Source organism: Coturnix japonica, chromosome 2, assembly GCF_001577835.2.
Source record: "Coturnix japonica isolate 7356 chromosome 2, Coturnix japonica 2.1, whole genome shotgun sequence".
In the NCBI taxonomy this organism is placed as follows: domain Eukaryota; kingdom Metazoa; phylum Chordata; class Aves; order Galliformes; family Phasianidae; genus Coturnix; species Coturnix japonica.
Window position 1 is genome coordinate 124,302,833 of NC_029517.1, and position 61,240 is coordinate 124,364,072.

At 42.9% G+C, this 61,240-nt stretch overlaps 3 protein-coding genes and 1 non-coding gene across 5 annotated transcripts; 2 read left to right on the forward strand and 2 right to left on the reverse strand.

The window, feature by feature from the left end:
* Window positions 1-8,328: 8,328 nt before the first annotated feature.
* DERL1 (derlin 1) lies at window positions 8,329-22,121 on the reverse strand. The gene is made up of 8 exons (XM_015856196.2): window positions 21,843-22,121; window positions 20,339-20,450; window positions 17,581-17,645; window positions 16,223-16,249; window positions 14,632-14,727; window positions 13,994-14,046; window positions 12,739-12,849; window positions 8,329-11,006 (listed from the first exon to the last, which is right to left on the reverse strand). Exons 1-8 carry the CDS (start codon window positions 21,993-21,995, stop codon window positions 10,868-10,870), a joined length of 756 nt encoding a protein of 251 aa, XP_015711682.1. The 5' UTR covers window positions 21,996-22,121; the 3' UTR covers window positions 8,329-10,867.
* A 9-nt stretch (window positions 22,122-22,130) lies between these two features.
* Window positions 22,131-45,775, forward strand: TBC1D31 (TBC1 domain family member 31). 2 transcript variants are annotated; one of them, XM_015856194.2, is made up of 22 exons: window positions 22,131-22,446; window positions 23,146-23,292; window positions 24,107-24,222; window positions 25,994-26,172; window positions 30,274-30,425; window positions 30,835-30,994; window positions 31,236-31,436; window positions 32,602-32,778; window positions 33,567-33,646; window positions 33,749-33,895; window positions 34,278-34,411; window positions 35,366-35,499; window positions 36,110-36,289; window positions 37,530-37,762; window positions 38,367-38,519; window positions 39,731-39,866; window positions 40,691-40,783; window positions 41,614-41,754; window positions 42,754-42,948; window positions 43,174-43,324; window positions 44,620-44,733; window positions 45,416-45,775. In XM_015856194.2, the coding sequence occupies exons 1-22, from the start codon at window positions 22,373-22,375 to the stop codon at window positions 45,547-45,549; spliced, it is 3,231 nt and encodes a 1,076-aa protein (XP_015711680.1). In that variant the 5' UTR covers window positions 22,131-22,372; the 3' UTR covers window positions 45,550-45,775. The 2 variants fall into 2 exon arrangements, with proteins under 2 accessions (XP_015711680.1, XP_015711681.1); XM_015856195.2 differs by lacking the exons at window positions 22,131-22,446; window positions 23,146-23,292 and having other exon boundaries at window positions 24,109-24,222; window positions 25,994-26,174; window positions 30,275-30,425; window positions 45,416-45,771.
* Window positions 45,776-46,290: 515 nt separating this feature from the next.
* On the reverse strand, window positions 46,291-46,363 carry TRNAM-CAU. The gene has a single exon. It is a non-coding gene; the product is annotated as a tRNA-Met (tRNA).
* Window positions 46,364-48,651: 2,288 nt separating this feature from the next.
* FAM83A (family with sequence similarity 83 member A) lies at window positions 48,652-57,100 on the forward strand. Its single transcript, XM_015856176.2, has 4 exons — window positions 48,652-49,341; window positions 52,077-52,244; window positions 53,440-53,564; window positions 56,484-57,100. Exons 1-4 carry the CDS (start codon window positions 48,769-48,771, stop codon window positions 57,028-57,030), a joined length of 1,413 nt encoding a protein of 470 aa, XP_015711662.1. The 5' UTR covers window positions 48,652-48,768; the 3' UTR covers window positions 57,031-57,100.
* Window positions 57,101-61,240: the final 4,140 nt, after the last annotated feature.

The window sequence follows — 61,240 nt, forward strand, 5'->3', positions numbered from 1 at the left end:
CACATTGACTCCTCAGGCCCACCTCTCCCAAATTCATCTCAAGGTAAGAAGATACTGATGAGGAAGCTGGCTCTGAAATACCAAGGATCTGTGCCACAACCTGGAATTACCACTAAATTGAATCAGCTGATACCACAACACTTGTAGAGTGGACACTTTGGTTTGATTGCAACTTGGGTTGGAAAGGACCTTACAGATTCCAACCCCCTGTCATAGGCAGAGCTGCCCCCCACCAGATCAGGCTGCCCAGGGCCTCATCCAACCTGGCCTTGAATACCTCCAGGGATGAGGCACCCACACAACCCCTCCAGGCAGCCTTAGCTGGTGCCTCACCACCCTCTAAGTAAAAAATTTTCCCTGTCATCTTAAGAAAGAGGGCTCTGATGGTTCTGGAGCCATGATGGAGAAAACCAAGCTCCAAGCCTGTTCTCTAGCCCAGCTATGAACTGAACCACAGCTGGGCAAACAGCCAGAAACACGGGCATCCAGGCTGAGGGCCTGTAGGTTTGAGATCCATGCTGGTGCCGGAGCCCAGGTGACCAGAGCAGCGCCAGGAGCACAAGCCAGTCTGGACCCAGGCATCTCACCAGCGGTGTGCTCCAAGGCTCCCTCTTAGGGATTTTAACAAAAGGAATTTTAATCTTTTTTTGTTGTTGTTTGAATGCCAGTGTTTGAATGAGGGAGATGGAAATTTTAACACGAAGCCACACACTGAAGGTCACGGAAAGGCAATGCAGACATTGTCTTCAGTAACGCTAAAAGGAAGACCAGCCCTGCTGTGTCAGAGCAGAAAAAGAAAAAAGGGCAAAAAAAAAAAATAAATACTTCTTTTGATTGGAAAGAAAGTTTCTCCATGGCCGGTTGTGGTGCAACATTGCACAACGGAGAGTTCTGTGGCTGGGAGCAAGGAGAATTAATTACTTTGCTTTCTGAAGCATGTGCAGCTCTGCTGTGCTGTGCCAGCTCCAGGAACGATAAGCACTCACCCAGAGAGCACAGGGATTTTTTTCTCTGGTGTGAGCTTTGCCTGTTGAAATGACAGCAGGCTGCTGAGCCTTTGCTTTGTTTTCTTCTTGCTTCGCCTAAGTGTGAACCTGGGGAGCACGCCCTCTTTCCAGATGCACAGAGATGAATTCTGTGCTGTCTAGGGGAAGGGGAATCGGACCGAGCACCTCCAATTGCTGGGAAGTGCCCACAGTGCTGACTGTCATCAAAATGGCAGATGACAGCATCTCATCACAGACAAGGTTGTGATGAACACAGATCCATCTCCAGCCCACTAAGTCTCTGTGGATTTTGCTTTCAAGGGCATTCATTCCAGCATCCAAACAAAGCCGAGGCACGTCTCTCCCAAAGCAAGCAGGCAGTGGGGCGGCAGCAGGATGGCTCCAATGCTTTGTCCTCAGCTGCACAACAGCAAGTCACATTGCAGAATAGGCTTACTGCTGATGTGCCTGGCCTTTCAGGGGCTTGAATTGTTTTCTCAATATTCCTGCTCCCCTGACTTGTTTAGGATGAGTGGTTTTTTTATATATACAAGTGGTCTGGGAGCTGAGTTCATACAAGTTGCTGAAGCTTTCCCCCCTCTGCTCACAAATAACTTCCAGGTGTCCCTTGGCAGGAGAGAACTGGTCTCACTCAGCAGAAGCACCACCCACCAATTCAGGATAACCGCAGATGCTGCCGCACTGACCTCCAGCAAGCAGAAATCACACCGTGTTTTAATCTTCACGGCGGTGTTGACACCCCTTTGAAGAAGAGCGATTCCCACCTCTCCCCAAGCCACTGCTCATGGCCATCTGCAGCCGCCGTGTGCCAGAACTGTAACTTCTCGCTCTCTTCCTCTCCGTTTTTTGACAAAAGCTGCCAACTTACCTAATCCATTGCAAAAGAGCTGAAGGATACAGACACGGGATGACTCTTAACATCAACAGCTCCTGCTGACACACTGAGACGTGTGGCAGTACCTCCTCCTGGTTCCATAAATGCAGTGGAGCCAAAGCTGATGTCTCCCCAGCAACCCACACGTTCAAGTTCTGAGTTCATTTCCATGTTTTAAAAGAAGTTATTAAAGCCGTTACAAGTGTAAGACTAAATATAAGAGCTTCTCAGAGCCTATCAGGCTTTCGCCATCTATTTCTCGATGCTAGAACTGCCCTACTTCCATGCCTTGCATAACTGCTGTTAATTTGCTGCTCCTGAATAACAGCCATCAGCGCCTGAACAAGCCAAGGAACAAACTCTTGGACAAAATCAGCACTTTTCCGGGGTGATGTTCTTCCTGAATCAACATATGCAAGCAGAAATTTCTTGATTGACAATTATGCTTGTTCAACACTAGATTAATGTTTCAATATGCTCCAGACTACCAGCTCCTCAAAACTATCACAGCTCAGGTTGCAAAACAGATGTTCAGGGCAAAAATGATGCCCACATCTTATCTGCTGCTGCTATTAAAAGAGAAATTAGAGCAACGTGTTTCTTCCTTCCAACTTTTTCCCATTTCACCTGTGTTCATCAGCTCTCAGTCGGGGTTGCATTCTCAGTTAGTGCTGTTTGTTAGCACGCACCTAGCAAAGCTGAAGCCTGACACACAGTGGCATAGTCAGAAATAAATGCACGTCCACAGAACTGCCCTCATTTGGGCAGCATGATTTCCCACTGCTCCATGCCTAGCGAGGAGCCTCTCACAGTAAGCAAGCTTGCGTTTTCACGTTCACTTAGGGGAAAAGAGTGCATCTTTCTAGACAAGATAGGTAGTGAAGTGGGACTGTCAGCACTCGTGATTCGACCCATGGGCAAATTTAGCTTGAGTCGAAACAATAGCAGCAATGCAATAAGGTACAGATTCAACATGAGTGATCGTGGTGGTGGCAACAGCGCTGAGTTAAAGGTCATCGCATACAAAGAATACCCTGCCCGGTGACTGCTGCTCTGTGCCTGAGGGCATTTTCACTGCAGGGTGCTCCAGCTGAGCCTGCTGCCTCCCCATTCATTCGACAGAGCTTCCCCTAATGAGTTAGAGACATTAACTCCATTTCCACTTTTTAAAGCAAAAAGACCAACAAACTCAGATGAGTGGAATTGAAATCTCTCCAGCCATGTCTAAGACACCCTGCCTGCAGCCAGGGGTGTTACCCCTGCTATTATACAGGTACAGTTCCTCTCCTACTTTGTCCTAGATTCCTCCCACTTTCCTTCCCCCTCGGCAACATTCCCACACATCCTCTTCAGGGTCGGTGGTTTGTGGGTTTGGTTTCTTTGGGAGCAGTGCAGTTAGGGGTCACCATTAATCACATTGTTTTCCATTCTCCATTTCCCTGCTCATTGTCCCGTGCCACTTGTTAAGAACCTTATCTTTATTAGCTGGTCTTATCACGACTTGATTACATATTAACCGAAGCACTCCTTACTCAGCAGGATTTCCTCAGGATTGCACTGCTTTCAGCTTCAGAAAGCAGCTCTGTGGAGCAAGCCACTCTAAAGCCAGCCTAGGAAGTTACTGATCTAATTTAAGATGCACAAGGGGACATGAAAGCTGCAGGATGACTTTGAGGAACGTGCAGGAACAGATTTAGAGGACAAAGCATTTCTATAGGGGAGCAAATGCATTAGCTTATGTTGTTTGCACTGACATTAAATTATACAGTAATTATTTGGCCTCAGTGAGCTGTGCTCTAATAGCAGCTACAAAGCTAAAATCCTGCAGCTGCAAGCCAGCTAAATCTCCTCCATCCACTTAGTTACTCAACCAGATAACAGCTATAGGGGCCTGTTGCATCTGTCTGCCCTCAAGGAATCAGGCTGACACAGTTCTTAGAGATTTACTAGACCATCAAGCACTGTATCACTACACCACATACGCCACTGATAGAGGATTCTTCTCCTTCAAATCTATCCATTTGATTAGCAGAGCTGGAAAGAAGTGCACAAAAGATAATCTGGAATAGCAGCAGCAAGCTCCAAATGCATGTGTAGAATTTCAGGACAGTTACTTAGAGTTTTACTGGTTACTTCCATCAGATCATGTGAGAGGATGAGTTACTAAAACATACAGGAAAACTAAAAATCAGATTGCAACTATCCAACAAGAGCAGCAGACGGATTAGAAAACTCTCACCAAAAACGCAGCAGGTCCATCTAGAAGCTCTAAGTTCTTAAGCATCTTTAAGTGCCTTCTATGCAAAGAGCAAGAGAGACAGTGATCCAAGCGAGGTCATTTTCTAAAACCTCTCCTTTTATTGCTTACTGCAATTAAAAGCCACTACCAAAGCACTTCTGAAAATGAAGGCGGCACAACTGTTTTGCCCTAGACAAAGTAGTATGCGCTGACAGCAACTTTTAAGGGTTGATTTGAGCTCTAAATGCAAACAAGAAATCCACCGTATGCTCTAATCTACTTGAAAAGTCACTTCAGAAACAAAAACGTGAAGTATCGCATCCTCACTGTCATCCAGCTGCAAGAACTTCCCGCACCAAACACAGATGTCTGATACTATTTAAGTGAAATCAAACCAGTGCAAGCACTTAAGGCTGATCTTCAGCTGTGAGCTTTCCCCACATACAAAACTGCTTTTTGTCCCTTTGCTTTCATCCTAAGAGGTAGTTTCCCCTCTACACCCTTCAGAAACAGCAATTTACATCCCAAGAGGCTTCCCCAAATCCTGCTGAGAAAGGCTGTATTACAGATATGACAAACAAGGAGCTCCCAAGGTGTTTCAACCACAAGTTCATCCTTGTCTGTACCACTTGGGTTGTACAACCCCAACAGTGAAGCCAACTAACAGTCAGATAAAGGAAGCTGAATGTCCTGTCATGCTTTGGACTACTAAAGCCAAAACAGACACTGAAACAGCTGGAAAGGAGCGTGTCTGTTCCTACAACCAAGTGAAGACTACACTTTAGTTTGGGTTTTTCTATGACAGATGCAGAACGGGTTAAAAAAAATAACTGTTGCACTGCATGATCCGGAGCACTTCTAATTTCAGCAACAGTTTGAAAGCTTGCAACATCTTTCTCCCATGCATGGGAATGTCCAGGATCTTCCAGGAATATCAGCTCCTGCAAGATTTAATCTGTTTTCTGGATCTACACAACAGAAGTGCTGAAAGAATATGAGTTCCAAATGCCATTAGACACATAAAGCGACTTATTCAAGCTTCTTGATGCTGTCCCAACATCTTTGCTGTACTAATTGAATTTTTATCTTAAAGGATGTATCTTGGGGAAGAAGGGCGAGACAGATCAGAAAACTTCCCAGCACCTTCTTGAACCTTGAATTCATTAAGTTTAAATTTAGGGAACAAAATCCCTTCAAGATCTTTGAACTGAAATATTTTCACTCCAAAAATCAGTATATTTCTCTACTTTATGTATCCATCATCATACAGACAAGGCTCCATTTAAAAAATAAAGCACCAACATAACTTCAGTTGTGATTTGCTGTCATGGTATGCACTGCCCACAGTCTCATGTCTACAATCACACACCACTGCTTGGGCACTGGGCAAGCTAGAACAGCTTTGATCATGTGGGTTTGAGAGCCCCTCCTATGTTCAGAAACAGCGATATGCAGCAGGGAGACTACATGGACTGCAAGGAAGGATTATTAGTCCCTCTAGCCTCATCCAAGAGAGTAAGATCACCATTTGCAGAGGTATGGATGAGCACAGGAAAACCCCTTACTCTTACCTCTCATGGTTCAAAATGAACTTTTTACCTAACCACCAGCTAGACTTCTTACGGCATCAGTACTGAGCAGTGCCAGTCAAATCCGAGTGAAAACAACTACTACAAGGAGCCTTTCCAATTGAAGTCAGTGGCTATTTTATTTTAAATCAAGCTGAGAGGTATGCTAGAGTTAACTAGAGCTAACCAGCAGAACAACTTCAAAACAGAGTGAAGCATCACTACAAAGCAGCTTCCAAAACTTAGCTAGCTCTGTAAGATGATGCAAATCTCATAGTGTTATGAGTGTTACCAGACAGCTTGACAAGCCGACGTGCTGCTGCAGACAGCATCCTTACACCCCTGGATGCAATGACAAAAAAAAAAAATCATTAATACTGGCACCTACTCATTGCTCATTAATCCACAGACAGCTGAAGACTAAATATGTACATTTCTTTAAAGAATTCTATGAAAACATTCAGATGCAAGAAGACTTGTTGTGTTTGTGCTTCTAAATACTACCTCCCGTTGCCAGGATATTCATCATGAATGACCAACAGCTGACAGCTAGAGAAACTTGGCCTTATGAGGGAATTTGAGCTCTAATAGCATTTTGCAGGGATGCTGTTATTTTGGTCACGTGGAATGCCAAAACAAAAAGCACTAGAACTAAGGATTCATCATCATTTCTTCCCTCCCCAATATCAACAAGATTCTGCATAGGCCTTGCCAGCATCCCAATTACCATTCCTTTTAAGCAACTTCTGGCTCACAGATGTTGTTACAATCATTCCTCCTAGATCCTGTTCCAATAATAAAAGGATGAGCTGCTGCTGCAAACCAAATTCCTTTCATCACCAAAAACGGAGGCTTCAAAAATGTAAACTGAAGAAGCCCTTTTACCTCTTCAAACCTAAAAAACAGCACACTGACATCTTTTAGAGAGAAATACTTCAATAAAACCAAAATGATACACTCAACTCTGAATTCCAAGTCACACTGTTACTATCACTCATGGCAAAGTATGAAGAACCTAGGGATGCACAGAACTAAAAAAAGCTATTTACTACTGCATGCACTGACAACACCAAGATCTTCATCAAATTTAGTGCCTTGCTATACTGTGGGGCACATACAAATTGATCTATCATCCTAATCTTAGTACGGGGCTGAAAAGAATGTGAATCATCTTCATGTGAAGTATGAGAAACAGAAGTAAAGGTATCAGGTGACTGGACATCATAGAAACTTGAGACTAGGGAGTGTTTTTCTTCAGCTCATTATCCCGTCAAGGCAAAGTTGTCTACCTTCCTATATGCTGTATAAAACAGAAACACTGGAAAGATCTTAAACTATATTGCAAGTGATATGCCATCCTGCAAGGTAAATCCTCTCAGTCTCTCTCCCAGGGCAAGCAGGTGACAAAATGGGTCAAAGCAACTCATCGTGTCTCATTAAATCATTGGCAACACCACATCACAGAATCATGGAATCACCCAGGTTCAAAAAGACCTACAGGATCATCCAGTCGAACCATCCACCCATCACCAACAGTTCTCACTAAAACATGTCCCTCAACACAACGTTCAAACATTCCTCCATGGTGACTCCACCACCTCCCTGGGCAGCCATTCCAGCACCCAACCACTCTTTCAGAGCAGTAGTATTTCCTAACACCCAGCCTGAATCTCCCCTGGCACAACTCGATGCCATTCCCTCTAGTCCTATCACTAGTTTCAAAAGAGAAGAGGCCAACCCCCAGCTCACTACAACCTCCCTTCAGGTAGTTTTAGAGAGCAATAAGGTCTCCCCTGAGCCTCCTCTTTTCCAGACCGAACAACCCCAGCTCCCTCAGACACTTCTTGTAAGGCCTGTGCTTTGGACCTCTCACCAGCTTTGTTGTCCTTCTCCAGACGTGCTCCAAGGCCTCGATGTCCCTTTCTTGCACAAGAAAATCATCAAGTTACCAGAGAATAGCTGCCACCAGGTCAAAGCGATAGGAGTGAAAGATGAAGGATTTCAGAAGCAGGCGTTTGATTTCACATTCCTGGCTCTCCCACTGACCATCTATGCAGCTTGAGCACAATTAAAAAGCATGCACTTGTCATGTTGTGTCGGGGTACTGAGCATGGACCAAGATGTTGCACTTTAAAGAACTCAAGAAATTCACACAGCATGTTACGCACCAAGTCAGCAACCTTCTTTGGCACCTCTATGATTACAAACAGAAAAAGCGCACTCAGATGAACGACGAGACTCAAGAGAGTGGTTTGGAGGATACCCAACCTGTCTCCAAATCAGCTGAGATAACAGACCCTCAAAAAAATCTGGCATATGGACATATCCGGCAGGACCTCTACCAACCTCACAAAACTTGAGTTAGAAGAAGGTTATTTCTTTCCCAAAGGACAATAAAGAATGAAGTGTGAAGCATGCACTCACCCCAAAAGAGCTGTAAAAGGGTAGTAACCAAGTAAGGACACAGACTGCCAAAACTCATGGTGATAAACAAAGAAATAATTATAAATAAAGAATGATCAGAGAAAACAAGACTCCCCCCCGCACTGTGTCACAATGCAGCTGTCAGACATTCTCTAGAGACACATGCATCAGAAGACTTGCCTTAGGTAGAATTATGATTTAGCAAAACAGAGACAATAACAGATTAAAACTTTAATTTAAAACTTCGCCAACAAAATGTGATTACAAAAAGGGAAATTATCTGTACAAAATAAGAAAGGAGGTACTCATTTAGCAAGAGACTGCCGTTGTCAGTGTACACTAGAGGACAAACAGTGCTTCAGGTCAAGTGACAAGCGAGAAATGAACAAAGTGAATTTACAATATGGAATTCTGAAGTGAATCTTCCATACCAGCAATGTAAATTGACTTGAAGCAGCTCAGAAGCAAACCAGGACTTATCAGAAGTCAATCTTCCTTGTAAATCCCTTTCCTCTTAATTTATAGGAGGAAGATGCACTACAGCTGTAGACAGCGCAGTGCGCAGGGCCAGGACAATGACTTTTGCCATGTTTCCTCCCACCTGTGCCCCCTTTATGGCCTTCTGTAAAAAGATGTGCAATTTGAGTGTACCAGAATTTAAGCTGAGTCACAACCTACTGCATCTTCACTTAGCAGTCAACTCCCGACTCAAAAAAGACAAAGCATCAGCTTGGAGACAGTGATGTGATTATGGTGACTAAGAACATCAGCTGCATCATGACTCCTATAGAACTGATGGTTCTGAAACTTTTGAAGTTAGCATCAAATAACAGGCATTGGTCAACAACAGATTAGTCTTTGCAACACTGCAGAACTCTTTTCCGCCCACCGCTGTACATAAAGACAGAGACAAGAGATCTTTAAAACTTACAACTGAATAGGCAAAAATGGCTGGGGACTTCCAAACTCCTGGGTTCCTGTAAAACTGAAGCACATACTGTGACTCTTAGCACTTTTCTGCACTTGCCCACATACCTGATCAACAAAAAGGAACTGCAATACAGTATTGGAGCATGCACATTTTTCAGGCAAGCCGGCTCAAATCTTCCAACCAGCTTCATATTGAGTAGTATTTACAAGTTTATCAACCTTCATTATCCAAGTTTAGTGAAGGGGGGGGGGAAAAAGCAATAAAATGTTTTGGCCCAGATTCACATCACCTACTTGCAGATACCTGAGATACGTAAGATGGAGCAGAACAGCCTTCTGTGCCCTACCTACCCAGTAAAATCGCTACATGGAAGTTCAAAGACTTCGATCTCATCCTAGAAGAGTGACAGGACTCCTTTTTCTCCACTATAGGAAAAAAAAAAAGACAACTATATTCTAACTTATGAGTCTTGGTTACATTTAGCACAATTGTATTGCTAGCTTAAGTGTTATTCACTTGACCTTAAACATGAATTTTTTTCCACTGGCAGCTATGACCCAACAACACTGCAGAGTGCCTACTTTTTAAGAATCCTATGAGAGATGCACAAGTCCTCTTCACCACTGGAAAAACTGAGAAAAGCAATGCTTGCTCAAATTCATAAGGTAAGAAAGTAGCTAGTCAGCATTACAGCTTCCTGGATCTCAGCCCTGTGCTCTGCCTAAAGGAATCCAGTACTAGGAAAACTACCATACAGAATCATTCCCTCTCTGAGTCAAAAAGATTCACCAGAAAAACTGAGATGCTAATAAACAGAGTACATAGTTCCTCATTCAACCATGAAAGAATCCTGTAGTAAAAAAACAATTAAATCTATTATATCTTTAACCTGGAAAAGTTTATTTCCAGCTTTGATTCTTTGATGTCTTAAAGCTTTTAAGAGAAAGTTGTAGATTCACTTACTATGAACATAATGCTGCAGTGAGTACCTTTTATATTCTAGTTATAAGTTACTGTTTGTAATACCCAATTTTACAATCAAAACAGAAATCAGGAAGCCAAGAACTTAAAGATCTCAGCAAAAAAAAAAAAAAAAAAAAAACCTCAGGCAGCTTCTATTAAAACAGAGCAAGCCTTGGACATGCCATGAAAAATTAGAGATTTCAATTGTGTATCTGTTATTGCCATTTTGAAATGAAAGCCCTCTTACCCTTAGCCTTGCACATCTCAAGCTGTTTCAGGTTGGACATATGCTGCATGACAAGAAAAAACTGCTCTCAAAAATACAGCTTAAATAATGGAAATAAAACATTTGCACTTTACTTTATGAATGCAGCACAAATATATCACTTAAACAATGCTTCCAAAGACCCCAGGACTTAAGCACAGTTATGGAAAAAAAAAAAATCTGCTTCCTAAACATTAGGGTTAATTTGATCCATCTGTCATCCACTGGACTCTTGACCAACAAGCTTTTAACAGGCAAGATAGAACATCAGTAGATTTTCCCATCACAGCACAGAACAAGATGGCAAAAATGGAAGCCTGCTGTGACAGACAGACAACACTGTACAAAGGCAGCTTATTTTTAATGGCAGAATCAAGTCTGACACTACTGGCTAGCCTGGAGTAAAATCTATGTTTTCCCTTCTGAACTTTTTTTGTTAATTTTCTCTTACACCAAAATAATTGTTCCAAAACTGTAAAATCCAACAGCACTACAGAGAGCTCAGTTCTTTAGCAAGCTCTGCACCAGGAAGGATCGATCCTACAAGCAAATAAAACCAAAGAGTTGCTGTTTCCAAGGGCAGGAGTAGTTTTTTTTCACTGGTCACCTAGTCGGAAACCTTGACCCCAATTGTGTCTTCCACCACCCTGCTGATCTTCTGCAGCTCTTCTCATGCTAGCAGGTGGGATACCAAACCCTGACACTCCTCCTCTTCTGTTTGGCAGCCAGCGGTACCTAGGACAAGCCAAAAGAGAGAGTTTAAGAAATAGTTGTATCTTGGAAGTAATTACCAGAATACTTTTTTATGCACTCCTTTTACCTGCAAGGCTTTGCAATAAAACTAGCTTTTGAAAGCAGTACCTCTCAGGATTCTTTTACTGTACTGAGGGCTTAAAATTGGAAATAAGTACTCTGGGGAACATGCACCTTTAGGATATGCTCATATATAATAATCCAAACAATGGGAAAAAATGCATAATACAAATTGTCTCACTGTTGAGAATAAACACTGTGATATACACTTGATTCTCTGAACTCCTTTCCCTTTTTTTTTCCCCCCTTAAGAAGTAATAGAAAAAAAAAATCCAAATTAATTCCGAGCATCTCTCTCTCCAACTGTTACAAAGTCTACAAAGTGCTCTCTAAATAAGCCTTCCTGAGGAACTGTGGACCAAAGGGACTAAGCACTTAGCTTGACTGAAGACAAAGTTTAAGTGATCTGGACGGAACAAACTGGTTGTAAGACCACATAATCCAACTACCATTTAAATGTAATGACCTAAAATACAGCTTTTCTGCAGATGCCAATCCAGGGGGCTATCAGCACAAAGTTGCTTCAGCTCTATAATAAATAGTTACACTGAGCTCCTCTAAATCTTCCTGGATTTGCCCAAGAAAATCTGAAGCCCAAACATAAAGACACATCCCTTAAAAGATGATCCTGTATAATCTTCATTCTAATGCTAAATGTATCAGTAATTCATCACAGAACCTTTTATTTTCCCAACGCATTACAGTGCAGAGGCAGCATTTATCCCTTTTTCACAGTACTTCTATTTGTGCTTCTCAAATATAGAAAACAAACACATATACAGAGAACCAACAAGATCAATAATCGTTTCAGAACTGTTACTACCTTGAAAGACATTATAAAGCAACATTTAGTCTTCTAATCTTCACAGTAAATTAGGTTGAGCAGGAGAGTTTGCACATACAAAGCTTCACTACTCTTAAAAACTTGCACAGGAGGTGCAACTGTATTTCCACTTTTTATCTTTTAACCTTTCTACAGGACAAACCTTTAACTAACCATGTTGCTAACTGAAGTTTGGTAGAGGCACTGGTATTTACAACTCAAATGGATGTGGACACGGGGAATTGAAACTGCAGTCTTTGGCTTCTGATCTTAATATTCCAGTGCCAAAACAATGAATAAGTTACAAAAAGAGCACTTTAGAATCCAAGACTTGAATTCTCAGCCAGGGTGTCCAACACCAACTGCAGAGCAGATACATATAATGGTGCCTAGCAAACCTACAATGGATTTCTGTCATTATGTATTGCTTAACTGGTAGTTACTGTAACAATACATGGAAATACAGAAAAAGGTTGTTTACAGGAAATTATTTAAAAAGAATCTGATGGATACTGTTTGATAATTGGCAACTGTTGATAATTCTTTACTAGTTTAATTCATTATTAGAGGCATAGCTTTTCCTCTTATTCTCAAGAGCAGGTATAGAACACAAGCTACCCACTGGGGAAACAAAGAACACTGACCACCTCCAATGAAAAGAAACATTTTTGATGTCACAGTCTATACACTACAGCACAGCCACTATATGCTGAAGCACACTCATTTAACGAGGTATTTTACACTTTGCAATCCCAGAAGATATACGACCTTATAAACAATCCTGAAAACTGGTCCAAATAAACAGTGAGCTACAGCATTAAGTCAACTTACAAGAACTGAGGTGTGGACAGAAAATTCCTTCCTCCCAGATCCATTGGATATTTAAACATTAGGAAGAAATACAGGTGTCCAACCAGATTTCCTATGAGCTCATTGATGACTCTGCAAAGAAAAAGAACAGTTTCGCAGGCTGTTTTCCCCAGCAATAAATGAATACTCATCTTCTGCCAGTTACCACTGTTCACCTGCCACAGGCACTGCCAGGGCTGTGAACTACAGAAATTTCCCTTCCCTCAGCATTTTGCAGCCACTTCTTTAGAAGGGCCAGCATTCAGCACCAACGCACCAACAGGCTGTTCCAACCCTCCCTTCCAAGCCTTCTCACAGACTGTACTGAAAATGCAATTAAATGCTTGTTTACCACAGAGAATTAAACCCTATAGCCATCAGTGTCTAAAAGAAAAGTTGGTAGAGCTTGAGAAGTCCTTGCTGTTTTTGCTGGACAACCTGTCTCCTGCTGTACTGTTGTGTTCCTAATTTTGCAGGAACGCTGCTGAATGGAGGCCCTTGAGTGTTTTCTGTCATGCACAGAAACAGCAGGTATCTAACAGCAAGCAGTCTTCTCAAGTAATGGATGAGTCAGTAGGAGGCACAGCCAGAAAAGGGAACTGAGGTTTATTTTGCTGTATTCCCATCTCCTCCTTTTATAAATCAACCATGCAACTTGCTGTTGTCACTGTGTTACAGCGGCACCACGTGGCCACAGCCAATACAGGGCACTAATAGGAAAGACTGCACAAGCGGGACTCTGCATCACTACGCTCAGAGAAATGCAAAGCAGGCCAACAGACACAGAAAGTGCTAATATGGTACTCCACAGACTTGCAATTGTCTTTTCTCCGTGTTTCACATGCTGATAAAAGCTACACATTGGATAAGGTTCTGATGGAAAGAAGAAACACTGCTTAAAAGATTCAAATTAAGTTTGTTTCTAAAAATCAGCAGCGATGACTGGTCTTACAGGATGAAATCTTTCTTTGCTGGGCATCATGCTTTTAGTAAGGAAATGGCCTAATGCAAAGATCTACCTGAACAATCACTTTACTATTACTTTCTCCTCACTTAGCTCTCACATCCATAGCTCCTCTTTGCATTATCTTAAACAATCACCATACAACACTGACCAAGATCAGACCGATTATACAGCTCTAAGCCTCTTATTTTAGTAACGCTGCTGATGAGAGTGATAAGAGATAGCTGTAAAAGACTTCACAACTTTAAATAGGCCTTAATTGTAAATACATACGATCCACCAATGATGTAGTTGAATCCCAGAATAACCCAGGGTAGGTAACAGGCCTGAAAAAGAACAGAGATACAGAAATTGTACGTCCAAGTGTGGAATTTGAACCTGCTTAAGATCCACTGCACTACTAAGTATGATTAGACTCTCAGTTTTTAGCAATGCGCAGATCTTGTTATATTAACTTAAGTAGATTATAACCAAAACAGCCGTTGCTTTACACTGAGAAACCACTAACGTGTGGACAAATCATACTTGTTTTAATATTTTATGTAGATACATCTTCTGCCATTTACATTTTCATCACAAGACGTGGCAGAATCAAACCAATCTGCACAGGAAAGAGCAGTTTCCAAACATTTTCTCACTATTGTTCAGCTTTTAGTCAGGTTAATTACTTTTTTCCCCCTCTTTTGTTCAGATCAATGAATTTCAGTTGTCACTCAGTGTGGTTTTACTGAAGAGATGTCCTGGCATCGTATGGAAGACATCAGAGAGAACTGTCTTCATTGCATGTGAAGGACTATATGTCTTCATGAAAGCATAGGACACCCTTAATTGAAGAAAATACTTCTTTTTCATCCCTCATTCCCTTTGTAAGCGTATTCCAGGCAGAAACCTTCCCAAATAATCTGACTTACCTTAAATCTTGTTCCAAACCAAAATGATACAATCATGTCTCTGTTCAGCTGGGCCCACACATAAAGTACTGACATGATGAGCGGAATCATCAGCAACTGCAATGTTAAAAAGACAAAAAGTTACCATCAACTTCACAGACATCTGAGAAACTTCAACAGGCAGCAGAAGCTCTAAGGTTTAAAAGCACAATACATCATCAAGTCTTGAAAGAATGCCTCAGAATCTTCACCACCACATGCCATGCATCTGCACACAAGATCAGAATGCTAAGCAAGAGAGCATACTTAGTCATTCTCTTTTGCTGTGCTGGAAAATATTCTGTTAATGAAGACAAGTCCCCCCTACTGGGTTACAGTATATGACAGCTTCAGTGAGCACGTAAGCCCAAACAGGTGGTGTAATTCCTGAAAAGGTACAAAATTACCAAGTCACATATTATAAAATAGGTTTACCCTGAGTGTCTGAGCAAACATGATTATTTCTCCTCACTCCTAACGCGCAGTCCATGCTTCAGCACAGAGCTGCAGAGACGCACCAAAGTATCTCAGGCTTTGAAGCAGGGTAGCAACATCATCACAAGACCAAGTCAAAGGGCTCCAAAGCAACTAAGTGAAACAGTAACCACTACTCCCAGATGCATGGTAACACACCTACAGCAATCAGCAACATTTGTGCCACAATCATTTCAACGCACAAACCAAAGCACCAACCTAAACACGTACTCACCTGAGACTACACTAACATGCCAGATTAAGGGTTCCTGCATCTAATTTCCAAACCCTGTGTCTCTCATGCCACCACCCATGGAAGTTGTGCTGACAACCCCTTCAAAGTACCACAGCCAGACATGGCAAAGTTACCTTGGTAGAGCAAGGAAGACCCAGCTGTCCTACTCTATAATCTCATTTTTCAGGTAAAAATGGAGGTAATCTTGCACAGAATTAGGGATATTGGTGCGAGCTTTGGGTGGTGGGAACAGAAGTAAGATGAGGACAACAGCAAAGGCGCTGAAAACAAGCAGTTACCTGACACAGCTGCATTTAAGAAATGCTTCCCTTATTCCCTTCATCTTAACAACTGGGCAGGTAAGAACACCCTCACTGAAACCTTCAGACTGCTATTTAATCATTCCTGTGAGCATTTTGCACTTCACGGTCCTGATGTGAATCTGAAGCTGCATTTTGCACAATAAAGTCTGCAGTCAGCAAATAAAAGGAATGAATTCAAGAAGACTAATTAACCTGGGAACCATGTTTAGCTAAGAGAGTCAGAATACAGAAAAACATTCATTAGAAGAAACTGTATATATATGAAATCTTGGGACTCCTTCAGTAAAATGCAGGTACTTCCTGACTGCCAGAGCTGATTCTCACTCCTTGACTCCAGAGTCAGATCCAAGGCTTGCAATGTTAGCTGAAGCTATCCCAAAGTACTCTAACTGAAAGAAACTAACAATACACACAATCTATTTTGATATAAACTAGAACAAGCTAGCTTTAACTATGTTTTATGTAGCTAACTCTGCCTGTAAGGCCAGTAATTAGCAAGAAAATTGAAGATTATTACCTAAAAAAGCTGCACTGCACTTACCTGCATGTCCATTGCTAAGCCAGTTATCTACCATTTTACCATTAAGGAAAAAGCAGCAAAGCCAGATAAAGTGGCCAGTCTGAAAGTCAAGCCACAAACAGATTCATCTCACAGTTCACAGACAACAACCAACAACTACAATAAAGCAAATGGCCTCTCAGCAACACAGGCTGTTTTCCTAGTTACAGCTGTGGTGCAACAGAACAAGCAGGAATTCCCTCCATGCAGTGGAATGTGGCTAGAGATGGTTAATCTATTGATTAAGGTGGTGTTTCTACACCTCTTCCTGGCTGCATCTTGTCTACATTGATGTCAGTGCTCCCTCTTTTCTATGTTTTGTTCCACTGCAAATTGCTGCAAGGAGGCTGGGAAAAACACCGATAGAACAGGAATGTCTCCAAGAATGGAAGTTCCAAAACCTCTGACATCTGATCAGTGTCACAGTGAAAAGGTTATTTCTTGAATCTAAATTGCATTTTCTGTTTTGTTTTGTGTCTGCTGTCTTTCTTCTCATTACTGAGGACCAGACTTCTCTGGCTTTTCCTTTACTCCCTCCCCCATCAGGTAACTATCCATATGGATGAAACACCTCTAAAGCTTCTCTTCTGAGCAGTCCTTGCTCTCTCTGCTTCTCCTCATGTGACAGATGCTCTTGTTCCTTAATCACCTTCACACCTCTTCCCTGGAGCTGCTCCAGAACATCCAAGTCTCTCTTGTACTGGGGAAGTACTGCAAGTTCTGCATCTCTCACAGCTGGGCTGCATGCAGCCCCTCAGTCATCCCACCAAACCTGAGCAGAGAGCTTTCAACCTGCTGGAAACACACTGCTCAGTGCCGCCCAGGAGGCACTCAGCCACAAGGGCACGTCCCCAGCACACAGTCAATCTGGTGACCACCAGCACCTCCAAGTCCTTTTCTGCAAAGCTGCTTTGCAGACACTGCATTCCCAGCCTGTTCCAGTGCACGAGGTTGCTCCCCATGGGCTATATTGAGTTTCATGAAGTTCCTGACCAGCCCATTCCTTCAGCCTGCAAACAGCAGCACAACCATCAACTCTCAGTTCCCAGCAGGTAAGGGCTCTTTTTGCATGGTACCCCTATGTTCCACTGAAGATCACTATCAGGTCTCCTTGGAGCTTTCTTCTTCTCCAGGCTGAACAACCCCAGCTCTCCCAGCAAATTACAAACCTGTGTCAATGCATACATTAGCATTCTCCCTGTTACCCTTCCAAGAAGACAGAAGTTTACCTGCAAAACATTTGTACTCTTTAAAACTTAGTCGCTAAGAGCTGGTCTTTGAATATATTTCAAACAGAAATCAGAGAACCGAAACACTCTAGAAGATGAGTGGAAGGATACAACAATGCAGATCCAGTTGAACAGAAGCATGAACATGTAATCTGCCGGTCTTCCATCAAAAGCCCCTGTAAACAGAAAGAACTTTTAGGGACGCTACAAAGTCATGATAAGAAATTACAACTCTACCTTTAAAAGTCTTAAGAAATCTCCAACTAATAAGCCACTGAGGGTATGTAGAATAACTCTTATGATTTTTAGTTTTAAAGTCTTAGAAGAACAATAGGAAACAGCAAGCAACAATAGGAAACAGCAAGCAACAATAGGAAGATGTACTTAAACTTTGCATTTCCTCTTTTGCTGTGTAACAATTGAGTCGTTTGAAAACTAGTTTTTACTCAAGCAAACTGTGCCTTCTTTGCATCACCTACTCAGACTTGAGAGACATCTTTACACTCCAGGAAGTTAATATACTATGACAGACATTACACGTGCATTCGGTGCCTTCTTCCAAGTAGAAACACTTGCCTAATCTCCCATTTCAAATGGGTGACGATGCTTTCCAGGACAAAGACAAACAAACAAACAAGCAGAACAGCAACACTCCCTGCAGATGATATAAAATTAAATTATCCTTAGATGCCCAGATGAGCTTATGACCTGGCAGAGAGAGGAATTAAAAACACAAAACCCCCAACCCTGGTAAGATGTTGGCAGAGACCTCAGCATCTGAGCTAGATTCATAACAACCTTCATATAACTTCATGTAGGCCAGGAAAGCATGGGAATACTGCTGACACAGACCCACAATACAGTAGCAAATAGTTCATCACAAAGAGCTGATTTACACACTGAAACATCAAAAGGGACAGAGTGCCACTGCTTAATCTTAGTACTGTGCGGCTTCCTACATCTGTTTCACATTATTCAAGTTTAGCCATGGGTGTTACATGACAGGTGGGAAAGAAGAAAGGAAAACCACTGAAGAACTATTTGGGTAAGTTTTCTATTTGGAGAACAACATAAAATTGAATCTTCCCCTTATTGCTGTTATACAACAACCCAGCAAAGTGCTGCAGACTCACAATCGCATCATTTATACTACTGTGAACTCTGCATATTCCCATTACGGTTTCTCTATTTGTTATGCTCTTCTCCAATGGAAACAAAACAAAAAACACATCAATCTCATTTCCCTCAGGAAGCTCAACATCAGCTTGTTAGAAAGACAAGTGCAATACAAAACCACATGGATTTTTCTCCCCCAGTTAAGTCTCCTCCCCTGTAACTTTGAAGTTACTATGCAACATCTGTGTGAGCTCAAAACTCACGTACAACCCTGAAAATAATCATCTTTATTCCTCAGCTTCACTGAGTAAGGAAACAGGTCTGTGCAATGTCAATCTGTAAACATATTACCACAAGTTGACACACTTCCCGCTACCAGAAGAGCAGAAGGATCCAAGGTTCTTATTGTTTTGTAGAAAAGAAGGACTGACATAATCAAGAACTTCATACCCAAAAATTTACCCTTAAAATACAGTGAAATGCATTGTTTCACGCAGAGCCATAGCTGAATTCCCAGCTCAAAATACAGGTAAGTAGTGCGGGTATGTGAATTTATTGCTGAAATATCTGACTTTCTTCCAGAAGACTTCTGCCACAGCACAACCAGCATAAACCTTTTGTAGAATACATCCAAGAAGTGATGTCTTATAATTCCTCTATATCCACCATGAACTCTCATTCCATATAGCTTTGTGCAGCTGAATGTCGTGACTGTTCTTACTCACAAGCATGTATTTGTTTATAACCTTCCACCAACAGACCAGGAACTGTTTCTAGTTACTGAACTACAACTACTTTAATTAAGAAAACAACCAAATACAATATGGCATCATGGTCACACTCCTTTATTTCCCTGTTATTCTTATGACTTAAAAGGTACCCCACAAGACTCTCCTAAAGACAGGTTGATGGGGAAAGCTCCCTACAGCAGGTCTTTCCTAATTCCCCCCCTATCTTGCAGAGCATTTCCACTTCAACCATCAGCTTTGAGACTGTATTATTACTACACTGAAATCTCTGCTCAAAAAGGCTTTTAGAAGGATTTTAGCTTTGTAAGTGCTTTGATTATTTAATTGAAACAATTATTGTCTAGCTTCAACAAACTACACAATACAAAAAGACTCATTTGAAGCCACCTTCTAACTTATTTCCCCTTTAAGCAAATTAAAATGAAGATTCTTTTCCACTGTCTGATTTCCTGCCTTCTACCCTCAAGATCCAACTCGTTCCTTAACTTTTCACATGTCTATTTGACAGAAGAGTACACTGCATTTGTAGAGGATCTCTCTCAATTCAAAACAACATAAAGAAGAATACAAATAAGAATCTTTGCCTTTAAAAAGAGAAAAAGCATGACCACTATTTTGTCAAGAAGGATACACCTGTTATTACATATGCTGTATCATACCTTCATATTAAAAGACATTAGACATAAGGAAACAGAAGTAAAACTACCTTTCAGTCTCACTTTCACTTCCTGATATCTGTCAACTAGAAGCACCAATTCCTCCTGCAGAAAGAAGGATCCCAACTGAACAGGCTCCCTGCCCCAAAGTCACAAAGTTCTCAGTGCAGTTTCTCCTTTGACTGACATCAGAGGGCACAGAGATGAGCCCTATTCCTCAGCTCTTTCTGAATCAACCACAGTTCCATTACTCCCAAACAGTCCCAGCAGGAGCTCTGTCTGTCATTGCAAGGACTCCATTAACTCGAGACAGTTTACCATTTGCATACGACTTAATGGACGACGTACCTGTTTCTAAACGTGATGAATATTGATACAGGAAATACAAATTCACCAAGTACAGAAAACCTGTTCCAGGTCCCACCGGGAAGAAGAAAGTTGCTGTTATTGGCCGCCATATCTAAAAAGAGCAAAGAAAAGGACATATTTATATGAATGAGATCATACACAAGGCTTATTAGTTTTAACAGGAAGATTAAGAAATAGATTAAAAATAGCTCAAGTATCACTTACCACTGTTTGAGCAGCCACAACAGTTGCTTCTTAATTTGACAAGCAAATCTATTTAGATTACAACAGCAATCACACAACTTTCCCAAGCACTTCCATAACACCCACACAGCACCGAGTCTTCAGTGCAGCAAAGGAATCTGCTTGCAATCCCATTTTAAAAGGGGATACAGAATTGACTCTGATCTGTTGCACAAGAAGGAGGAAGCCCACACAGCAACCTTCATTGAGCACCTTGCAGCAGCGGCCTGCTTTGGTTTCTTCACTAGAAGGACCTGGGGGTCCTGCAATTGAGAATGAAAGAGTCAACATGAGCGAATGCGCTTTGCAGCCCGGAAAGCAATGGAGAATCCTGGGCTCCATCAGGCGAGGGAAGTGTCAGCAGGCGATAGGGAGGTGATGACTGCAATCCATATAATAACATCTGCTTATTGTTGAGGCCACCCATCTGTTGCACTGTGATCCGTTGTGGAGCCCTCGTAACAAGAAGACATGGAGATTTTGGAAAGCGGTCCGAGGGGCGAGAAGATGAATAAAGAGGGCTGAGAAAGACCTCCCCTGACTGAGGAGACAGGCTGAAGGGAGTTGGGTTGTTCAGCCATAGAGAGGTATGCGAAGGTAGACCTCATATAGATATTCGTACTGGAAGGAACTTACTCCAGGAGGTACTCTTTGAAGGCTGACATAGCAGGACGGGGAATGGTTATTTAAGATTAAAGAGAGGAAGATTTAGGTTGGAGATATAAGGGGAAAGTTCTACTAGGAGAAGTGGTTGGTCCTGGACAGGAGTGAGCAGGGACGGTTGTGGATCCGCACGTCATTGGAGGTGATTCAAACGCAACCAGGCCTTGACGGGGCAACTGGGCAAACTAGATCTAAGCATAAGGTGAATTGTTATGGTGGACCTGCCAGGCAGGAGGAAACATACATGGTTGGAAGCATACATGTCGTTGAAGGATCCTTTCAAACCTGAGACTTCATTCTGCGATTCTGTGTGATTCTGTGATAGAGCTCCGATGCTGACACATAATATGAGTGCAAAGGCACCTCCTCAACTCAAACCACAAAGGTGATGTCCCGGCGTTACACCCTCACAGGTGCCATAGTGGCCGTGTCACCCTGTTGCCGCACTGCCCGTCCCGGACACAGGCCACGGCAGGGAGGCACGGCCGCCTTCTTGCAGCCCCGCACTACAACCCCCAGCATGCCCCGCGCGCCCGGCCCAGGCTCGCCTCAGCGATGGCGCCGCGAAGCACGCTGGGATTGGTAGTGCGGCCCGTACCTGGAAGCGGTTGATGAAAGCGTCGGGCCAAAGGAAGAGGTAGACGGGGCTGACGAGGCCCAACTTGCCGATGAGCGGCACCGCGATGGAGCCGGCGAACCAGTAACGGGTGATGAGAGGGATGCTCCGGAACCAGTCCCCCAAGTCCGACATGTCGCCTCCACCGAGGACTCCCAGGAACCGGGAGCTGAGGGCGCTGTGTGAGCTGAGGGAGCTGAGGGAGCTCAGGGAGCGGTGCCGGAAGGGCCGGGCCACAACCAGACGTGGCGCCGCACAGTTCGACCCATCCGCTGACTTCCGGCCCCGCCTCCAGGCTGCACTGAGAACTACAGCTCCCTGCGTGCCCCGAGATCCAGTCGGGCTGATCCATTCCATGCTGGAGGAGGGGGGGAATCTCCCGCCTTCTTCCCGCCGCTCCCCGTCGGTAAAGGGGGAGCGGGTTGTACCAAGTGTGCGGCACCCCCCGCGGCGGCGGCAGTTGAGAGAGCCCTGAGGGGAGTCGGCGAGCGCGGGAGCGGCGTTGTGTGAGGATGGCGAGCTGCGATGTGGGCTGCAGGGAGCACGGCGCATTATGGCAGCGCAAACACAGCCCGGCAACGGGCGGGTAACAGCGGGGCACGGACAGGCCGAGGGCACGGGGGGATGTGGGTGGCCATAGCTACGTGGCCGTACAGATGTGCACTTGCACTTGGTGTACACACCAGTACCTGCAGACATGTAGTGGTTATATTGCTTTCCAGGCATTCAGTGGCTCAGAGGCATCCCTATTTTACCTTAGTGTGGTCACACTATCCAATATTCTACACAGTTTTAGTTACTTACTCTGACTGACCAGGTTGGACAGGGCCCTGGGCAACCTGATCTAGTAAAGGTGTATGTTTGGTGGCCCTGCCAGGCAGGGGGGTTGGAACTACATGATCCTTGAGGTCCCTTCCAACCCGGCTCATTCTGTGATTCTGTGACTGAATTTACATCCAGATGATGTAGGAGATAACTGGTCATACAATAATACAAATGAAAATCAGGTCACGAGTAGCTGCATAACAGGACCATGAGTGGTGGGATTCCTCCTGCCTGCTTTACTCTCTAACATTATTTTTTCAACATAGCAACTGACTTCCTTTGTTTAGTATATATCTTTTATATTACAAAGACCTATTTCTCGTGGAAGGTTTCTCACAGAACACTACGAATGATTAGAACTGTAAAACAGTGATCAAGGGAGATTTTAATCTTAGGGCTTGGAAAAATACGTGGCTATAAAACAACTCAAAACGATTGTTTTTGTCTGCTTTCTTTACAGGGTTATAGTGAACATCATTCATAGTGCTACAGGGTATCACTCCAAGGCGATACGTTTTCTGAATGTGGCTTTTGACAGCTCTGGAGATTCTCTGCTTGCTGGAGACCACCAAGGAAATATATACGTTTTTGACCTGAATGGAAACAGGTAAGAATACCTATAGAATGCCATTTTAACTGTTTTGATACCTGCAATATTCAGGGTTATGGAAGTTGCCTGTCACTGTGCCACATGTTTGTAACCATTTATTTTCCATGGCTGTGCAGATAGTTGGTGGTTTTCTCAGAGCTGAAGCTGCAAGCCAGTATTTCATGTAGGTTCCCTGTGTACTATTGTATTAGTTAAGCTGCTGCTGCAAAGGATAAGAACTTCGTAACCAAACTGAACAAACATCAATTCCATTTGGTGATGGAAAACTACCAAAGGAGTTGTGCTATCAATTAATAGTACAAGCCAGGAATTACAGCCACCTGGTATTGTCATTTACAGAAATACATTCATAAAATCATAGAATTACCCAGGTTGGAAAAGACCTTGAAGATCATCAAGTCCAACCGCAGCCTAACCAGTACCTTAACTCTAACAACCCTACACTAAATCATATCCCTGAGCACCACAACCAAACGGCTCTTAAACACAACCAGGGATGGCGATTCAACCACCTCCCTTGGAAGCCTATTCCAGTACATAACCACCCTTTCTGTAAAGAAGTTCTTCCTAATATCCAACCTAAACTTGCCCTGGCGCAACTTGAGGCCATATTCATATCTTTTCAAGTGTGTGCTTTCAAGTTGGTACTGCTACTTACACGTAGTATAAGAAGATATGATTTCTTTCCTCTCTTCTTTTGAGTTCATTTTTCTCTTAGTGAAATATATATTGAAACTGATTAACTTAATACCTCACTTGACATTATGAACCAAAGCTTCCTTACACAATGAGAACATGTATTTTTAAATAGGTTCAAGCTTGTTCAGCGAACAATGCAGGCCTGCACCGCTTTGGCATTTAATCTTCGCAGAAAGACAGAATTCCTGGTGGCTTTAGCTGATTATTCTGTGAAGTGCTTTGATACAGGTAAGGAGAAATATAAAGCTTTATTATGTGGACTGTTACCATCTCATTTTAATTTTGATTTTAGTCTGACAGTTTGCAACTGAACCGGTTTAAAACTATTTTTGCAGCAATACATGTCAACTAATGGAGTGCACACGTTGAAATAACTGTCAGTTGTTTTGAAAATGCTGGTAGATCTGTGTCTACTAGTGTCTAAATATTCATTTCGCAGGCCAGCTGTGCGCCTCTGACTTGATTACATGGGAAAGGACATTAACAACTCATTCTTTGTAAAGTAACCAATCAGAAATTCCAGGTGTAGTGTCTTTGTATTATCTGAGCTTACATCTTTTTAAGAAGCCATAGAAGTCACTTTCCTGCAATTAGAAGGTCTGGGTAGGATATCATTGTTGCAGTTTTTAATGTAACAATGTTTCCCAAAATGAAGAAAGTAAGGTCTGAAATCCTCTCTGCTTTTCCTTCAACAACAGTAAGGCCAAACTTAGTTTCTGGGTGCACTTAGGGAAATCTTACTTACTTACTTAGAGAAATCTTTAGCAAGAGGTTTTTCGCACAGAGGGTGGTAACGCACTGGAACAGGTTGCCCAAGGAGGTTGTGGGTGCCCCTTTCAAGGCCAGGCTGGATGTGGCTCTGGGTAGCTTGGTCTGGCGGTTGGAGACCCTGCACAAAGCAGGGGGGTTGAAACTGGATGGTCATTGCTGTCCTTTTCAACCTAGGCCATTTTATGATTCTATGATCTCACAGTTCGGCAGTTTGAGATAGTGCTGTTTCCAGATACCAAATCACACTGAAGAATGTCTTGGAGTATAGAATGTCTTTCACATAAGTCAGTACTGGATGGACTGTCATTAACAAAGTATTAGATAATAGTGAGCGCCATCCCCTAATTTCGAAGCCATTCTCTGTAATCCCATGGCATCCTCTCATCTGGAAACAGCTTCAAACACTCAAATGTCTGCAAGCACAGCAGAAAGTTTGACTGTTAGGCTTTGTAAGCTGCTTTGTGGCCATTTCCCATCTTTGGTGCCGTAGCAGTCAATCAGCTGGAGCAACCCCATGGACCGTCAGGCAAAACAGCTGATGTAAGTAGTCTTGCCACAAATAGGGTTAGTTGCTGAGGAAAGATTAGTGGTCATGCAGTCACAAATGAGAAACAATGTAGTCAGAGGTACTATTTCCTGAGTATGTATTACACAGCATAAAAATGCTTTGGACTCTAAAACAGTTAATGAGGTGTTGCTTTCTGACTATGCTTTCCCATAGTCATAGCCCGTTGTCGTTAAACCTTTCTTCCTTGCACCTGTAAATAGCTGCCTAATCACTCATACGAACTGTTCACAAGTTAAAACAAGTGGAGAACTCTAAGCAGAACATGTAGTTTCAACTACTTGATATTTCTGCTGATGTTCACATCAAATAATCAGCCCACAAGGCATGCTTACTTTACTTGATTGCAGTGTTCATGACTTCTTAAGATTGATTCTTGGGCTAAATTAAACAAGTCTGTACAAGTTTGGTTTCTCTGTAGAACTGAGAATAAAACCTGTCACTTGGAGATGAGAAGGTTATTTCTCTGTGTTATAATAAATGAATACTTTGTTTCTTGTTTGTTGGATTGCAGTGGTAAATGGTCATATATCAGGTATTCTTGAAAGTCGCTTTTACAACATAGTGCTGTACGAAGTGTGATGTGGTATGAAAAGTAAAGTAGTAGTCGTTGCCTTCTGAATGACTTTCGTACTCTCTTCTTTTTGTCTTTTCATTCTGCAGAAACACAGGAACTCGTTAGTTGGATGAGGGGCCATGATTCTTCAGTGTCTTCCATCTCTGTTCACAGCTCAGGCAGATATGCCATCACCACGTCCACTGATACAGCACAGCTGTGGGACTTGGACACCTTTCAAAGAAAAAGAAAGCTTAATGTTCGTCAGTCCGTGGGTATACAGCAGGTGAGTAAAGAGTAATTGCTAAAGGGTAAAAAAACATACCACAGGAGGAGGAACATCACACATTAAAATCACAGTACTTGAAGACAGAGGGAAGATGTATGAGGAGCAGCTGAAGTCACTGAGTTTGTTCAGCACTGAGCAGAGCAGGGTAAGGGGAGGCCTCACGGTGGCTGCAGCTCCTCATGAGGGGAATGGAGGGACAGAGCTGAGCTCTGCTTTGTAACAGCAGGGCATGAGTGAACAGCATGGAGCTGCGTCAGGGGAGGGGCTGGTGGGGATTAGGGACAGGGTCTGCACCAGAGAGTGGTCAAGTGTGGAACAGCCTCCCCAAGGCAGTTGTCGTGGCTCCAAGGTGTCAGAGTTCAAGAAGTGATTAGACAATGTTCTCAGCCACAGGGTTTGTATTTTGGATGCTCCTGTGTGAATCCAGGAGTTGGACTCAATGATCCTTTTGGTTCCTCTTTAACTCAGGATATTATGTAATCCTATGATATTTTTAAAAATGCAGCTAAATCTACTCTGTTCTTTGGGCTAATTTTCTTAACTGTTCTCCCTTCATATCAGTCAGACCATGAGGCAGTCAGTAGTTACAAAGATCTGCTGGATACATTTAAGGAATCTTTACTTGTAGAGATACTGCATATTTGATTGGATATGACCTTGATCGACCCAGACTAACCTTGAAAGTTCACCTTTCTTAGATTTGGGAATGGTCTCAAAGGACCTCCAGAGATCGTTTTCAACCTGAATGAATTTGTGATTCTAAGAGGGTTGTTCAAAAGACAGGTTTGAGGTGATAATTCTAACTTGAACAGCCACCACTTAGTCCATTCAGCTACTTATTCCAGAGCTTCTCTTCCTATGCACACAAAGCAATGAATGCGGGTGCAAATATAGCTGATAAGTAGAACAGCAAAAAGAAAATGCAGCATTTTAGCCTAGTGGTTTCTTTGTTTTAGTTTGCTGCACAATAACACTTGCACTGGAAGAGCTTAGGGGACTAGAAAGAGTCCCTTTGTATCAGGATGTGATGTTAATAGTTCTGATGTAGCATTATGCTGCTTTAAATAGGTGTGCTTACACCACCAAATGTTAAAATTAAGCATAAATACTACAGTAAGTAGCACTGCAGTACCAAATCATTGCCTACACACGTGCTGCCCTAACACATAGTCTTACAAATACCACTTCAAACCAACTTTCTCATCAAGTTGGTCACTAAAAAACTGCTGATTTTGCAGAGGACAAGGGTATTTGTTTGAGTACTTTCACTGTGTTCTCAGTCAGGTGGAAATGTTGTTAACTTGCCATGCCACCTAGCAATTACTGTGGGAAATTATGTATACATTTTTTGTTGCGTTATTAAAACTTGTATAGTATAGAATTATAGAATGGCTCAGGTTGGAAGGGATCACAAAGTTCCAACCTCTCTGCTGCAGGCAGGGCCATCAACCTTCACATTTAATACCAGATCAGGCTGCCCAGGGCCCCACCCAACCTGGACTTGAACACCTCCAGGGACGGGGCTTCCATACCCTCTCTGGGCAGCCTGTTCCAGCACCTCACCTCTCACTTGGTAAGGAACTTCCCCCTGATACCCAACCTAAATCTTCCCTCCCTCAACTTGAAACTATTTCCCCTTGTCCTGCTATTATCTGCCCTTTCGAAGAGCTGAAAAGTGCATCACTAAAGTAATTATGATGTCTTCCATTCCAAGAAGATATTGAGGCTAAGTGTAGAGATTTCTTGCAGGTGAATGCCTCTTGGAATTTGGTAGGGCCAGGATGTTACAGTATAGAAACAAACTTTTTAAGTCCAAGCATTACTGACTATCACTGAGGGAATTAATCAAGAATTTGGAAATTAATAGCCTGCAATTTTGGTTTGGCTTTACCATTTCTAATAGGACTTAATGCAAATAATCCATTTTATCTGGATTTTGTTTTGCAGTGTTTAGAACAGAGATAATGAGGTTTACTGCCATGCCACAATTCAAAACATATAGATAAGCACTTGATTAAAGATCAGATTTATTATTAGATACAACCATGACACATACTGTCCAAAGCTGGATTCCTACTTGGTATTTGAGTCCTTGTGTTAGTTTCACGCTGATCTGCAGAGTACTTTGTGGTGCCTCTTTAATTTAAGCCTAGTTTGCACTCCAAAACACACCCTCAGTTCAGTTGGCATGAGACAAAGCTTAATATGACAGAGGCTGAGTTTTGTGGTGTTAAGAACAGCAGCTGAAAAAAAGACAAATAAGAAAGAAGAGCTAAAGAAAAGATGCCTGTAATGACAGTTTTCAAAGCATTGCTACTTATTCAACAGCTGCTTGTGGTATTTTTCTGGGACAAAGCAAAAAGTGAGGAACTGGTCCAGTTTGCCAGAACTTAAATAGAAAATTGAAGCTCTTCTTGGGCTACATTTGCTGTTGGAAGAACCCGCAGAATCTTTTTTTACAATTGGAAGTAAGAAAAGGTGGAAATCATGTTGCTTAGCTTCACCTATCTGCATGATAAGCATCAGTTTTTTTGTCTAGACTTCTTCACAGTCCCTAAAGTAGGACGTGCAGCTCAGTCTGTTTAAACATGAATGTGGTGAGGTGACTTTTGCCCTCTGGGTAACTTTTGTTCACTGTCAAGTGACTAATTTGTGCTGGACTTTCAGTCGCTCACATTCAACATGATGAATATTATCCCATGTATCCAGATTTTAAGGTTCAAAGAAACCATTCAAACCAAAACTGAACTTTTTGGTACTGACTGCAGATCTCAGCCACCGAGTCCTTTGGGTGTTCAGTCCCTCAGTGCTCAAATACCAGAAAACATTTCGAATTTAACCTTCAGAATTACACTTATAGGGCACTATCTGAAGCTAACTGTGCTGCTACCAAAGCAGAACCTCTGATCTAGACCAGCGATTTGTCATTAAGCAAAAATGTATCCAACAACACCCATGCATTTAAAAAAATTGCTTTTATTTTTCTTTATAAAAGGAATTACATAAAAATGGTAAACATGTTTGGAATAATGGGAAAAGAAAGTATAAGTTTGATTTTATTTTCTTTTATGACAGACTGCTTTTCATAGTTGCAGAATACACTGCTAAACTTTGCACAGTATTTCTTGCATTTAGTAGTTGTGTGCAAAACTGAGGAGCTTAAGCCTAAGGATAAGTGCTTCACAGAGTGCATTTGCAGGTTGTTGAAAGCAGAGGTGTTTGTAGGAGATGCAGCAGGCTATTCAAAACCCACCTGTGCTCAGTGAGCAGCTCTGGCTCCTGGTTCCCAAGCTTTCCTGCAGCTGGGTGCATTTTCCCAGCATCACTATTATGCCCTCTCTGACAATCATCAGAACCCTCCAGAAGAGGGAGGAACAGTTTGGAAAATAACCCAGATAAACTGCTGTGTTATTTCAGTGAGATAAATTGGATGTAGTGAGAGGCCCAAAATGAACACAGCATTCAAGGGGTAGCCTCAGTAGCGTTGAGTACACTGTACACTGATAGAAGCCAGGATGCTGTTGGCCTCCTTGGCCACCTGGGCACACTGCTGGTTCACCTTCAGCCATCTGTCAGCTTACACCCCTTTTCTGCCATGCAGCTCTCCAGCCACTCTGCCCCAAGCTTGTGGCATTGCATGGAGTTGTTGTGACCAAAGTGCAGGACCCAGCACTTGGTCTTGTTGAAGCTCATACAATTGGCTTCAGCTCATTGATCCAGCCTATCCAGATCCCTCTGTAGGGCCTTCCTACGCTCAAGCAGATCAACTTCCTCCCAGTTTGGTGTCATCTGCAAACTTACTGAGGGTGTTCTCAGTCCCCTCATCCAGGTGATATTAAACAGGACTGGCCCCAATACTGACTCCTGGGGAACACCATCTGTGACCAGTCACCTTCTGGATTTACCTCCATTCACCTCCACGACTCCATTCACCACCAGGATTGAAGCCTGGTATTACAGCTTTGTTACACAGTTACAACGATAGTTATACTGTCATGGTTTCTTGCTGTATTTTATTCTGCCATTCACTTTAATCCTGTTTAAAGGATACATCCTTGGTAACATCATTCCATTTTATATTCTTTCATATTCTTTCAGGTTTTTTTTCTTCCATTGAGTAACACCATCCTCAGCTGTTTCAAAGATAATTCTGTTTTTGCATGGGAATTTGATACTCTTCACTGTAAATATCAGTTGCCAACTGCAGTAGAAGGTTCTGCATTACATTATAAGGTCTTTGCAGTTACCAGGTAAGCTGCTATTTTAAGCATTCTAAAGGCAGACTGCAAAACCTGTAATTTTAAAACAGGCTTGCTTTTCTTATATACAATGTTTTATGGAAGTATTAAACTGTATGCAATGATAAGTATTTGAAATCTGCTGTGACTGATACTTGCAGCAAAGTTCCATAGCACTTTTTATTACAGTCCCATAGCAGTTGAAATAAAGTTGATTTGCTGACCAGTAAAGTAAGGTTTAAGCTATCCATTACAAAAGAAATTTTATTCTTAGAAGCTGTTTTGTACTTTCAAGAGATTATGTCAGGAATAATGTCAGATTCCAAAGTGATGTGAGGGCATAGCAAGAAATGTACAATCTCTCTCTTTGTAGCTTAAACTATAATATTCTGATGGAAACTTTGCTTCATCTGTGACCCAGAGATGGCCGGATTTTTGTAGCTGGCGGAAAATCAAATCATCTTCACTTATGGTGTTTAGAATCAAAGCAGTTGGTAAGAATAATCCAGATGCCTACAGAAGTACGAGCTGTCCGTCATCTGGAATTCCTCCCTGACAGTTTTGATGGGGGCTCCAATCAGGTCAGTTACTTACAAACTTAAGAATGGATATTTGATTACTTGATACAACAGGTGGTTTTTTTTGGGGGGGGGGGGCTTTTTGAGGACAGCAGGGAGGTGGGCCCCTGCAATGCCAAAGGAAAGATTCTGTTCTAAATATTTGTTCAGTTGCTCCTCTTGCTTAATGGAACGGCATTTCTTAATTTGTATTCCTCTTTGTTTGACATTGACAGCGTTACTGATTAATCCTTTTGACTTACAGGTCCTTGGAGTGTTAAGTCAAGATAATATTATGAGATTTATCAGTATAGAAACCTACAAACTTCTTTTTGTCATTGGGAGTCATGAAGAAGGAATTAGTACAGCAGCAATTAGCCCCAGTGGACGGTATATTGCATCAGTAATGGAAAATGGGAGCCTTAATTTATACAGTGTCCAAGCTTTGACTCAGGAGGTGAATAAGGTACATTGTTTTATATTTCCTCTAATTGCAGTAGATCCCATTAAAGGTGACACTTGTCCACATAACTTTTGTATCAGCAGTAGTTTGCTGACATGTCGCTGGCTCAGAAGTGTTGCAGTGCCATACTTAACACTATAAAAACAGAAAAAGTGGTTTGCTGAGTTCCTTCATTTCTATTCCAGCCTGTCAGGTAATGTGGTGTTTGTAAAGTGTATCACTCTGGTTTTGGTTTTCGGAGGAAGGGAAGTTGTTATTTCTTTCTGCAGCAATTAATGGGGACTGATTTTGTAATGACATTTTGGGAGAGATGGAAACAGCACAATTGTGTGCTGTTTCTGTTCCATTTCCTACCAAGAAGTATTTTGCAACTGATGTTCTCTTAAACTGCAGGCATGGATGGCTCTTGCTGTGTTACTCGATCCCAGAATGCATCTTTAGGGCACAATCATACTCCTAGTCCTTCCTAAATAGCAAGCATTCTAAATACCAGTTCTTACTTTATTAAAGTAATTTATTAATGGGAGTCAGGTTTCTAAATCCAGAATTCCACTTATCTTTAATCACTATGTCATTGAAGTAAACAGTAACCAGTTAATGAAGGAGTTGAAGCTGAAGAAGGATGTGTAAAGATGTCACATGCATTTCATTTGCACTTTTGCTGCCAGGTTGACATGAACTGGGATATCCACTTTGGTCCTTGCTTTCCCAGTCTCTAAAATTGAATTAATACCTGCCTAACACTGAAGGTTAATTAAAGTTTGTAAAAGTCTTTTGTGTTCTTTTATTAGGTGCTATGGAAATGCAAAATCTTTTAGTAACATTGAGAAACATACTAAAATAAATAACCTGAACACTACATGATAGACATTTATACTATCTCAATTGTATTTCTAAACAAGCAAATAACATGATGTCTGAGTAGATGTTTGGAAGCTGTGTATATGTTCTCACAGTCTCTCTATTAATTACAGTAGTTTAATTCACTGCTGTATATATTTAGGAGTATACAGATGATATGTATTTGTTTCTGTTATAAGTATTTCTCTGTTCTTTGTACTACGGCCTTCAAGCTCAAGGATACTGCATATTAAAATAGACATCAAATTATAGCGTTATTTATTCTGTCTTACAATATGTTAACAGAGTCATTTTCACTTAATATTAGCCTCCACCTCCGCTGCTCAAAGTAGTGGAAGACTGGCCCAAGTGCAAGTCAGAGGCAAACAAGCTGACAGTGAGAGTGACTTCAGGAAGGTCAGAGCAGCCTCGGAAGTCCAAAGGAAGCAAAATACAAACCAGACTGCTGAAAGTGCAAATGAGTACAACACTTGAAAATAAAGAGGTAAGAAGAAGTTGCAAATATTTTGTTCTTTGGTCTGCATTAAAGGTTCCTTTGGGGGGAAAGAAAAAAAAAGCCATTTAGTTTGAAGAATGAGTTCAGGCACTAATTCAATCGGATATTTGAGCAGAGTTAAAGGAGTTTTAACACCGTTTCTTCTTTCTGTTCTGTAACTCCTGTATTATGTGATGCAACCAGAGCTACCATTGCTTCAGTCAGGTTTGGGCACCTCTGAAGTTGTTCAGCTTGTGACACATTTGGATATTTGCTAAATCCAATCTGCTTCCCTGATGGCAAACTGCACTTCTAAAATATCTGCCTAGAAGCTACTTCACTTTTCTTAATTATTTAGAAGATGCATTACTGTTATGTGTATTTCCCTTACTGTGCTGCCTTCTCTTCATGTCTCTAATCTTAAGTCTCATGTGTATATGTATAATCTTACATATGCATGTATATACATATACGTGGTGTTTTCTCCTGCGCCATTCATCACAATGTAATCCATCACTTCTGTCAATAGACCTTATGTTTGACTGTATCAATCATTTCACTACATACAGTTTAGTCAGTCTGGGTCTGATCTGAAATCAGTGGCAACTGTTCTTGACTTCAGCAGATGAGTGATCTCTGTCATTTAAATACTTAGGATAATTCAGCTGTACATATTATATATATCTTTTAGGTGTGCTAGGAATTTCTGTATTCAGCTACTGCCATTGAATAGTGTGCAAGGAAAGAGCTAATGAATGAGAAATCCTCACATTTACTGCTGATTCCCTGTTTTGTAGAATGAATTGCCAGGTGGATTAAACAAGAAACGCTTACAGGTCTTATTGAAAGGATATGGCGAGTATCCAGCAAAATACAGGTATGTTTGTGTGCATGTTCATGCTTGTGCAAAATCAGCTTGCTTGTGTCTAATGGCCTGTGAAAGAGAAGTTGCTTGACTGAGTCTGTGTTTTAATTACAGGATGTTTGTTTGGCGTTCCTTATTACAGCTTCCTGAAAACCATTTAGCATTCAGTAGCCTGATAGATAAGGGTACCCACAGCGCATTTGTGAATATTCAGAATGAGTATCCCATCAAAAGCAGGAAACTGCTGAGAGTTTTACAGAGGTAAAATGTATATTTATGTTTATTTAAATATTCTACATTTATGTTTTCATAGAATCATAGAACGGCCTGGGTTGAAAAGGACCACAATGACCATCTAGTTTCAACCCCCCTGCTATGTGCAGGGTTGCCAACCACCAGACCAGGCTGCCCAGAGCCACATCCAGCCAGATATTCATATATTGATCTAAAATGTGTCCCTTAACTGGAATCAGCTAAAATGAAATAGCCGTGCCCTAATGCATTTTTGTTTTTATAACAGCTATAAGCCTGCATCTATTTTGAAGTTTACAATCTTTTTAAACGATAGTTTTAAAATGTGCCTTATACTTTTCTTCTATTTTGTACTGATGTCTTATGCACCTTTGCTTGCCTTTGTGTATAGGACCTTATCAGCTCTAGCTCACTGGTCTGCTATCTTTGGCGAGACACCTTATATTCCTTTGCTAGCTTTCCCATTTGTAAAATTATTCCAGAACAACCAGCTGATCTGCTTTGAAGTTGTTGCTACAGTAATAGGTAAGTAATGATTTTTGAAAGCCAAATACGCAGTAACATGTTTCAGCTTTCCTACACAAAAAAGCTTTTCCTGATGAAATGAAGGTATTGCCAGGAATTAATATGTAGCAAGTGCATGTTTAAAACCAGAATTTGTTTTTAAATCAAAACAAGATACTAGATTCCCTTCTGCAGTGTTTACAGCAAAAGCGAGCAGTTCTGTACTATTTGCAAAGTCTCAGTAAGAACAAGTATATGTAGCATAATGGTATCATACTGAATAGCTAAAATCTGTATCTCAGGCATGGGAAAAGTACTCAAACCCACCTCCGCTCCAGTCAAAAGGGAACAATCTCTCATAAAGTTTGACTGTGTTTAGCTGTCTTAAACACATGGTAACTCAAAATTAGACATTTGGCTGAAAGCTCACTATGGCTGTTTTCTGAAGAAACATACTAAATTAAAGTGCACTACACTTAAATTATTTGTTGCAGCTGTTGCTAAGTCTGCAGAAGATATGTGCTGCCAAGCATACATATCCACTTTGCAAACACATGCTGTTAGTGAATAAGTAGCCAAGCTCACAGAAATTTTCCTTACTGTGTTCACAATTACTCGATCCAGTCTGCAGTTTTGTGAGACAGAAATACTGGTTGAAGTTTCCCCACCTGCCTCTAACCACGTTGTCCCACAGCACGCCAACTTGTTTATATTGTACCTTTGAGCCACGTTAACTCCCCAGTCTGGTTCACAGTGCACTGACCAAACACTCGTGTCAGTGCATTTGGAGGAGCAGTGAGCTGTGGGAATGGTTTCAGAACAAATGGTTGGAAAGAATAGAGAGAGGAATATCTTAAGTGGGCTTTGCTGCTTGAAATTTCTACTTACATTTGCAGTCTTTATAATGAAACCTTAAGGTTGCCAAGAGTCTCTCACTTTGGATTACAGCGGATCGTGTTTTGTTTTTCTTTTTAGTTAATTTTTGTCAGCACTGGTTTGAATATTTTCCCAATCCTCCGGTTAATATCCTTAGTATGATGGAAAATATTTTAGCACATCATGACAAAGAACTCCTTCAGCATTTCATAAAATACAGTGTGACTTCACAGGTAATGTTCTAGCCAATGTTTGTATACGAAGCGTCAGTACTGGGAATGATAGTGTACTTGTGGTTTATTTTGACTTCAATCTTGTAAGGGAGTTTCAGTAAATAATATCCAATGATACAGAAGTGTAAAGAATGTATCGTTGTTTTCCTGATGCTTTTCCTTTTGCATGGTCAGAGATTATGTGCATGTGCTACTGTAGGTCTTCAGTGTCCTTCCCTTTCTGGTGCACATTGCTTGAAAATCTACTGGTCAAATTATAAGAGCATATATTATTTATTTACTTTTAAATTGGGCATAGTTGTGGTGAATTCTGTTAACAAGTTTAAACCATAATTACACATATTTAACATTAAGGATGATTTTAGCTTCACGAAGCTGAACAGAGTATTTAAACATCCAGTGAAATAAGAAAACTACGTTTGCTTATCTCATATTACTTTTGACCGTTTATAGTGGGTAATAAAGCTTATATTCTGATGTGGTTTCAGCTTCTTTCATAACTAAATAGATTTTTGGTATAAGGTATAAGAATATTTCATATTTATTTCTGTAAAACAAACAGTAGAATTTTACTAATGGATTGTTTTGTCACACTTCCCAAATGATGCAGGTTTATGCCTGGCCTCTTCTAGAAACCCTGTTCTCTGAGGTTCTAACAAGAGAAGAATGGCTCAAAGTCTTTGATAATATCTTCTCTAACCATCCCTCGTACTTCCTAATGGTTGTTGTTGCCTATATTATTTGTTCCAGAGCTCCTTTGCTTCTCTGTAATCAAAGTAAAGATTTTGAGGTAAATATCTGATTTTTTTTTTTTAAGTTGATCACCTGAAAATGTGGCTACAGAAAAGTGTAAAACCCATGTCTGCTGTTGTCGAGTTTTGAAGGAGGTGTTTCAGTGCCATGTTAATATATCATTATGTTACTGAACAGTCACCTAACACCTGACAGACATACAATAAATGAATAAGAAGTCGAGCAGTTTCCTGCAGTGTCATGCAGTAAGATCTCTAACAGCTTTCATAAGCTTTCTAATGCCACTAAAAGTTACTTATCACACAGAATCACACAGAATTATCAAGGTTGGAAAAGACCTAGAAGATCATCCAGTCCAACCATCACCAATACTTCCCAGTTAAATCATATTCCTCAACACAACATCCAAATGTTTCTTGAACACTCCCATGGTCAGTGACTCCACCACCTCCCTGGGCAGTGCATTCCAATGCCTGACTACTCTTTCCGAGAAGTAATATTTCCTAATGTCCAGCCTGAATCTCCCCTGACGCAGCTTAGAACCATTGCCTTAAACATTGGTGGTTCATCAGCCACAAAATAATTCTGCCTTTTATCTGAGGTTCTAATATTGACTTCTGCATGTGGAGAAAAAAGGCAGTGATTCTGTGATGTCTCATTATTTTGCTTTCAGACTGCAAAATGAGGCAGTATTAATTGACATGCTCTGAAGCTAAATTAAAATTTTCTCATGTTTAGCCCTAGAAGGAAGGAGGAAGATTTTTCATAAGAAAACATCTTTGCAGACAAATAGTTCCACCTTGAAAATGCCCTTGTGAGCATTTTGACAGACATCAGACCTTTCAAAAGCTAATTGCAAATTGTTCTCGGTGAAGATCTTTGACGGGAAGAATAGTCCTACTAAAGAGGAACTTCCATGTTTCACGTGTAAACACTAAATGTTGAGTGAGCTTTATCCAGTGGAATGAACATCTGCGTGGGCAGTGTGGCACTCTCATGTCACACCTGGCTTCCCAGATGTCTTACACAACTGTTGTTGGAACAGAAGGAAAAGAACCCAAGTGCACTTTTAGAACTTGGATCTAATTTGGGTCAAGTCACATTTTACCGTGACATTTTACTAACTGATAGATCTAACTAAAATAATTTTTGTTGGGTTTTTTCTCTCCAACTTCTGGAATTTAGAGCTTGCTATTTCACTTAATTATTCCTACACAGTTGTATTAAAAACTTGCTTAATCGTTTATAGAATGTAAATGGCAGCCTGTCTCTTACAGTATTTCTTTCATCATCGTAACAACCTGGATGTTAACGCTGTGATTAAACGAGCTTATCATCTTATGGAGACTACACCACCAGATATCCATCCACAACGTGTGCTTGATGACTTCGTGCCACTTACGAAAGGACAGTACCCTGTATTTAATAAATATCCCAAGTTTGTTGTGGATTATCAAACTCAGGAACGGGAGAGGATCAGACAGGATGAAATCGAATACTTAAGAGAGAGGTATTGATGGGAAAGCTGAAAACAGCGTCAGACTGGGAGGGACAAGTGGACACAATTCAATTTTTCTGTTATAATGTGTATATTTGAGAAGAGAGGCAATAATTGAAAAAAGTGGGGGAGATGACTTTAAAGAACCTGTAGATAGTTATTAGGATTGGCGTGGTCTTTAAGTTAAATAGGCAGTCTTAACTTAAACCAAATATGTTTATTAATTCACAGACAATACTGGGCTGATGATCTTTGGAGTTGAAAGTTTACAAGTTGAAACCTATATCTCTCTTAACCTTGTTTCATCCAACTTTATGTAGGGCCAGGTGTTCCTTGCTCACCATTGAAATGAGTGGGAGCCATGATTACAAGACACCTTTAGAAACTGATTTATTGTTAAGAATGTGAGGAAGAAAATGTTTGCACTCATTTGAAAAGTCCTGCTGTTTGTGAAAGGCAGCACTGTAACTCTTTCCCATGTATTTTATCCCTACATAAAGAGAAGTGCCATGTTCTCATGGCATCACGCTTCAGTACTTCTTTGCTAGTACAGATGTTGATTTCAAAGTGATAAGTGATTTCTTGATATATGAACATGCGATCTCATTCCATTTAGGCAATTAGTGCATGAATTAGAAGCTAAAGCACAGGAACAGAAAGCAGAAGATGAAGCCTTCTACCGAAAGCAGGAATTACTTCAAGAAGCTGAAGAACAAAGGCGAAAAATGCTACTGGAAGAAGAAGAAAAGCTGGCAGAACGAAGGCAGAGGTATTACAGTATAAAAAACAGCAGGGACCTGGCTACAGTATCCTGCTGTTACATTTGAGTAAAGGATAAATGTCCACTAATTTGTATAAATTGTAGTGTGGGAGAGCAGTGTGGTCTGGTAGGTCAGATTTTGGTGTGAGAATGAAGTATTGCTGCCTTGCTCAAGGAAACAGAACATATCAGATGCCAAGATACTTTATGTTTTTGTCTCTGCTCTCAGCCCTTTGTTGAGTCACTTCAGGCTGCGAATGCCTTTGGACAGCTACTTATACTGTGGACAGACTTTACAAATACAAGATTAAGTTATTGAGAGTATTGATGGTATGCTGTACAGATTCTTATGTTTTCAGTGGAGTTAGGAGAAAGGCTGCTTTGCATATAAGTTGCTGAGCAAAGAGTTGTAGTAGCACCAAAGTTAATCTGGTAGTTCAGACATTTGCAGTTGTGTGGGCTTAAGAGAATTTTATCACTGTTTATTAGATCAACTAAAAGTAATACTTTCTTTAAAGATCTGCAACCTACAAATTAGGATTTTATTCTAAGAAATGAGCAGTGGGGTTTTCTCTGCAAAATAACTGAGTTCGTGGTTTTGTTCCTTGAAAAGGTTTGATGTTTTGCAAATAAATTTTAGGAAGAACTTCTTTACAGAAAGGGTGGTCAGGTACTGGAATAAGCTCCCCAGGGAGGTGGTTGAATTGCCATCCCTGGTTGTGTTTAAGAGCCGTTTGGATGTGGTGCTCAGGGATATGATTTAGTGTAGGGTTTTTAGAGTTAGGGTTCTGGTTAGGCTGCGGTTGGACTTAATGATCTTCATGGTCTTTTCCAACCTGAGTAATTCTATGATTCTATGACTAATTTTGTGCTGAAAGAGGTACCAGGGCACTGACAAATATTGTAAGGAACAGTTTCCAGGTCTAGATCATAACAATAGTAAACCAGTGCTTATTAAAGTACAACAGGAGCAGAAAACAGGGCTTCAAAGCTTAATTATGAGATCTTGCCATTAGAAGATGTCTGTGTGTTTGAGTTTAATTTTGACTTGTAAATGAAAACTGGGCAGTTTACAGGAATGAAAGCAACTTTCCTGTGCTTTATGCATTAGACATTAGATCACAGAAACTGGTGAGTAACTGTGGTGCGAGCTTGTGCCCCTTTTTATCGGCCTTTCATACATACAAATTCCCTTGCTTTTGTTTCTTTTGGCTTTGAAGACTAGCTGCTGTGAGAAGAGAACTGAAAGTAAAGGAACTCCAATTTCTAGATGCTTCAAGAAGGCGTTTTCTGAAATACCAGCTAGATCGGCGTGAAATGGAGCTGAAACGTCTTGACGACGACATTGCAAGAAAGGCTGAGTATTGCTCAAGCAATTCTTTTCTTGAAGGTTTATTGGGAACAATAACCAAGAAAGAAATGAGTAACTGAAATATACTGAAATATATTTGTGAGCCCAGGGGTGTGTTTAGCATGAGGTAGATGACTTAAAATGTAAATGCGTAATTTAACAGTTTTATTTGGCACTTCCCATGTTCCTGTGTCTTGTTTTAACTGGCAGAATTCCTGGGAAAAGCCAAATATATCTCTATATTAACAGTGTTGAAAAATGTAATTAGCTCCTTAAAGGAGTCGTCAATTATCAGTTGTCTGTGGGTTGTATATCCAGACTGCAAATTAACTCTGGATCAGCCTTTGGCCAGGTCTGCCTCTGCTCCTTCAGGCTTAGTAGCTTAAGCACCATACCGAGAGAGAGCAGAGCATGAGCTTTAGAACCTTGTGGGCACAAATCTAGTCTCTGCTGAGCAATTCTGTGCATCTCAGCAGCACACTTTGCAGAGTCAGGCCACTGTCAGATTCTTCTTTGCAGCTCAGCCCAGGCAGCCACTTGCATCTCTGCCGTCCTCCACAGCAGTCTGAGTTCAGAGACTATTTAATTTGTAGCTGTATCTTGCAGACTATTAGCTTGATGTTTCCCTAACATGTGGCTGGATTCAAAATGATTCCTGTGCCTCTTGCCTTCACTTTGTCCTGTACTTTCAGCATTCAGTATTTTCCACTGTTCATCATATGACAGAAAGTTAACTAGAACTTAGAAGTGGAACATCACTTCTGGCTTGGGACTTTCTTGCTTCTTTTTCTCCCTTGCTCCATTTTCATGTGTTTCTCTTCTCCTCAAGGTATCCATGAGAGACCGAGAAACAGCTGCTGCTGTTCAAGATATAGAAGTACGACAGATGGAACTTGAATCACACAGACAGCTTTTTGAACAGGTAATTGTTAGGGAACTCTACAGATGTTTATATTTGATGGTTCTTCCTATGTACATATACTCCAAAACTGCTAAACCTTATTCTGAAGCATGTGTCTCCTTATGTTTTACTTCTTAAAGCTTTTGGCTATAGACTTTTGGTCATTCATGCTGAACATAACGAAATACAGCTGTCCATTGGCTACATAAAACAAACCAAGCTAAAGATTGCTTTTTTTTTCAGTAAAGTCATCTGTTTAAAGGAACTGTTTCTGCAGTGACCATCCTCTTTAGGCCAGAGAGACTGCACTTATTTAACTAACCAAGGCTATATGTCTGCCCACAAGAGCCTGTACAGGCTGGCTTTCCCTGCTCATGTCCTGAACTGACCATTTTACTGCTGTCAGTGAGAGGCCATTTGCAGGCTTGGAAGGCCTGTTGGGAGGCAGTGTATGTTAACTGTGCTTCTGTACCCTGCTGATACCCTGCCTTAAAAGTGGAGAATATTCTCATGATGACTCTGATAAATTTCAGTTGGAATTCTGTTTCTATGCTCCGTGGTAATCCATGGGATGGAATTACATCGGTATAAAGCTGAGAGATCACTCTGATGACACAGGCTTAGCACAATTCCAAGTGGGTAAAGCAGCAGGGAATGTCACTTTCTTGGTCAGTTATGGTAGTTTATGCTATGCAGTGCAATGAGATGTGTGGATATATTCAAATACTAGTTTTAAGTATTATGTTTTAATATTACATTTAAACATATTAAGTTTTAATAAGTGTTAAAGAGAGAATCAAAATTATGGTGAGTAGCTTAGCAACAGTAATTTATGCTTGTATATTTGGCAGCGTCTTATCAAAGATCAGGAGAGAATTACACAGGAGATGAGAGAAGAGACAGATGACAGGCAAAGAAAGGCAGATCTTGAAGACCACATTGTTCAGAGATGGATAGAAACAGATCGAGAAGAAAGGCAGAAAGCTCAGCTGGTAAGATGGTTGGATTTTCACATGTATTTGGGGGAGTCAGTTATGTTAACCACTATACTATTTAATAGTATTTCTGTAGCAATGAGCTACTACAAGGTACCTTGAAAATATTTCTAAAGAGATATGGTTTCTAGATATTCATCTTTATAGATCAGGATGGCTTGTTTAAAGTTTTGAGGGTTTCAAAACTGTCACTGAAGCATCCATGCAATGCTGAAGCTCTCTGGGACCACCATGAATATTAAATTTTCTTTACTTTCCAGAGCTTAAAAGGCATTTAAAACTCCAAAGTGCTCTTCAGAAGAAGTTATTCTCCTATTAAGAAACATATTTTATTTGCAATCATAATAAAACAAAAGGAAACTGCAAAGGAACTTTCAGTTGATAGCACTTGGCATGACATTCAATTGCAGAAGCTGTCTCTCTGATCACAGTAATGAACGTGTATAGCTTGACATTAGGAATTGTTCAGATTTTCAAGCTCAGAACTTGTAACTGCACAGTTGGAAAAATAGTTGCAGCTAACCCACTACCCATATGCTTGGCATCTGCATTTATATTTTGTCTAGAAATAAACATATGGGCCTGAATTTTTGTAAACAACCTTCAATTCTTGGAAGCAGATGGATGTGGGCGGGAGTATTGGCATTCAGGTATCAATCTCATGTTAAGTGCACCTGTAAGTCATATGAAAACCATGCTAAGAAAGCAAAACCCTCTAAATCATGGAGGGGGTGTATATCTCATTTAAAAGGCCCTCGGTGAGAGAAAGAATAACAGGGATGAAAAAAGGAGCAGAAGACAGCCCTGACAGAAGAGACAGCCTGCTGTAATGAATGGAGGGGTGGCACTGCAGGTGCAGTCTCCTGCTAAGGACATCTAACAGCAATACCGTAGGACACTTTAGTTTGACAGAAAAAGATCTTTCCTTATCTGTATGTAAGGCCATATACTTGAAATAAAGTAAATGGAGCCCTGTTAAGAAAAATATTTTTTTAGGTGGCCGAAGAAAATTTAGCCAAAGTAGAACAGAAGTGCATTGACAATGAATGGAGGCTGCAAGTGTTGAATAAACTAAGGCACGATGATCAGGACCGTGATAAGCATTATGAAGAGATAGCCAAGCTCCTGCATGACAACAGGGTAAAAGAAGCTGAGCTGCTGAAAGCCATGAGGGAGGCAGAAGAAGAAAAGGTATCTGCATTCTTTCTTTTCCTAACTGGGACTGGCGAAAGTATATGACTTTTGCCTATAACATAGAATAGCATAAAACAGGTAGAACAAGAAGAAATAGTTTAAGTAACTCCTTTCCTGTTTCGGCTTTGGAAGCTCTAGAGCAAATGAGTGAGGAGTGGTTTTACATGTTCTTTTTTATCTCATACATCTGCTGAGGATGTACTCAGTATCTCTGTTGCACAGTGGGAAGAAGTTGCATGGAGAAAAGCACGACTGGAGGAAGAGCAGAAGGCAGCAGCTGCTACAGATGTGCACAGGAAGCAGTTTTTAGAAGATGAAATGAATGATGCATTAGAACTGGATGAAAAGCTGCAAAGTGGGGGTGGCTATTTCGGTGAGTATGTAGAATATGCGGTTTTCTTGAGTATCAGCAGACTGGATATTGGCATGAAGGTCTGTACCGATGAACAGAAAACAAAGTATCTAACACTAAAGATAAACATAGGTTGAACTCCTTTACATGAGTAAAACATTCTGAATCACAGAATCATAAGGGTTGGAAGGGACCTTTAGAGATCATCTAGTCCAACCCCCCTGCTAAAGCAGGTTCCCTACAATGGGTTACACGGGAAAACATCCAGGTGAGTTTTGAGTATCTCTGGAAATGGAGACTCCACACCCAGTGATGAGGCACTGGAACAGGTTACCTGGTGTTTTGGTTGATGCCCCATCCCTGGAGACTTTCAAGGTGAGGCTGGATAAGGCTCTAGACTATCTGATCTAGCAGTGCATGTCCCTGTTCATTGTAGGGGAGCTGAAGTAAATGGCTCTCAGAGGTTCCTTCCAACTTTAAGGGTTATATGGTTCCCTCTGAGCAGCTTGTTCCAGTGCTCTGTAACACTCAAAGAAGTTTTTCTGCATGTTCATACGGAATTTCCGTTGTTCTATTCTGTACCTGTTGCCCCTTGTTCTTTTGCTGGGCACTGTTGAAAAGAGCCTGGCCCCATCCACTTGGCTTACACCCTTCATGTATTTGCAAGCATTGATAAGGTCACCCCTCTCCCCCCCCCAGTCTTCCCTTCTCCATACTGAACGGCTGCAGGTCTCTCAGCCATCCTCATAAGGGAGAAACAGAAATTTGAGGATAATTTGCACCGGTTTTTTTAATCAATTTGGAAACCTCAACCTGTAATACTCTATTCTGCTAGAAGACACCTTGGGCTAACCAGGATTTTTAGAGTAAGGGTGGAGAGGCACTGGAATGGGTTGCCCCATCCGTGGAGTCAGTAGGCAGGACAGGGCTCTGAGCACCCAGGTGTCCGTGTTCATTGCAGGGGAGTTGGACTGGATGACTTTTAAGGGCCCCTTCCAAAGAACTCTATGATTCTGTTGCCCCATCTCCTCACGACAAGCACAATATTAGTGACTACTATTAAGATTAGTTGATTGGTGTTGTTCTCAGCAAACTTTTGCAGACATTGCCCTAATTTGCCTGATGGTTTTAATACAGAGTAATTGGCAACTACAAGTTATTACAGTGAGTGTCTCCGAAAACACCAAGTACGAGTAGCCGTATTCCACATGAATTCAGTGGCTCATTTGTCAGAAGATTAATTATATGGGGAGAAACACCACATACGGAACTGTAATTTAAAATGTACGACAGTGCTTTCTCTGTACTTCCAACAGAGAGACTGCGCGATTTAAAGGCCAGACGTGCAGAGAGAAGGGTCGAATTCCAGGTGCCAAAGTCTGGAAATATCTGCCTGAATGATTTATCTGCATCGCAGTCGTCATCGCACGGTGAGATTCTAAGTTAGGGCCCTCCTTTATTCTCACATTTAAGTTGAGGTGCATTACTGGAACGCCTTGCCGGGTGATTGAGTCATTATTCACTGTGTAGGTGGTTAGTGGATAGTAAAGCCGTTTATTGTTGTCTTCTGTTTCACGCCTGAAAAACATAAAAAATAATGAATCACTACCAGGAACGGCACAGGTAGGAAATGCCTGAAGTGTGTTGCATTATAAGACCGGTCATTTGAAACCTCAACCTAGTTTAATCCCATTCTGACCTGATCATTCTACCTGTATTTGCTCAGGCTTTGTAATTATATGTGATTTGGGGATGTTGAGCATGTGTAGAACCATCCTTCATGAAAATCCTGCAGAGTTACAGATAAGAAGCAGTGTTCAATCATCTACCTGGTGCTGTCCTAGCTGATGAAGGCACACATTAAAATCCCTTGCATGTTACCTCTATCACTCTGCAGCACAGGGAAACTTTGGAGCTGCCAGGGAAGCCCAACAACGTCCAACCTTTATGTAACAAAACATGACACTGCTGTGGTACCGCTTTCAAGGAGCCCAGAGGTTGTAATAAATAGAGCGTATCTGCCCAGAGGAGTTTTCCCAATAAGCATTTGTGGTACTTGTGGATAGCAGCCTCAATATTAACTCTGAGTTCCTTCCATTTAATCCTCTTTAGGCAGAAGACAAGAGCTGGTGCGCCAGGAGCGGGAGCTGATGGCAGAAGTGAGGCAGCTCAGGCAGAAGCTCACAGCACGGGCCCACATCAGGCGCCCTCCAGCTCTTGGTGCACCCACACGATGGACAACCTGAGATGGTTTGCTCTGGAACTCAGCTGTACCTTCAGATCACCCGACTATGTGTGATGTGATTAAGGACTGATCATGGACTGTTTATTATAAAGGCTTTGGGAAATATTTTTATATAAAAATAAAATTCTAGCTAGAAAAACGTGCAGTGTTTGTACCCTCGTTGTTTTTTCCATTTTTGTAATATTATTTTTACTTCTCAAATAAACTGACTTCTGACCATTAAGTTATTTCATACACACAGAGTGTTCGTATGCTTTATTTGGTGCAGCCAAAGCAGGGACTTGAAGAAGCCAACCACCATCAGAGCCAGGTGCTAAGAGCAGGGCACAGGGAGCCTGTGGAGCCTGAGCTGCTGCTGCTGTGCTGTTCTATCTCTGTTCTATCTCTGTTCTATCTCTGTTCTATCTCTGTTGGCAGCCAGGAGTTGCACTCAGTGATCCCTGTGGGTCCCTTCCGACTCAGGATATTCTGTCATTGCGTAACGAATAATACACGCACCAGTAAAGCTGAATGACACACGGCTGCTCGTTGGTGCTGCAGGGCAGGGCAGTGCACAGGGCAGGGAGGAGCTGCCCTTTTCCCATCACACACAGCCCTAAGTGCTCAGAGGCAGCTATGGATCACGTTGGCTTCCACACTTAGAAATCTTGGGATACGCACGTGATTTTTCCATAGTGTAAAAAATAATAATAACTTTAGGCTGGCAGGAACTAACGGAACTAACAAAAATATCACCCGCCTTTGCCCCGTGTGAGGCTCGAACTCACGACCTTCAGATTATGAGACTGACGCGCTACCTACTGCGCTAACGAGGCGGCTGGTAGCAAAGCTCCCCTACGGGCTTTCGAGCTAATCCCGGCCCCGCGATACTGCGGAGGTTCCCCGTGTTCTTCTGTCCTTGTCCCTGTTCCCAAGGGCATGGCGGCCACTCCTGCCCTCAGTACGGTTAAAAGAGGGCGGGAGGAACAGCCGGGCCCTCCCCGCGGCTGCCGGGCCGGGCTCTGTGCCGCAGTGCCCTGTGGTGGCAGTGTGGGGCCTCACAGTGGCTGTGTGGGACCCTGTGGTGACCATACAGGACCCCACCGTGACTGTGTGTGGGGCTGTGGAGACAGCGTGGCGCTTCGTGGGGACCCTGTGGTGACCGCAGAGGAGCATGTGGTGGCCACATCTGTCAGCAGCGTGGGGCTCCAAGTTCACAGTGTGTCCCTGTGGTGGCCATGCACATCATCCATGTGATAGTGTAGGGCCTTAAGGTGGCCATGAGGTGACTGTACGGGACCCCAGCCTGACACTGGAGCCTTCCCCAGGGTAACTGTGGGGACACTGGGTTGGCTGTGTGGTCCTCAAAGTGACCAGGAGGGACCCCATGTGGTGAGGGTGTGAGCCTTGAAGTGGCAACACAAGGACCTCAAGACATCAGGTTGGTCATAAGGGACCATTTGGTGCCCATATTGGACCCCATGGTGACCATAAGGGACCATTTGGTGCCCATATTGGACCCCATGGTGACCATAAGGGACCATTTGGTGCCCATATTGGACCCCATGGTGACCATAAGGAGCCTGAGGTGGCAGTGCTGGCACAGCCGGGGCTGGACAGCAGGCAGGACCAGTGATGGCCCTGATTGGTGTTGACAGGGCGCGATCTCTCACGTCACATTAATTAGGCGGCATCCTTTTCAACATAATTGCGCGGAGCAGGTCACTAGATAATTAATGACTTTTTGCTGCGTCTGACAGCTGTGGGCGGATGTCGGGGTGGGGGGAGGGCAGGGGACAGGTCCTAAAGTCACATCGCAGGCTGTGCCGCTCGGACACCACCTCTCCAGCCCTGAGGTGGGTGTTCCCTCCCCCAGAGATCTGCGTGTCAAATCGGAACCACTTCACACTCCTCTCTGTTTTCATATGGATGCTTGTGTCGTGCTGACATGTAATTCTTTCCTTTTATTTTCCATAAGGCATCTGAAAATACCGTGGGGACACAGACACAGAATCTGGGAAGCTACCCTGGTCAAACAGGCCTCTGACGAGCCCTGAGGACACCGGTGCTCCCGAGCGTGCTGGTAAGAAGGACAGCACTCCTACAGCTCTGAGGTGCCCTGAGCAGCCCTTACCCTGTATGAGGCCTGTGTGTGCTCCACCCTGCACTGCCTATGGCCCCCACAGCGCCTTGAAGCAGCGTGGAGCAGAGCGATGGCGAGCCCAACCTGTGTGATAAAAGTGTGTCACACGTGCCTCTGCATAAACGCATGCACGCAAGTATTTATGGAACACCTGGGGCAGGTGCCTGCACACCCCGCCTGGCCTCGCCCTGCTCTGTCATACCAGTCCGCCTGGCTCCCAGAGGCGCTGCCTCTCACCCCACTGCGAACCCCTGTCCTGCTAATGACAGCAGTTGGGCCACCACGGTGTGACAACGTGACTGCGGAGCTGCAGCCTTCAAAAAAAAAAATAGTAGGGAACCAAACAAACAGTGCTAAATGTGCACAATCAAATGATGAGTGTTTGTATTTCTGATGCTTTGAGGCCAGCTCACAACCCTCCCTCCACATAATGCTCAGGATGTTTGGGAAGGGGTGTTTTTCTTTTAATAGGACAGCGTAGTCACAAAGCTTTAAAGAAATAAGTGAGTGAATCGTCCATGGTAATAGCAACATACTGTGAACGGGGCACAGTGACGAATTTCAGGTTTATTTTTAAGCCTGCCTGGCAGCATGTAGGTACAGACAGGAGTCCGTAACACCTTCTGCTGTTCTGAAGCTATGGACGTGGCTGATGTCTTTGTCCCACTTAAAGTTTTCGCTCCATAGCAAATGCTATGGGAAGACAGAGAAGCCTCAAGCTGTTTTGAAGGTTGTGCAACGATACTTGGGAGCCTACCTGCTTTTGCTTGAATACTTTCCTCGCTCGCATTTCACAGGATGCTCGGAGAAGAGAAATACAGCCAAATCAAACAGCCCTGGTAATTGGATGCGAGTCCTTCGGATTCCCTTGGGGTGAGGTGGGTGCCTCGCAGATAAGCAATCTAATCAGCTTTGTACTTGTGTCCCATCTGGAAACAGATTGTTGCTGGAGTACAACATCACCTGAGTAGTAAGCTTGGGTTGTTTTTGAAGATAATTGTACTGACAGAATCGGGGAGTGTGAATTCGCCAGAGGTAATAAGATCTCTTTGTTTTTATTCAGAGTTAATTCGTTCAGCCGAGGTGATTTTACGCAGGATGCAGACTCCCAACACGACGGGCGATTGCGTCGCCTGCACCACGCATATGCATGGTGCCTACTCTGCAGATCGGCTGCTGAGACACAGAGCCATGAGCCACCCCAGACACATGGGCAAGATAAAGAAGCGGCTGGAGGACATCAAGAACCAGTCCTTAAAGTCAACGAAAGCAGATTTCAGCCATAATGAAAGCATCAGATTGGCCACAGACGCTTTCCTGGATGGTGGGACAGACTCGTATCTCCAGACTTTAAGCAAAGAGGGAGAGGTGGATTTCCTCTCCTCGGTGGAAGCTCAGTACATCAAGGAGAACGCCCGGGAGTCCTATTATGCTCAGGAATCTCCTGCAGACGGGGCAGCCACGCAAAGGCAGAACGATGGCGGCTCCCTGCCTTCAGGGACGTACTTCCCCACCATTTCTGACAGCAGCGAGCCCGCTCTCCTGCACACATGGATTACAGCAGAAAAGCCTTATTTAAAGGAGAAGTCCACGGCCACTGTGTACTTCCAGACAGAGAAGAACAGCAACATCAGAGACATCATACGCCGGTACATCAACAAGACCACACAGGTATGGAGAGAAAGCTCATGTTCCTTTGCATGTGCCAGGCTGCAGGAGTCATGCACAGCACCGTCCTACCATGAATGAGAATTAAGCTGAAGCAAGCTCTGAATAAACAGTGGTTGATGTGAGGGATTGGTGGGAGGTGTGGGTGGACAGAGCTCTTTGAAAAGGGGGCATGCGTGTGCCAGGAGGTGTCCCCCAGGGAATGGACCCATTCAGAAGGTACCCCATCCCCAATACTTTATCTGTGCTGCTAAAACATCATATAGAGCCTCAGAGCCTCACTCAGAGTGTGGGAGAGGTACAAGGGAAGTCTGATATAGATAAGTGATGAGGACACAGAGAGATTCCTGTCACAGGACAGGTGTCCATGAGTGGAAAATCTGAGGACAAACAGCTGAAGGGGGCAAAAACCATTGGCAGTGTGTTCTGGTGGTGTTGTGACAGCTCAGATCAGTGTTCAGGGGAAAATATTTAGCACTTCAGATCTCTCCTTATCGCTGTCAAGGGATTTTGCCCATGTAAACTCAGGGTTTTATTGGTAGCCTCAGAGATGAATGGTCAGAAACAAACTCTTTGTGACTGCTGTATTAGAAGGGAAATGCAAGAGCTTCTGAGCCTTCAGCAGCAGCAGTGAAATCCCCAATGGGGATGCAAGGCTCAGAGCACTGGGCCGTATCAGTTGCAGGGAGTGACTTCCTTGCTTTATTGCAAAGTACTGGCCACATCCTCAGCCTTAGGTGAGGAGCGACAGGCCCTGCCCAAGAGCTGGGAACACAGCTGCTCTCCCATGGAAATGGTGCTTTTTGCTTACTTGTTGAAAACGGTGTTTCTAGGGATTGAGACCACACACCCATGGCTTTTAGGTAAGCAAAATATTATTCTGTTCTAAAAACTTTAGTCCCAAATTTCTGCTGGCTGGAGAAAGGCGAGACCTTCAAGGAATGATTGGATGTTGTGTTGAGGGACATGGTTTAGTGGGAGCTGTTGGTAACAGGTGAACGGTTGGACTGGATGATCTTTTAGGTCTTTTCCAACCTTGGGGATTCTATGATTCTACCATACATACACCCAGGTGGAAAGGGAGCTTTGTGGGTTCTGCTCTCCAGTGCATCTGTGGAGCCCTCTAGAGTCAGAGCCATTGGAGCTGGGAGGGAATTGTAAGCGTGTGATAAGGGGACACGACGGCTATGATAGTACTTAAGGTATCCATTAGCAGCATAAATAATAGAATGAGGAATATATTTGTGGATGACATCAAACTGTGGAGAAACAGAGAGCGGAGAGTATTATAATCCGAATAGAGTGCTATAATCAGTTGGATTATGAACAATTGGACTAGTTTGTCTTTGACATCTTTTCCAACCTTAATGATTGTGTGCGTCTATAACCCTGACATCCTTGTGATGCACAAATTGTAAAGGGAAATTCAGGCAAAAGAAATGAGGAGTATTGCCAGGAAGAGAGAAGAGCCAAGTCAGAAACACACATTGGGAACAACTGGTGAAGAAGCAGCGTGTGAGAGTGGTCTGGAGCTACGGTGAGGCTGAGTGTGAGACGGCAGTTCTGTGCTGTGTATAAAGGCAAGCACAGTCCAAAGTGTGCTCACAAAGTGTGAACACAAGGTGTTGGACAGCACTGGGCAATTACCTGGCACTGGCAGACGTGAGCTTGGTTTTATAGCACATTTATGGTTCCTTCAACCACACAATGCCTAGAGGCTGTGAATACAAGACGCTGGAGGGTCTTTTATGGGCAGACCATGCTGCTCCAAGGCTTTTACATGAGTTCCTGCTGTTGGTGACTTTGGAAATGTGGATGTATGTTTAAACTGAAACAATTAGCTCATAAATTATTGTGAAAGTTGGATGTAAAAAGAAATAAACATGGAGCTGTTGTAGTCTGTCAGCCCACTACCAACTGCAGGGAGCGGATTTAAGAACAGGACTGCTCCAGACATAAGTTGTAACAGGGAAAGCGTCATTCAGTACTTGCTAAATGTACGTGACTTACGAAAGCCACTTGGCAAGCGATGTGGCCTCTTATTCTAGCTACATCCTTATTATTCTCCTATTAGTGCTTTAATATCCTTCCTAGTGCTGAAATCTCACCTACAGTTTCCTGGTTCACATCATGTTTGGTGATGAAAAGAACTTAACTGAAGTGCATGACATGTTATGTTGGATTTATATGAACAATAAAACAGTGAAGCAACTTGTCTCATTGATTCAGCGATGCAGGGGAGAAGCAGAATAGATATCTTCCAAAGTTTGCATTTATTGGAGTTTAAAAGAAAACAAACAACCCAAGGCCCTGGGGACACCTCACTGTCTCCTTCCAGTACTTGAAAGGAGCGTATAAACAGGAGGGGGTATGGCTGTTTACGAGGATGGATAGTGATGGGACAAGGGGGAATGGTTTTAAACTGAGACAGGGGAGGTTTAGGTTAGAGATTAGGAGGAAGTTTTTCACACAGAGGGTGGTGATGCACTGGAACAGGTTGCCCAAGGAGGCTGTGGATGCCCCATCCCTGGAGACATTCAGGGCCAGGCTGGATGTGGCTCTGGGCAGCCTGGTCTGCTGGTTGGTGACTCTGCACATAGCAGGGGGGTTGAAGCTACATGATCATTGTGGGCCTTTTCAACCCAGGCCATTCTGTGATTCTATGATTCCATGAAATACCCACCGCAGTCCAGGCAGCCATGACTTACATCAACTAATGCTTCCACTTTTTCCCCTAGGTGCTGGCTATCGTGATGGATGTATTCACAGACACTGAGATCCTTTGTGACCTCCTGGAGGCAGCCAACAAGCGCATGGTGTTTGTCTACCTGCTGCTGGACCATGGCAATATAAATCTCTTTTCAGAGATGTGCGACAAGCTGCAGATTGCTGAGGATCTCTTCAAGGTACTATGGCTCTCAGATTCTTTGGGCTTTGGGTTAGAAGCACAGTTATGCTAGGGCCATTCCTAGCATCCCTAACATGTAATTAAAACAGAGAAGGAGACTTCCAGAGGTACGGTAATATAATTATCCTCTAAAAATGCCTACACTTTTCAATGCATTTTTGAGGAAGTTAAGGCATTTCCATTAGATATCCATTAGACTGGATGTCCATTAGATATCCATTAGACCCTAAGACAGGTAATCTGGTAGCTGTAGGTAGTGGGAAGCCTGAGCTGCACACAAAACCCTGCACATGAAAATCCTGGGTGACCAGAAAGACTGAACTGGGTTCTCTCAGGTGGGCTGTGAGGGCCGAGTTCTGCTGGCATTGCCTGACTCATTTGACTGCTGCTCTTGATCCTCAGCCTCAGTATTTTAGTTTAATTCCATGGGCGTTTGCATGAAATGTGATAAAATTATGTTGCTAAGGCTTTGCTTTAAGGGTTATACCTCACATTTAGCTGTCTGCTAACTTAGTCCAACTTCATCTCTGCTGGAGGAAACTGACCTTAAAATTAACCATCCCTGGAGGTGTTCAAGAGCCATGGAGATGTGGCACTGAGGGACGTGGGTAGTGGGCACGGTGGGGGTAGGCTGACGGTTGGCCTAGGAGCAATTAGTGGTCTTTCCAACCATAGAGATGATTCTATGAATCAATACCATGGGTCAAACACACCTTCACCTCCGTTCACATGTATTTACATTTGATACGATACTGGTGGCTTGTCTGGGCTTCACCAGCCACTCAGTTGCCTGTACTGATTAGAAGAGAAAAGGTTTTGCCCTGCTGTATTATGCCATTGGTGTATCAGGGTAAAACAAGAGGGATCGGATCTAGAGCTGAGATGTCAGCGGAGGTGACAGACTGTTCTTGGCTATGGACACATCTCTAGTACTCATCTAACTAGGGGGAGCAGCCATACTGTCATAGGTTGCAGCTCCTCTGTGCAAGTTTTCATGATGCTTATTTGCCCATTGAAAAATTCACCCTGAAAACTTGGCTGGGCTTCCATTATGCCCAATGGAGTCCATGAAGAAACCGTAACAGGGATGGGGGAAGTGAAGCGTTAAAGGCAGGAGGGAAAAAAGAAGCCTTTTCCTTCCATTTTTAGTTCAAACAAATTCACTGTTCAAATAATCCTTTTTTCTTTCTTAGAATATCTCAGTCCGCAGTGTTACTGGAGAGGTGTATTGTGCCAAATCAGGCAGGAAATTTTCCGGACAAATACAAGAAAAATTTCTTATCTCTGACTGGAGATACGTTCTGTCTGGATCCTACAGGTGAGGTAACACCGCTGCACTTATTTTTCTTTGTCCTTTTTTCTTTTGCAAGTTGTTGTGATGATTTCAGGCACAGGACGTAGTATCTCAACAACTGGGCTTTTAATTAAGGTCCACAATCCTCAGGTCAGGGAATTTCATGAGGTTCTGAGTTTGCATCAAGTAAATAAAGTTCCTAAGCCTCGTGGTTACGTAGATAAGCATCACAAATGACTGAGGTGTATCCTAGAAGCTCGGATACAAAAAGGACAAGAGAAAAAATTACAGATGTGATTACTTAATTAAAAGGATGAGATTGTTTTCCTTAATCCAGGTTTATGATTTGGAGACTTAATTGCTTTGATAAAACTGTGCCAACAGGAAGATTAACTATAAGAGCAAAGGCAACTATGACCGTGTGGGGACAGCGAAGGCTGTAAGAGCTCGGCAGTCTCCAGAGGCAGGTGCCCATTCTTTCATTCACTTTCCAAATGAACTGTCAGACAAGAAGTGAACAAACCATGTTGTGGCTTTTTGTTTGATTTATGGGACTCTGTGGCTTAATTGTTGTTCAGTTTTCTCATCGGATCTGTACAGAAATGCTAAAACAGAGTTCTGCGGAGAACAGATGTGTGGGAAAAGGGGGACTGAGCAAGACATCTTTGCTGTAGCCAAGAAGGTCCTTTTTGGCTTTTATATCCTATTAAAAAGAGAGAGGAAAAAAGAAAAAGCCTTCAAGCCTGCAGTGCAGTCACTCCTCTCATTCTTTATTGCTGTTGCATCATCTTCTAAATTCAAGAGCCTTGTCAAAGTTATCCTACATTATCCATTATCTCCTATGCAGCAAGCAATCAGAGATAGTGGGGTGGAATGAATCTATGTGCTATTTGACTTCAGTATGCTCAATTTGTGGATTCCCCCAGCTTATAAGCGGCAATCAATACCTGGCAGTGCTGTGGGCTTCTGGCTCTCACTCCATTCATCTGAAAGTTTTGTTATCACCGAATCTTACCCATCAACCTCTGCAGGTGTAAACAGTTGGGAACTATTGGTAATAGGTGAATGGTTGGATTGGATGATCTTTTAGGTCTTTTCCATCCTTGGTGATTCTATGATTCTATGAATCTTAAAAGAGAGTAAAACAGACTCTTCTGCAATGTATTTGTTGGAAAGGAAATTTGAGTAGATCTCAAAACTAACAGAAAAAAGCCTTAAAACAAATACTTTTGAACAAAGGGAAATAATAGCTTCAAGCTCAGGAAGGGTAGATTTAGGCCAGATAGAAGGAGAAGGCTCTGGGGAAACCACAGAGCGGCCCTCCAGTGCCTGAAGGAGAAGAGGGGAAAGCTGGAGAGGGACTGTTTGTAAGGGCAGGTAGCAACAGGACAAGGGGAAATGGTTTTAAACTGGAAGAGGAGAGATTGAGACTAGATAGTAGGAAGAAAGTCTTTACTGTGACGGTGCTGAAACACTGGAACAGGTTGCCCAGTGAGGCTGTGGATGCTCCCTTCCTGGAAGCATTCAAGGCCAGGCTGGATGGGGCTGTGAGCAACCTGGTCTAGAGGGAGGTTTCCCTGCCTATAGCAGGGGGGTAGAACTACATGATCTTAAAGGTCCCTTCCAACCCAAACCATTCTGTGAATTGCCCAAGTAGTGGTTACTTCACTCCTCCCCTTGCTCCTGAATTAACAGTATAGAAACAACGTGCATCCCAAACCTAACCCTCTTTAAGACTGCTTCAAACCAGCAGATGCAAAGTGTCTGAGGCTGTCTGCCCTTCTGAATTTCAGTTTTGTCAAAGCATGACAACAACAGGATGTGAAGCGCACACACCTACAGCCAAACCTGGCTCTGTCTGTAATGCTTCTGCAAATCCAGCGTAGCTAATAAAGTCCCACAGGAATAACTGGGACACGGGGTTTTGACACTGAGTAACCTGGGTTCAAACCTGGTGCTGCTCTACAGCCTCTGCTGCACAACGCGAGCCCCGCTCAGCTGGGAGTAATTACATTTTGTTTTATTGGTGATGCTGTGGCACAAGGCAGCCTGTGCAGCTCAATCAAGCCAGCTTGTGGTTTGGTAAAAGAGCACAAATGTATGTTTGCTGAGTGGATTAGGGCAGTGTGTAAAAGAAAAATCATTTACGGGCCGTGGAGCGTTCTGAGGTGTGTCTCTGGATCCCAGAATAAAAACTGCTGCAGTGTTTATCCTTTACAGCAAAGTAGGTGGTTTAGCATTATTATTATTATTGTTATTATTATTATTACTAATTTTGTAAAGGCTTTAGAAATACTTTTCATCTCATTCTACCTGTAGTGAAGGAAATGAGCACTTGTCCAACTTGTCAATGCAGGTGTGCTGGTTTGCGTTGTGTGGGGGCGGGAAGCCACAGGAAGGTTGGGTTTCTGTGTGCTCCTCCTGACCAGCGCAGACAGCAGCACAGCACAGTGCAAACAAAGGACGGTTGTTTTTCATTCCTCATGTTGGTTCTGAGTGGGTAAGATTACAAATGGGGGTATGTCATTCTGCAGGCAAGATACAATGTATGTTTTTGCAGACAAGATGTGATGAGACCTTAATTCAAGCACTGCAAGAGGAAGAGTGGCTCCTAATAGGGGTCTAAACTCAGACTGTGGAACAGACACCCAAACATGACTTAAAAAGCATCTGACTTTAAGTGCTGACATGGATGCTGGTCTTGGTTCCCATCACTCCCTCTGGGAGGCTGTAGAACTTTACAGAGTGTTTCTTGAAGGTTTTAGTGGCAGCTGCAATAAAAAGATTTGATCCAAAAGTCAAAGAGAGAGCACTGATGTGAACTGACCTGAAATTCAGCCAGGACACTATCTCCATCCTGTGTTTGGACCATGAGCCCCAGCACCGCCCCAGTGGGGAACTCCCATTCCCAATGGCTAACCCTTACCATGTCTCTCCTTCCAGCTTCACGTGGTTATGTGGCCAGGTTCACCGCAACCTCCTCTCCAAGTTCACTGGTCAAGTTGTGGAGCTGTTTGATGAGGAGTTCCGCCACCTCTATGCGCTGTCCAAGCCAGTGAGGGGACCGAAGACTCCGCCACGCACCATGCCCTTCCTCTTCAGCCAGAGCTGGGCCCTGCCACGCAGCCTCCCTGACAGCGACGAGGGAAGTGCTAACACTCTTTCAGACCCCTTGAGCAGCCTCTCAACTGGAAGCAACCATCAGGCCAAGCAAACCCCAAGAACTCTCATATTCAGCAGCAATTTCAGCCCTCAGTCACCTCTGCATCGAGTTAATTCCTTCCACAGCTTTGTCTCATTCACACCCCCCCCAGCACAGCCGACCATCCAGGCTAACTTCTATCAGCCGCACTACATGGCCGACAGCTCTGCAGCTCTTTATAACAACATGAACATTTACCGACCTGTAAGAGTTAGACAAGAGGAACCAAACAGGACAGGCTTAAGCTCACCTTGGAGATGCCTCCATAAAGGTAACCTGTTTGCATAATCACCACCTTGCTTTGAGTTGCAGGTAAACGTAGTGAGGACCTGTTTAGCAATCGCTCGTACACTGACGAATACAGAAATTCTGCATAATACAAAATAAGGATGATTTCAGGTCTCCTGTTTTGTTTTGGTGCTTATGGATGCTAATTCCCTAATTAAAAAGCCACCTGTTATCACGTAAACACCGGCTGCATCACAATCCCAATAAGAATAAACCTATCAGTGCTGCTCACAGTGCAACACTGCTGCTGCCAAGCACCTGCCCGTGGTACCACTTTCGTGTATCAATAGATTGAGGTGGTTTTCATGTGGCCAGGCACCTGAAAGCAGGCTAAGTCAGTTTCTTACTCTGCACTTCATGCAGTTGCGTAAGGAGCTAATTCAGGAGGGCGAAGGCTGCTATTTACGTGCCAGACTGACATGCTGCTAGCAGCAGCAGTCCACCTTCACTGTCATCACAGCTTAGTCTCGATGTAGGAGGACTCCTTTAGGGCTGACAGGGAAGCACAGTTCCCACCTTTACACTGTCCCTGATGTGGTCTGCTTGAGGTGAGCAGCAGAGATGCCTGTTTGCAGGGTTTCTCTGGACAGGCCTTCAGGCCATGAACTGGATGGAGACCAACAGCTCAGGGCACAGAGGACATCCTGCAGCCGCCCTACGCTCAGTTTCACTCATTAGCAGCATGGGTGCGTTCCAGCACGCTTTGTTCAAAACCTCCAGTCGCACCAGCTCAGAGCAATTTTCCTCATTGCAGAGCAGCTGAGTAGATTCAGACTGGAAAATGAATCCAAGGAAGGAAGTAAAGTCCTGCTAGCAGCACATCTTTCCAGTACCGGGTTCCAACTCATGTAAAAGTACGCGGGTCTTGGAAATCCTCTCAGCGGTCGCTTGACAGAACTTTCAGTTGGAGATGAAGGTGATATAAAGGAGGGCCTTAAATAAAAGGGTGTTGCAGGGGTTCAGCAGCTTCAACCAGAATGCCTGCAAACCTGAGAAACATTTGATCAGATGACGCGTGAGAACGAAAGAAGCTCCTGTAAGCACAAAGCAACAAGCAGAGAGATAATATGTGAAATATAAAGGATTTCCATCCACGTCCCAAAGTCACTCCATATACTACACTGATGTATCGGCACTTCATTGTTTTTCATATCTGTCCTCCATCTTTCATCCGGCTCCAACAAAAGCCAGAAACCCAAACACATCTATTCATCTGACACACTTCGCTGGCTTGTCCCCTGTTCTGTAAGGCTGAGGGATTAAACTGCATTCTTATTCCGTGGATGATGAAAAGTGCACGTAGCAGCAACATTTTAAACGAGGAGTTTCTCACCCTTGGAAGAGCCACAGCTTTAAAATTATACCAGTAACGTTTCCAGAACACTGCAAAAGGTGAAAGATGGATGCACGCTGCATGTGAACATTTTTACCCGTGGTATCAGATCTTGGAGACCAAAGTAACGCTTAACCCTTGCATATCATTGTAAATGTCTGTACATAACAACATTTTTTGATTCCTTGGGAAGAGGGAAACTTTTCCTATGAGAATTCAATTGAATTGTCTAAATATCACAACGAAATAAGGAAAATAAAAAGACTTTCATTAAAATGCTTTTGAGAATCATTTTGTTGCTTCATCTTCTCTTGTGCACCTTCCTGTCTTGGTTTCCAAAACCATTTCCATAAAGCCAGAGCACAGCTGATAAGGAATTGCATTTTATTCCTTCTGAAACTGACAGGAGCGGGAGGAAACGTGTGTCCCTGCTGCCTTGGTTCAGTCCCTTGATCCTGTTGGGGCCCAGCTGTGGGTGGCATGGAGGGGATTGTGGACTTACTGCCCTCTCACTCTGAAGCCCTCATCTCCCCCATGAAATCCAAACAGGAGCCCCTTCTCATCACTGGGCCCACACAATTTGCCTGCTGAGGTCTCAGGGAGCGCAGCTAATGAGAAGTCAGGGATGCGTTAATAGCACCAATGGAGCACTGTGAGTTAAGAACCAATTTCAGCCCTGGATCAGGGATACAGCTTGCATTAATTCAGACGACAGCTGAACCCAAATGTCAAATGAATGGAATTTCAGTTTTGATGGAAAACAATCATGAATTTACCATTTCAGCAAGGAGTTATGCCAAAAATGCTCACAGGCTCCCACAGGTTTGATTGCTCAGTGATGAAGGGAATGAGCACTTACAGGCAGCAGCAGAAAGTACCTGTTGGGAAGGTCAGGGCTGGATGCTGACATCCTTCATCAGCTGGTGGAAACACTGCTACTGCACTGAGAGAGCAGCATGAGCCTTGTTAGTCCCAGCAGTAGCACCTTCCTTCACCTCAGAAGAAGGGAGCAGGATTCCAGTGCTCAGCAGCACAACACCTCACATGCTGCTTGCACACACTGATCCTTCCAGGGGCATCAGAACTGAGCTCAGAGGGTCCTGCCCAAGGGCCTGGATCATGAGCAAGCATCAGACTGACAAAGCCCAGCCCTGGTAACAGTTAACAGATTCTTACAGTTGGCAATGCTAAATCTGCAATGTAACTGAGTGTGGAGCACCAGTGCAAGTATTAATACCAATAAAATTAATACTGTAAGAGCCAAAACACGAAGAGAGCTGTTGCAGGCAGATGTAGAATTGTGCGGAGCACTGACGTGATGCTGAGTCATTTGGACACAAGATGGAAGCAAATCAAAGCCCCTCTGAGATCAGAGGCAGAAAGATGTGTTTGGAGGTGGCGTGCTGAAAGTAAGGAGTGGGCCGGAAAAGGAGTGCAAGAAGCCAAGGTGAGAGATAGCCAGCACAATGAGACCAAGGCATGTTCCAAACACTGCTGACTTGGAACAGTAGCCACACAAGGCATTCAGAGCAACATTCATGTTGTTTTCTTTGCAGTAGAGAAAAAACAACATTTTTTTTAATTTATTGCTGTATTTGAGAAAGCAGTGCCTGTTCTTAGGGAGCGCCGCTTGCATCTGCCCTGCCAGGTGCTGGGGAGTTCACTGCTGTGCTGCCAGCGTGAGACAGTCACACGTTCACCAACCACACACACCAAAGTCCCCAAATGGCGCTGGCCATGTCACCGTGTGTTGGACAGCTCAGCCATGAAAGGACAGCATTTGGCAAGCATTTCACGCACTGCTATTTCCACCTTCTAAACAGTGGAGCTGGTGAGTTCCCACAAAATCCCTCTACAAACCAGGGCCCACAAAAGCTGTGTTCCAACATCGTAACTACAGAACCTAATTAGGAGCTGTGGGAAAGCAGATTATGTCCTTTGTTTAGGGCTGCTCGTGACCATAAGTTTAAGAAGAAATTGGGAGAAGTCCCTGTTCCAGTAACTCAACTTTCGCTGATATGCACGGCATTAAGCTCTCCGTGTTTGTCGTGCCTTTGTTGTAAGATGTTCTCTTGTTGATGGCAACGTCATAATTAACTTACAGCCCATTAAGGACAGCCACGACTGAAAGCACGCAGGCAGGCTGCTTAATGACAGCAGTCAGGCCTGTGTGCTTCCCAGGTGGGCTTCTCTGCCAACCCAGCACAGCTCAACTCACACACATACACAAAAATTTCCACCTAGCAAACACACGCATGACTAAAACGAATATCCCGTAATACGTTGTGAATTAATGCTTACCCAGGTTTCCTTGCCAAGACATCAACTTTCATAACAAGCTGACCAGGATGTGGCTTAATCGCATTAAGTCACCAAACTATCAGAGATAATTTGACGTGGCTGAAGGCAATATTCCATTTTGTTGGAGAGATTTCACAGCCGGTTTAGCAGGAGGATACGCTGTACCAAGTGTTAGCAACAGATGTCTTAAGAAGCATCTCAAAGCTTTAAGATCCATCTCAAAGTTGCAGCTGCATCTAAAAGTTTGTTCATGTACAGTGAACTATGTTTCCATTGTGAGTTACTGGAAGTCTCAGCACTCTTTAGTACTGCAGAACGAAACCCAAAGAGAACATGAGCAAAAGTCACGTGAAGAAAAGTCAGTTACATCTGAGAGATCACTACTTTTACATTATAAGCTGTATGTTTACAAAAAGCCAGTGAGAGTTTCAGCATCAGAATTTAATAGGACAAAACAGGGCAAGAGCACACTTCTCCCTCAAATGTAAATTGTTTCAAACAAAAGCAAGAAGACATCTGCTGCCTCCTGCATGCCCAAAGCACACAGCGTCAGTGCATCAGAACATAAAGCAAGGA

What these genes read in the sequence shown, in the direction of transcription:
- DERL1 (XM_015856196.2), bottom strand. Translation starts at nt 21,995, where the DNA reads ATGTCGGACTTGGGGGACTGGTTCCGGAGCATCCCTCTCATCACCCGT. An exon ending in TCAACTGGATCTGCATTGTT is followed by an intron (nt 16,250 to 17,580) that starts GTATCCTTCCAC and finishes GTAAAATGGTAG; the next exon opens with ATAACTGGCTTAGCAATGGA. An exon ending in CTGTCCACACCTCAGTTCTT is followed by an intron (nt 11,007 to 12,738) that starts GTAAGTTGACTT and finishes GGCTTGTCCTAG; the next exon opens with GTACCGCTGGCTGCCAAACA.
- TBC1D31 (XM_015856194.2), top strand. Translation starts at nt 22,373, where the DNA reads ATGGCGAGCTGCGATGTGGGCTGCAGGGAGCACGGCGCATTATGGCAG. An exon ending in TTGATGGGGGCTCCAATCAG is followed by an intron (nt 30,995 to 31,235) that starts GTCAGTTACTTA and finishes TTTGACTTACAG; the next exon opens with GTCCTTGGAGTGTTAAGTCA. An exon ending in GGGAGGCAGAAGAAGAAAAG is followed by an intron (nt 42,949 to 43,173) that starts GTATCTGCATTC and finishes TCTGTTGCACAG; the next exon opens with TGGGAAGAAGTTGCATGGAG.
- FAM83A (XM_015856176.2), top strand. Translation starts at nt 48,769, where the DNA reads ATGCAGACTCCCAACACGACGGGCGATTGCGTCGCCTGCACCACGCAT. An exon ending in TTGCTGAGGATCTCTTCAAG is followed by an intron (nt 52,245 to 53,439) that starts GTACTATGGCTC and finishes TTTCTTTCTTAG; the next exon opens with AATATCTCAGTCCGCAGTGT. An exon ending in GTTCTGTCTGGATCCTACAG is followed by an intron (nt 53,565 to 56,483) that starts GTGAGGTAACAC and finishes CTCTCCTTCCAG; the next exon opens with CTTCACGTGGTTATGTGGCC.